Genomic DNA, 59,967 nt, shown 5'->3' on the forward strand with positions numbered 1-59,967 from the left:
GAAAAGACAATCTTAGTTCAATTCAAAACGAATCCAAACGAATTGAAGCCAAACGAACTCGAAATGAAACTAGGATTGAAGAAAAGAGAAGGAAGAACACAACATCTGGAGAATCGAAGCGAAGGTATGTTATTCAGAAACTTTGTCACAAAATATGAATGTATTTCCTTTGCATTACTGTATTCTATTGTGTATTTGCTTCGAATTGCATTTGAAAGGTAAAAATTTGAAAGTAGTAACTAGAGATTATGTGGTTGACCCTAATTGGGTGAAGGCGTATGAGGTAAAAATTAAATTCAGATGATCTTGGTACATATCCACACTAAGCATAGTTTCATTATGCTATGACTTCTTGGTCCTAAACCACTTAAGTTTTGCTTAATATTTTATAACAACAGTTACGTCTTTATAACAAAGGTTCTTATATACTTCAATTACTATATTTTAGATGAAGAAAACTCGGCAAAATCCCCGCAAGGTCTTGAATTTGAATAATGTTAGAAGAGATGGTCAAGTTGGTAGTAGCTCTCAAACTATCAACAATAATGATCTTATCGCTTCTTCTCAAGTTTCATACAAGAATGATCTTACTGCTTCTTCTCAAGTTGGTAGATGCTCAAGTTGGTAGTAGCTCGCAAAGTCATACAACACTGAGCATAATGCTTCTACTCAGACTCAGTCACACAACAATGATCTTACTGCTTCTTCTCAAGTGTATAACAGTGATAATGATGTTGACATGATAATGAATGGTTTGAAGACACTACCACCAAGACAATTTAATGACACAATCAATGGTGTAATTGTTGGTCTTCTTAAGTGGCAAAAGAATATTTCAAAAACTCAAGTAAACAAGTCAAGAAAGTTGGGAACTCATCTGGAAATCAAGAGCAAGCAATGTTGGCTGGACTGCAACACCTGCAACCAGAGGAGTTGGAGAAGGTTGCCAAAGTGCAGGTCAAGGTCTAGTCAAATGGAATGAGAATGTTGAAAGGACCAAGACAAGAAAAGGAGTTGATGGGAATCTTGAAGGTTGAATGGACTACATATGTCATCTATAACTATGTCTATGTTTATTTGCTATGAACCTATTTAATGTAATATGGTGCTTGTACATCCATTTTATGACAACCTTTTGACAACATTCTCTCTCATACACACATCATGCACTTATTTTCTCTCTTCCTTTTTCTCTCTATTGTTTTTGACCAGTAAAAAGAGATAAAAAGAAAGTTGTCACAATAGTTGTCTTAATTGGTTGTTCAAATATCACTACTCTTTGGTTAGAGAAATGATATTTATACATCCATTTTATGACAACCTTTTGACAACCTTCTCTCTCATACACACATCATGCACTTATTTTCTCTCTTCCTTTTTCTCTCTTTATTGTTTTTGACGAGTAAAAAGAGAGAAAAAGAAAGTTGTCACAATAGTTGTCTTAATTGGTTGTTCAAATATCACTACTCTTTTGGTTAACACCTTCTTTTAATGTTTTGGTGCTATTAGACCTTTTATATTTTGGTAGATTTTGGTGCTTAGTAATGATCATATCAAGTTATAATCAACATTCACTTTGGCAAGTTTTTATATAACAAGTCAAGTTTAATTACAACTTTGCTTGCTATTAATCAGTTTATTATCGACAGTTACAAGTCAATACGAAGTTTACATGGTGCATTTATAGTGGAATAATCATTTTATTCTTGAATCTCTTTCTGTGGTCAAGAGACTAAAAAACTTTACTATCCAAGGTGTTTCCCAATTATTTTCCAACTCTAGAATCTAACCCTCAAAAGTAACCAATCCGCAGCCTTTGATTTCTTATGGATCTTCACTTTTGGGTCTCCTAAGATTCACTCAATTTGCTCGAAAAGATTCTCTTTGATTTGTTTCACAATCCCATGAACCTCTCCCCAAAAGGCACCAACCTTTTCCCAAGAGCCCCTTTTGTTGGTTCTCAAATATTCGCATTTGGATACTTAGAATCTAACCCAAAGACGCTCAAATCTTAGCCTCTAAGTTCCTAAAAGTTCATTCCTTTGGTTTTCATGAGATTCTCAAGCTCTCTCAAGAAATGGGCCAAATAGTGTTTAAATAGTGTTTCAGACTTGGTCAAATCATGCCACGATTTGGATTTCGTACACAGTGATCGTTATCTTCAAATTGTGCCATGATTTATTCCTTCGTGTCACGACATTTATAAAAGCAACCTCTAAATATTGATTCAAAATCATGCCACGATTTCTCAAATAGTGTCACAATTTTGCTGAAACACAAACATCAAATGTTGAAAAGTTTCAACAATGAGCAAGTGACCAAATGGAAGATCATTCTCGATCTGATCATATGTTCTTTAACCCTTAAATTCAGCACTCAAGCAACATTAAAGCAATTGCAATATTTTCTTTTTTTCCAAACATGCCAACACTATTTTACTTTGCTTATTTGTAACTCTCAAGCTTAGGGCAATTGTATTTCAACATGTCACTGAATGGCAAACAAAAACATAAACTCGTCATTTCAAGTAAATAAAACTGCCATAAAGATGAAACCTTTAAGTACAAGAAGCAACCTAGCACAAGAATAACCAAGTTTCCATGTTCTCTACTCAATAAATAGGCAAAACAATTACATTACACACATATGCAAAATTCATATTTTTTTTTTCTAAATTGGTCACACAAAAATTCAAGTTTCAAAATCTTCAACCATGTTGAAGGGTTTCTCACAAAGATCTTTCATTTCAATTCTTGTACTTATTTTTTCCTCTGTTATTGTACTATCTACACCCCCAGAAGATCCAATCAAGTGTTCTAATTCACAGAACACAACATGCACAATCACCAACTCCTATGGAATGTTTCCTGATAGAACAATATGTAGAGCTTCACAAGTTTTTTATCCAACTTCAGAACAAGAACTTGTTTCAATGGTTGCATCAGCAAGTCGAGAAAAGACCAAAGTCAAAGTTGCTACACGTTATTCACACAGCGTACCAAAATTGGTATGTCCCGAAGATTCAAATGGGATATTAATAAGCACAAAATATCTCAACAAGGTAGTAAAAATTGATGTGGAAGAGAAAACAATAACATTGGAGAGTGGTGTGACATTGAAGCAAATCATTAATGAAGCCTCAAAAAATGGTTTGGCTTTACCATATACACCATATTGGTATGGTTTAACAATAGGTGGAATGATTGGAACTGGTGCTCATGGAAGCACATTGTGGGGGAAAGGAAGTTCTGTTCATGACTATGTTGTGGAGATTAGGATTGTTAGACCTTCAGATTATGAAGATGGATATGCTAAAGTTGAGATTCTTAATGAACAAAACAATGAAGCTTTTAATGCAGCTAAAGTATCACTTGGTGTGCTTGGTGTTATTTCACAGGTATGGTCATTGATTTTTTTCTTCTAGTTCTGGTCTTTGGTTTGTTTCTCAACCAAATATGTCCTTAATTCAAAATCAATAACCCATCTTTTTTTTTTTCTTGTGATTGATGTGTTGAGAATTGAATAGCTTATCAAATTTAGTTCTTGACATTGCAGGCATCAAATAATTAATATTAGAATTTTGGTTAGGTTAGGTCTAACTCAATTTTTACAAGAATTGTTTGTAAGGTGATATGATCAATTTATTTTTGGAGATGATAAATTTTGGTATAGTATTTTTTTTTTAATTTTGAACTAAATGTGTTTTCTTTGATGATTCTTTCATGTTTACTGTCATGTAAAAAGGCATATTATGATGATTTCTAATCACTTGAATTTGTAGGTTACTCTAAATTTGGAACCTATGTTTAAACGATCCATCACTTTTTTGGAAAAAAGTGATTCCAATTTGGGAGATCAAGCAGCTACATTTGGGCATGAACATGAGTTCGCGGATATAACGTGGTACCCGAGTCAACACAAAGCTATATATCGAGTCGATGATCGTGTCCGCGAAAATACACCAGGCGATGGTCTATACGATTTTATACCTTTTCGTCCACTTCCTTCATTTGCATTGGCATTGGAAAGAACTATAGGTCAGTAACTTGAAAATGATTTTTCAGTTTTTAAATAGGTACCTAAATCAAGAAAATTTGTAACGAATTCAATAACCAAGTTCTTTCATTGTGTTATTGTTGGCGTTACAGAGGATTTTGAGGAATCCAGTAGTTATGCTGATGGAAAGTGCATAGGTGCAAAAGTATTCACAAACACTCTCATAAAATTTGCTTACGGACTTACGAATAATGGTACTTGCTATGACTCAAACTATAATAGTAGTGTTAATTTTATACTCTTAAAAAAAAAAAAATTCATAAGCTAAACTATTTAATTTTAAAATTTGAATACTTGTTTAGGTATAATCTTCACTGGATACCCGGTTATCGGATTTCAAAGTCGTCTTCAGTCATCTGGGTCATGTTTGGATAGTCCTCAAGATTTACATATAACATCATGTGCTTGGGACTCAAGAATAAAAGGCGAATTTTTCCACCATACATCATTTAGAATTAGCTTATCTAAAGTGAAGTTTTTTATTGAAGATATACAAAAGTTAGTTCAAATAGAGCCAGAAGGTCTATGTGGAATTGACCAATATATTGGAATTCTAATGCGTTATGTCACGGCTTCGAGTGCTTACTTAGGGAGCCAAGAAAATGCTATTGATTTTGAATTCGCATATTACCGTAGTAAAGATCCGATGACTCCTAGGCTTTATGAAGACGTTTTTGAAGAGATTGAGCAAATAGGGATTTTTAAATATAGAGGGTTGCCTCATTGGGGGAAGAATAGGAATTTGGCATTTGAAGGAGTTTCCAAGAAGTATAAAAATGTGGGGCTATTTTTGAAGGTTAAAGAGAAATATGATTCACAAGGGCTTTTCTCTAGTACTTGGACGGATCAAATGCTTGGATTAAAAGAAGGTGTGACAATATTGAAAAATGGGTGTGCTTTAGAAGGTTTGTGTATTTGTTCACAAGATATCCATTGCAATCCAAGTAAAGGGTACTTTTGTAGACAAGGCAAAGTCTACAAAGAGGCAAGGGTTCGTTCTTATGTGTGACTCAATTGGAGGTGCCAAAATTTGAAATATGGTAGTTTTTTCTATGAAAAAAAATATAGTCATTTTATAAGGTTATTTATCAATAACCCTCTCAAAAAAATGTATTGAACAATAACTTTTATAATAAGGATAGTTTCGTAAAATTATTATTCTCTTTCTTTTACTTATATTCATATGTTGAAATGAACTAAAGTGGTCGTGAATAATGGAGAGTATTTGTACACTTAAATTTAACATTAAATGTCATAAAACATAATTAACTAATTAACAGACTAGCAACGTTTCACTAAAAAAAACACAGATTAGCTGCGAGTTAATGACATGAATTTGATGTTAAAGTTTGGATTTGGATCATCTCCAACCATTTCTCTCATGTTGTTTGTTCTGCTATAATCCAAGCCATTCATTGACCTCTCTCTTTGTTTTTTGTTCATTTATGAGAAAAAAATTAAAGCAATAGCAACATATGAGAAAAAATTTATATGAACAATAAATATTCGTAGCACACATAAACATGCAAATATCAAGGTCTCCACTGACCTTATGTGTGGATTATGTGTTGGCTTCGACAATGAGTAATATATGTCTCAAGGTCATTTATTTTAATCCTTAATTTCAAAGACAGCACTAAGCAATATTAAAGCAATAGCAACATTATTCTTTTTGATAAGCATGCCAACACTATTTTATTTCCTTATTTTTAACTCTCAAGTCTCAAGCTTAGGACAACATACTCATCATTTCAAATAAATGAAACATCCCTGACCCATTATTCACGTGTATCAGCTATTGCACACAAGAAGCAACCTTGCTCAATCAAAATGTAGGACTTATAATGTTTAAAATAAATTATCTTGAACGACCATATTTCCAACATAGTGTATACAAATCATAGATGTCTTGGAGTCTATTTAGGTTGATTTTATCTTGAACTTATCTAATAGTATAAGTATTTGTGAGATTGATTGAGAGAATTAGTAAAAATAGTGTATGACAACTTCATAAGTTATTTTCACTTTATTTTGATAAGTAGTCAATGATAACTTAAAAAAATAGTTTGATTTTAGGGTTAATATGTGTTTACCCCCTGTAATATAGGTCATTTCCGGTTTTCCCCCTGTAAAATATTTTTTTTGAATTTCATCCTTGAAATTTGAAAATATTTTGGTTTTAGACCTTCATTGAATATTTCACCCCTTGTAATTTGAGCAAATTTAGGTTTACCCCTCTTGTAATTTGAAAAAAATTTGGTTTACCCCCTCTGTTCATTTGAGCAAATTTCGGTTTACCCCCTGCCATATCTTTGATTTTGTACTGTCAAAACTCATGAAGGTCCAAAACCAAAAATCTTCAAATTACGAGGACGAAATCCAAAAAAAATATTTTACAGGGGGTAAAACCGGAAATGACACTAATGCAGAAAACATTTTTTAAATCGGGTGAATATGACTTTTTAAATCGGGTGAACATCCGATTTATAGGTGGCCGATTTAAAAAGTGTATTTGATTTTAAGTCAGCCCCCTTTACCCGATTTAAAATCGTTTAATTTAAATCGGTTGAACCCATCTAAAATCTTTTAATTTAAATCGGTTGAACCCATTTAAAAAAGGCTAACTAGAGTCAAAAATCTTTGAATTTAAATCGGTTCACCCCATTTAAATTCTCTATATTTTTAATTTTTTTTATACACAATTATGATACTGAATATAATATGAAATGTCATATGATCAATGAAGGTATAAAACAATAATATTAATTTACTAAAACTTAATGTGTGCTTACTAGTACATATCAAATTACAAAATAATTCTGGACCACAATGTCTCGTCATGTAAACATAAAAAATAAGAAATATTGTTCATCTAACAAAATAAGCTATTAACATGACATGGACAAGCTTACTAGAAGAAATCAATTCACTAGCTTTAGAACCTAGAATTTGCAAAGTCTTATAAACGGCCTTCTATTTTTCCTCCTTGCCAATAACTTCACTATGACCCAAAGCATCAACTGAATCAATTGCAGTAATCATTACTTGAACCTGTACAATTAAGAAAACATGTTTTAGACTCTACTTATATTTTCATTTTATAAATTCAGCATTATATGAAAGAATGGGGCATGACTACTAAACATGTTGGCATTTAACATCACCCCTTTCATATGATCTAGATTAAATAAATGAGCACGTAATCTACCAAAAAAAAAATGAGCATGTTCATTGTTATGAAGAGAAAGCAATCTAACATGAAAATAAGTAATCAACAAAACAAATGAATCGCAGCCAATGGAAGCTCACACCAAGCTCCAAAGAAAACGGCAGCTGAAGTAAAAAATCAGTGATACAAATCCCCATAGCAGCAGCATAAAAGCATGCGAAAAGCACCAGGGCTGAAACAGGACAGCCACCGCAAAACCACAGAACATAAACAGACTCAGCCTAACAGCAGAAAACTAGTTCTTGCCTCACAATACTGTAAACCAAATTTACATATGAAAGCAATCTATCTATTCCCAAAACACTCATCAACATCCAATATTAGAAGACTCGAAAACAATCAAGAAAGATAGATATTACCTTCAAATCGTAATTTCTTTTATCTCCTTGTGAGAACGAAGAAAATGCCAATTGCCAACTATTCCATAAAAACATAACAAGAAATGCCTACAAGATATGAAATGAAACAATCATAGATAAAAACGGAACCATTACTAAAAATCTCTAGTGTCATACAGTTAGCCTGTAACAAACTCCAAAATAAGTAGTATCAAGCCTCGTGAAAACGAAGACATCAGTGCTGTTAAATAGCGGCTAGTGCTATCTAGTGCAAAATGTTGTCAAATAGTATCTGTAGCAGCACTACATAATTACACCACTCTTGTGTAGTGGAATTTGTACAAACCGCTGTTTTTTGCAATTTACAACACAGGGAATACATGAACCAGTTTTGCATTGAAATATGAATTGAAATAGTAGAGTTTAAAACTTCTCCATGAGAATCTAAAAGGGCAATATGGGATATGGCCACAGTGCCCTTGCAAGAGCAGAAATAAAATTTGGTTTTAGCTGGGGGGAAAATGCAAATTAAAAAGGTGAAAATATCTAAGATGCTGAAACTAAAAGCATCAGCGAAAACAAGGACAACAAGGACTGTGATTTGCGAAAAACATGAACATATTGTTACTGATAACTTATTCTTCTGTTCTTAATTAAAAAATAGTAACACATTTGAGTTCTAAAATAAGAAGGGACTCAAAGCGGTGGAAATTTACCCAGTCCAATCAAAGTAAGGAAGCTTTGGAGTTCGACCCTGCCCTCTCTTCACGCAATATAACCATCCTTCACCAAGTGAGTCTGAGTTCTGTGTGCCAACCGAGGATACCTTTGCCTTCAGATGCACTGATTTGTGCGAACTCCATGAAGATTTAAAACATTCCTGAGAGCTGTCAAAAAAAGTCAAAATTGGTTCCAAATATATGAAAGATATCAATACTGTGAGGAATAAAATTCGAGGGTAACTTGTAGCATTAAGTATTTAGTAATCGACTGTTCACTCATTACTATAAGCAACATTGCTCAACCTCACCTTCTATATGGTACCCTTCTGAGCAACAACACCATCTCTTTCACTAAATGAACGATTTTCTTAATCTTGTATTATGAACGATTGATATCATGAAGCATGAGAAGTGATATGTTTTATCTTATTTAGAATTGAAGGATATGGAAGACATAACAATTAAGAGAAGAGTTGGTAGATGAAGGATATGTCGCACACCCTCATATTGTGCTTCATTGTTGGATGCTTGGCTGATTTTCCATCAATTTCTGACTCATCAACATAGTTGTAGATGAAGGCTCTAAATGCAAGTGATAAGAAAAAGTATTATATATAATCTAAACCCTCTTACTCTAGCAACTGTTAAATCAAATGAATAATCGTAACATCAAATATATAAAGAGACTAGAGCATTCGACAATGAGTAAAACTCAAATATAATATATTCAAATAGATAAATACAGAAACAAAAGTATCATATCCATCACATAAGAGAAATTGACATAAAAAACTTGATGATCTTGATTTAAATGTAGTTATCATCTTAGTTTTGGTACTGTAAATATTAGCAGCACAATATTTCAATAAGAAAAATACTAACAACTATTAAAACATATCATATAATCCCACACGAAGAGGTTGCCACAAGTGCAGTTCTGCCTACTTTAAATTTATGTAGTTTTAAAAATGAAAGTATGCACATCGAATCTAGTCTATCAAAAGGCAGAAGACAAATAATAAGTCAGTCACCTTCATTAGCTCTTCAAGCAGGTAAGGCGCTGTCTCGAAAATCCGTCTGAAATCACTTGCTAAAGATGGAGACAGGGCTGCAAATGCGCGAGTCAAACGAGCTTGATCTAACAGCTCCGTCTAAAAAAAATAGCATTAAGGGTGAGAATAAAAAGGATTATTTGAAATCAAAATAGAATATATGTATTTATGAAAAAAGAAAAGGAAAAAAAAATACATTATTTGGCATAGAAATCCATAGAAAAAGATACCTCTACTAATACAGGATGCTCTTCCAAAACTTGGTCCGCTCTTGCTTAATGTTCTTGAGGTCAAGATTCACACATCAACAATCCAAGGCAAAGGTATCCCACAAGATGCCCCATCAAAATTCAGATGGATTTGAGGGAGAGCTATATCCATTTGAAATCCCTGCAATAAAATATTCTGCATACTCCATTAAGCATGTAAACTACCGTAAATTGAGATGCATAAGGGAAAGTGAAGGAGAAATAGGGAATTCTAGAGAATTAGAGTTGAGATAGACTTGTATATTTTATTTAGATTGGTACAAGAGTACAATGGTGTATTTAATTATAGTACAACTAGCTAATACAATTTATATTTTACGGATATATCTCAAGTTGTACAACTAGCTAAACAAAATGAATGCAATACAACACAAATGAGTTCCACCAAACTAATGAACAAACATGAAGATCAATCAATATTATAAAGAAAACAATAATTCCCAAGATTAGCTATAAAAGTCTATCCATGGTAAATGCAAAGTAAAACAAAGCCATCAGTCTCAATCCCAAAGTTTAATGCAATGTGATTTTTATTCTCCTCTTTCATTTCGAAGATAACAAACAAGGGTATACTAACACTACTTGTGGAGTTGTAGTAGACTATACTCATTAATTCATTCATTCATAGCAGCAACCAAGGGTATACTAATGTTATTTGAAACATAATACTTTCGATTCTCAAACTTTTAAGACGAGAGAGGAAACAACTAGCCACCAGAAACCATTAAAATCAACATTTTTTTCAACAATTTCAAAATTAATTTGATGACTAACATGAACCCCTTAAAATCAACATTATTTTTCAACAATTTCCTCAATTTCAGCATGAAAAACATTACTTTAAACAAAAATATGAACACACAATTTAGAAAATATACAAAACTGGAAGTTAACAAAGAATTTCAAGACATTAGCATTTAAAATCGAAAATCACATGCAACAAAAGAAAGATGAACACGGAAGGAGAAAGAGTGCACCTGTGAGTCGTTCAATCGTAACGCTGCGACGTGATAGAAAGGGATTCAACAGTTGGTTTGGGTGACGGTGAGGGATTTGCAGAGAATAGAGGGTTTCAGTGAGGGTGAGGGCTTTGGTGAGGTTTCGCAGCAACCTTGAGTTGATGAGTGGGTTTCGCGACGGCGGTGGGTGGATGTGGGAGTTTCATGACGGCGGTGGGTTTGAGGGTTAATAAGAGGGTCGATTGATGATAGTTGGTTGAGATTTGGATTTCGCAAGGAAAGGGGTGAGGCAAAGGTGAGAAATTAGGTTTGGGGATCTGATGAATTTGGGTCTTCGATTCAATATTATGTTTAAGTTTTATTTTAATTGTAATATAAAATTGTTTTTAAATGGGGTTACACGATTTAATATTTATTGTTGCCAAAATTCTTTCTTGGTATGGGTTTTTAAGTCAAGTAGATTACAACCCATTTAAAATCTCTGAGCTAATAAGTGTTTTTTGCACTAGTGTGACCTATATTACAGGGGGTAAACACATATTAACCCTTGATTTTATTTTATTTTTTATTGTAAAAATAACTTATTCATAAGAGAAATGTTAGGAATACTTACTTAAGTTGGTTATTCAAACATGATATGAGTCCTTATTCCTTAACTATCTGGTCTTTAGTTCAATCCTTGTCCACATTGTAGAAAAGATATATATATTAGAAGATGTCAACATCTGAAATGAATCTCAATTACTTTAGAATAATAATTATTGCAATTGCGCATATAAATATTTTATAATTTAATTTAACAATAAAAAACATTAAATTGAACACAACTTTTCCTTTTGTTACACCACACTACAAAAATGCACTATTTAATAATAACCTTGATCTTGAGTTTATACTAAGCAACATCAATTAAAGCTCGGTCCCAAGTTTCCTTGTTCTCTACTCAATAAATAGGCAAACCAATTACATTACATACATACGCAAAACTCATGTTTTTTCTAAATTGGTCACACAAAAATTGAAGTTTCAAAATTTTCAACCATGTTGAAGGGTTTGTCACAAAAATCCTTCATTTCAATTCTTGTACTTATTTTTTTCTCTGTTGTACTATCTACACCCCCAGAGGATCCAATCAAATGTTCTAATTCACAGAACACAACATGCACAATCACCAACTCGTATGGAATGTTCCCTGATAGAACTATATGTAGAGCTTCACAAGTTTTTTATCCAACTTCTGAACAAGAACTAGTTTCAATGGTTGCATCAGCAAGTAGAAAAAGGACCAAAGTCAAAGTTGCTACACGTTATTCACACAGCGTACCAAAATTGGTATGTCCAGAAGATTCAAATGGGATATTAATAAGCACGAAATATCTCAACAAGGTAGTAAAAATTGATGTGGAAGAAAAAACAATAGCATTGGAGAGTGGTGTGACATTGAAGCAAATTATTAATGAAGCCTCAAAATATGGTTTGGCTTTACCATATACACCATATTGGTATGGTTTAACAATAGGTGGAATGATCGGAACTGGTGCTCATGGAAGCACATTGTGGGGAAAAGGTAGTGCTGTTCATGACTATGTTGTGGAGATAAGGATCGTTAGACCTTCGGATTCTGAAGATGGATATGCTAAAGTTGAGATTCTTAATGAACAAAACAATGAAGATTTTAATGCAGCTAAAGTATCACTTGGTGTGCTTGGTGTTATTTCACAGGTATGGTGTTAGAATTTTTTTTAGTTTTGGTTTTTTTGTTGAAATATGGTATTGATGCTTTTTTTTTGTTTGTATGTGTTGTTTTGTTTCTTTTTTTTTATATGCTTGGATCTGAATCCTCACATGCTTGGTGAACTGAAATTAGCTCCAACCAAATATGTCCTTCATTAAAAATCAGTAACCCAAATTTTTTGTAATGATTCATAAGTTGCGAATTGAATAAGTTTTCAATTCAGTTCTTGACTTGTAGGGTGTCAAATAATTTGTCAGCAGTCTTCTAAAAAAAAGATAATTTAGAGTAGAATTTTGGTCGAACCTAACTCATTTTTTATAAAACTGGTCTGTAAGATGAAAACTAATCACCACTATAACCATATTTTAATGTCATGTCTCATGAAGTATGAGATAGTGAGACTCTTAATACACACTTGTCACACCCAAAATTAAATATCTGAAACTTGACCCTAAATAATTTGATAATGGTGATATGATAAACGATAGTGGATGGTTCAACATATTTTAAATAGACTCTAATACTATTTTAGAATTTAAATTTAGCCTAACCCAACCCTTTCATAATATGTTTGTAAGGTGAGAATAGTCTTCAGAACTATTCATCACTAATGAACACACTTCTAGGCTATATCTAATATAGTGTGCAACTCTTAAAAATTTGACATTATAACTAATGATATTTCAAAGTCTTTTTTTTTTTTTTCTAAATTATTTCAAAGTCGTTTCTGAACTTAAAATTGGGTCGCAATGACAAACATGATAGTAAATTTTTCAATTATAAAAAGATAACTTCTGAGTTAAGCTAATTTTAGAAAGGTCAAATGCATTTAGAGGTCCTTTAAGTTTTTCGTTTTTTCCAAAGTGGCCCTTTAAGTTTCAAAAGTCTCAAACAAGTCCTTTTGGTTTTTGAATCGTTTCAAACAAGTCCTATTGTAGATAACATAGTTGGTAATTGCTTCCTTGAACTCATCTTTGGTACCAAATTTGACTCCTAACACCCACTTAAAATTAGTCATCTTTTTAGGTATGACAAATGGTGGATAATGTTCTTTGTTGCTATCATCTGAATCATCATCATCATCCTCTAAAATGACTTGTTTGAAACGATTCAAAAACTAAAAGGACTTGTTTGGGACTTTTGAAACTTAAAGGACTTGTTTGGGACTTTTGAAAAGGATCACTTTGGAAAAAACGAAAAACTTAAAGGACCTTTAGATGCATTTGACCTTTTAAAAACCATACTATTTGATTTACAACTTTGTAAAAAAAAGGTACACGATATATTGAACAAGTTGAAAGAGGAAAGTTCAGAAATGTGTTGTCATTACTATAAATGTACATGATATATTGAATTGAACAACTGGGAAATTCTTGTAATAATAGTGAAATAGACCAATAACCACCCAATAAATAACTTGACGTGAAAATTTCCTAAATGAAAATAAAAAATAAAACTTGACGTGAAAATTGACAAAGGGGATCATTTAATTAGCTTGTACAGTTTGTGGAAAAAAAAATGTTTATAATGTTACTCAATTACATGTATGTGTGGATGGGTCCTTATAGCTTGCATGAGTTGCATCTACAGAAAGAGAAAATTGTTCTTCTCTCTTTCAAAATTGTTCATTCCTTTAATCATGTTCAGTGTGAGTTAACTCACGCTCGATTTTTTTTAATGTGAGTTAACTCATGTTGGCCATTTTTCAGCGTGACTTAACTCAGATATACAATTTTAAGATCGGTAAATGAAAAAAACAAAAGGGAGAAGAGGAATTTCCATAAAAAGATTGGTCCAACTTATACCATTTTCATGGTTAGATTAGTCCATTAAATTATTTCGATGGATCCAAACAATACATACTTGCGAAAATTATGATTATGATTATGATGTGTAGGTTTTATTTTGAGAAAAACTATAACTTAAACTTTAATAAAATTAGTGCCATCCCAATTTTGTTAAAATCGGCTCTTAATCCAAACTTTGGTTAAAAATATTTAAAATTTGATTTTAACAAATAAAAACTGCATATAAGATGATTTCTTATTTGGGTTGTTTGTTTTTTTCTTGACTAGATTTATGATCGGTTGATTGTTTAGAATACTTATTCTTTATCAATAATGTTAGTGGTTTCTCAAACAAACAAAAAAATCAATAATGTTAGTGGCAATCATCCGTAAAATCTAAATCAAATGATAATATCAATATTATTAAGTTGAATATTCTTTGCAATTACCTAAATTCGAACACAGAACATATGGAATATTTAAGTAGTCTTTGTTACTCCGTCTACAAACAAACACGTATAATGAAGCCACCGGTCCGGCAAACCTACAATTTGTACCTTCTGAATAATTGCGGTGGAACATACATTTGGACATGAAATTTGCAAAATGAAACTTGGAACAAAACGTGCGAGAAGACATTTAATTAGTGTCCTTGGAAAATTGGTGATCAACAAGGCTTATGAAATATTCCTTAAAAAAAAAAAAACAAGGCTTATGAAATAAGTATTCTGAATGAAACTTGGAACAAAACGTACTATAAGACATTTAATTATTTGTGTCCCACTTTGGACAATTGGTTATCATCAAGGCTTATGAAATAAGTATTATGAATGACTTTATGTGCCTCTTATTCGTCTGTTGCAATAATAGGAACAAATAAATAAATTTTTCTTTAAAAAAAAAATAAATAAAATAAATACATTTGCATCTTATACTATTTTATCAGCAAATTGCTTGCAGAACAACAAAAAAGACAACAAACAATAACAAATATCAATACAATTGCACATGGATACAATAGAAATAATGCAAATGTGAGCTGCATTTTTGTCCAATAATACCTAAATTTTAATATTTTCTCTTCAAATCAGGACATTATTTATTTATCTTTTGGACCCCATGTATGAAAGGTCACATTAAATACTGTTTGAAAAAATAAACTATTAATTTTCCGTTTATTATTAAGGATCCTATATGAAGATACATATCACAACATTTCGGTTTAAGGGGACTGCTACTAAAGCAAATGTTTAGGTCCCCAAATTTTTTAGACCTTATTAGACCCCAAATTTTTTTCGCTTTAAATATATTTCTATAAGTCAAGTTCTTTTAAACATTTCCACGCCTAACTCGGTCAATTGTTAAGTGGAGAGTTGTAAACTTTTAGTTGATGTTGCAAATTTGATCCTAAAGGTAGCTACTTTATTGGTTATCTGTATCTTAAATTCTTTTTTCTTCAGCTTTCTATGAGAATATTATGTTATTTGTTGAAAATATATTAAGATATATTGTGTGCAACTATAATATGCTAAGATATGTTGTGTGCAACTAGAATATGCAAACGTAAAAAGCAATTCATATTCGTGTTAGAATTCAATATTATGCTTTGCAATTTCAAGGTTTTAGAATAGATAAATAATTTTCATGGTTTAAGAATAGGTAAATAATATATGTATTAAATATTGTTTTCAACATATATTATTAGTTAAACTAAATTTTGTTTTTAAAAAGTTCTTTCGCTAATGTGGTTGAGTCAAATGGAAGGAGCTAGACTTACAATCCGATGAATCAATATTCGAATAATGACTGAAAACGATACACGTATTTAGTGTATGACATGCCTAAAATAAAATTACACATTTAGTGTTCTTAATTTTTATGTTTTTTTGTTAACACACTTAAAAAATTTCAATTTAAAATTCGATATAGACCTATAAATACATTAGGCCGGTCCTAGATCACATATCAAAATTGTATTTTTTTTTTTACTAATTTTTGTCTCTGTATTCTACTTTATCGTTACCATTCTTAGTGTTCTTAATTTTTATGTTTTTTTGTTAACACACTTAAAAAATTTCAATTTAAAATTCGATATAGACCTATAAATACATTAGGCCGGTCCTAGATCACATATCAAAATTGTATTTTTTTTTTTTACTAATTTTTTGTCTCTGTATTCTACTTTATCGTTACCATTCTTATTAGTTTTTTTTTTTTTACGAATACCGTTCTTATTAGTTGATAAGTGAAGTAAGAGTATAATTTTATTGGATGTCCCTGAAGGGACCGTAAGAGTATAATTTTAAAAATAGAAGATAAATGAAAGAATATAACATCTTTTTAATTGAAATTGGAGTAAACTACATTCTCCTTCCGTTAGAGAAGGTTGAATTGCATTATTCTCCTTTTTTGTTGAAATATACGCTCTTGTCACCTTTTATGCTAAACAGATTAGAAAGAATTTTTCCTCCATTATAGAAACTTGAATTACATTAATATTTATCTATCATCTTATGTTAAAATCTACATTTTCTTTCATTATTGTTTTTAATTTCTAGTAATTAAGCGACGAAAATCTAACATGCAAAGTGTGAAGAAAATTGCTTTTTTGACATAGAATACTTCCTATTGACACATGGAAATGACCAAATTACCCCCAGCGGTAGTTAACTACCGTTGAGGACCCAACGGCAGTTAACTACCGTTGAGAACCCAACGGTAGTTAACTACCGCTCAATTCATTTCTTTCACTTTCTGTTCTCTCTATTCTCTCTCTGTCTTCTTTTCTTCTTCTTTTTATGGTTCAATTTATTGCATGAATTTAACAAACAGCTTCTAGGATTGAGAGTCCAATCCTTCAAATATTATTTGCTTTTCAATCCAACGTGATGGCCATTTTTGTGTTCTTCTTCATCTTCCCCCTCATGTTCTTCTTCATCTTCATCGACAACAATCCTTCAATCAAATTTATCAATAACAACAACAAATCCAGAAATTCATCAACAACAAAATCATCATCACCACAACACAATCCCAACAAATTTTTCAGAAATTCATCAACCCAAAAAATTAATTTTTTCAACTCCATTTTAAAACTCATAAATGTAAAATATCATTTCCAATTTCTTCATCTTCAAACTCATCTCTCCAAATCAAACACAACCAGAAAAATAATTCTTAAATTAATTGAAACTTTTTATTAATGAAAATTATAGCAAACCCAGGAGAAAAAACACACAATAAGTTCATAAAAAAACACAATAAAATGCATTCATCTTATCACAGTTTTAGAAATGGGTTGTGAAAATGGTGAGAAGAGGAACACGGATCTAAAAAGCTTCATCTCTCAATTTAAGATTTTGATTGACTACCGCTGAGAGTGGGGCAGCAAACAAAAGCAGTTTTCCAGCGGTAGTTAACTACCGCTGAGAGTCCAGCGGTAGTTAACTACCGGCGCTTTAATCAACGGTAGTTAACAACCGCTGAGGGCAAAAAGGTCATTTCCATGTGTCAATAGGAAGTATTCTATGTCAAAAAAGCAACCTTCAAGTGTGAAAATGGGAGTATTACAGGCCCATTTTGATATAATCAAAGTCCAAATGCATATTTTTATATATCTTTATTTACAATATCATTAGTATGTAGTTTTAAACTCTATAAATATTAAACAATATCTTTCAAAAAAAAAATATTAAACAATACAAAATTACATTTTTGTAAAAATTACTAAAGTGTACTACATAATTAATTATTAAAGGAGATTGTTGTAATTGAAGCATCTTTTAAAAAATGATGTATAATTTACTCTAGACTTTTATTTCTCAAGGATTGGAAGTGTATATTTTTACATAGGAGAGAATCGAAGTAAAACTCAACTTATATCTGATCGTAATTTACACTTAAAATTACTAACTCTTTAAACATATAATATTTCAAGGCTTAATCATGATGATTTCTAATCACTTGAATTTGTAGGTTACTCTAAAGCTAGAACCCATGTTCAAGCGATCCATTACATATGTGGCAAAAAGTGATTCAGATTTGGGAGATCAAGTGGTGAGTTTTGGGCATGAACATGAGTTTGCAGATATATCGTGGTACCCAAGTCAACACAAAGCTATATATCGAGTTGATGATCGTGTTCCTATAAATACATCTGGCAATGGTCTCTATGATTTTATCCCCTTTCGTCCCACTCCTTCCATTGCACTGGCTGCCATAAGAGTTACAGGTGAGCTTAATTAACTTTTTTCTGTTCATGTATTTTATTTTCTGTGAAATTGTTCTGTTCAAAGTTATATACTCCAATATCTTTAAATTATTTTATAATCTTTAAACATGCATTTAAATTAAGAAAATTTGTATTGAGTTTAGAACCAAGTAATAGTTTACTTCCCTTTGAAAAAAATTGTCTAAGATACACAAGTAAAATGATCTTACACTATGCATAAATGTCTTTTTCGTCATTCGATTGATAAGTCACATCATATCTCATTTGTTTTAATGGTGGAATTTATTGATCCAATGGTAAAAACTATCGGGTTCATAATACAAGACTTGTCTAACTTGTGCAGCACAAAATTAACCTAAAAAATTACAAATTGTGTAACACTTCATGGATCTGTTATGAATTGAGTAAACAAAATTTTGGTTATTGTATGTGTCAAACTCTATCATTATAGTCATTTAATTTATTAAAATTATAAAAACGTCCCAAGATAAGTTCTTTTTAGTGAGTTAATTTTTTTAGGACAATTTTTAGTGAGTTAATTTGATCGTCTCAAACTTGTATATATGTATTTCGTAAGTTAGTTTGATTTTTAAATTTGTCTTTCGTTAGTTAGCTTAATTCATAAAATTATTAACTAAAAACACACTCAAAAATACATTTTACAAAGTCAATAGATTTAAAAACTACAGTGATATTGACTCGGATATTTATAGATCAAAATAACTTTTTACTCATTTTAAATTATTAAAAAAAATTGAGACTTGATTAAATATTGTTTTAGTTCACAAACTTTTTGAATTCAATAATTCAATAATCTACTTATATCTTGAAAAAATTACATTAAATTTTTTATTTTTAAATTTTCTTTTTTCTTGTGTAAGATTTAAGAAAATGGAATATTAATAAGATTTTTATTTGAATTTTAATATCATTTTTTTATTTGTACATTTGGTACTTTGTTTTTAATAGAAAGCCCTTTTTTGTTAAAATATTATCCTTGTCTTTGTTTATGTTTTGAGTTGGAACAAATTACTATAATTCGACCTCGCCTACGTATCAATCGACATTTTTCACAAATTTTTTCGAACAGAGGCTCCAATTTTTCGAAAAAAAAAATTAGGAAATTCCTAACATCATTTTTTTCTAAAAAGAAAAAAAGGAAAATTCATAACAATTTTTTTGGTTTCAAAAATTTGCTTAAGAAACTTACGGACTTTTATATATAAGATAAGACATGTTAAATATTTTTTCAAAAAAAGAAAATAACACAAAAAAAAAATTACAAAATTCATTAAAAAAAAAATTTGGCTCCAAAAATTTGTTTAAGAGATTTTCGAACTTTTCTATATAAGATTGTTAACATCATTTTTTAAAAAAGAAAAATGTAAAACATATAGGAAATTTGTAACAACTTTTTTGACTCCAAAAATTTGCTTAAGAGACTTAAGAACTTTTATATATAAGATAAGATGTTTTAAATCTATGCAAATTAGCTTCGGAAGGTGATGATAATGGTGCATCTTATGGGCAAGTGTATGCACTAAACGTTGATGATGTTATTGTAAGAAGTCAAACAAGCACACCGAAATTGACATTAAGAAGAAACGAACCTGATATTTTAAGAGGAACACATTCAAAGGTCCCAAGCAAACACCAACAAAATAAGGTTGGTGACGTTGACGATGACTACACGTCGTTCAACAAGCTTTGGAAGGTGTTTCAACTAGTTTTAACTAAGGGAACATGAGTTAAAGGTCTGGGTACAAACACGGACAAAGGAAAAAAAAATATTAATTTAACAAACTAACTACTAACCTTTTTCATTGAAAAGAAAAAAAAAACATGGGAAGGTGGATAAAGAAGATGAGGAATAGATCCGATGAAGAAGTTTGTGTACTATGTATATTTTTCTAAGAAGCATATTTTCTTGTTTCAATTATTATACATTTTGGATAATATTATGTTTTATATATTTTTAATGAAGCATATTTTCTTGTTTCAATTATTATACATTTTGGATAATATTATGTTTTATATATTTTTAATTCATCCCCTATGCAGTTAAAATTATTTATTTTTGTTAAGGGAACAACTATGACTATTTTAAGCTTTTATATTATTAAGGGATTAGTTAACATTTTTTTTTATTCTTGCTCATATTAGTTAACAATTTTTGGCATTTTGATTATTTTATTTAAATATATAACAAAAATAACAATCATATTTATATTTGACTTATTTATATGTTTAGTCCATGTAAATAAGGGTCACTTGAGTTTTGGTCTCTGTATTTATAAGAAGAAGCGGAGGAAGAGGAAGAGGGGAGAGAGAGAGAGAGATAGAGAGAGTATTTTTCATAAAAAGATAAAGAAGAAGATGAACTTGAGGGTATTTTTATCATTTTGCACTTGTTTGAAACCCCTAGGGGCATTTTCGTTAATCCATCCTTTATTTATGTAACTCAAAAGCTGTATTACCTAATCACCTATTAATCATATCATTTTGCACTTGCTTGAAACCCCCGGTGAAAGTGATGAAATTATTGAAACTTTCACTTTCAATAAATTCAATTATTGAAATTATTTGTGCGCCATTAATCATTTTTTTTTTAGGGATTGTGTGCCATTAATCATATCATGTTCTTATTAGTCATGGCTAGAGAAAAACAACATTAAAATTTAATTTAATGTTGCTGACATTTTTTGTGTTATTGTTGGGGTTGAAGAGGATCTTGATGAATTCACTGGTAATGTTGATGGAAAGTGCAGAGTTGCAAAATTAACAACAAATATTCTCTTCAAATCTGCTTATGGGCTTACGAATAATGGTACTCTATGACTCAAACTATAATAGTATTAGTGTTAACTTCATTCTATTAAAAAAATCCAATTTCATAAGCTAAAGTTTTTAATTTCTAAAATTTGTATGCTTGTAGGTATAATCTTCACCGGATACCCTGTAATTGGATTTCATAATCGTCTTCAATCTTCTGGATCATGCTTAGATAGTCTTCAAGATGCAAAGATAACAACATGTGCTTGGGACTCAAGAATAAAAGGAGAGTTCTTTCAACAATCCACATTTAGAGTTAGTTTATCTAAAGTGAAAAACTTTATTGAAGATATACAAAAACTAGTCCAACTAGTGCCAAAGGGTTTATGTGGAATCGAGCAATACAATGGAATTCTAATGCGTTATGTGACGGCTTCAAGTGCTTACTTAGGCAACCAAGAGGATGCATTAGACTTTGATATCACATATTACCGTAGCAAAGATCCAATGGCTCCTAGGGTTTATGAAGACATTCTTGAAGAAATTGAACAAATTGGAATTTTCAAGTATGGAGGGTTACCTCATTGGGGTAAGAATAGAAATTTGGCATTTGAAGGAGTTTTCAAGAAGTACAAAGATATTGAGAAATTTTTGAAGGCTAAAGAGAAATATGATTCACAAGGGCTTTTCTCAAGTACATGGACGGATCAAGTGCTTGGAATAAAAGAAGGTGTGACAATATTGAAAAATGGGTGTGCATTAGAAGGTTTGTGTATTTGTTCAGAAGATATTCATTGCAATCCAAGTAAAGGGTACTTTTGTAGACCGGGCAAAATTTACAAGGAGGCAAGAGTTTGTTCTCGTGTGTGATTCAATTGGGGTGCTAAGATTTAAAATAAACAATGGTAATTTTTTTTGAAGAAAAATAAACAATGGCCGAATAATTTGTGCGTGATTATTTATACTCTAATGGGAGGATTTAAGTTTTAATGTTCTAATTCGTATTCAGTTTGTATAGCTTAGTTTTTAAATGAAAAAATAGTTTGAAATAGACCACTTTTGAATGGTAAAATGGTTTAAAATAGACCAAATTTTTTAATAATAAAAAAATAGTTGAGATTGATCAGTTTTTATAATTGAAAAAATGGTCGAAATATGCTCAATTTTGAATATAAAGATGGAAAAATTCTTAATCATTTTAATTGGGCCATAAAATCCAAACCGGCAAAGAAATTGGCCCAACTCGTAATAAACTGAAATGACCCGCCCAAAATAACCCTATTGACCCCAACCCATATTTTTTCCCTTTTTTTAATAAAAATTTAGTTTGGCGACATAGGATGGAGGTTCCTCGGGGTATCATCTTAGTTGGAATATCAATGGTTCCTCTTGATGTCTAAAAAAACATGTTCCAAAACAAGTAAAAAGGGGGAAATGTGAAATAAAGGAAACAACTTACAATTTTGTCAAATAGTTCTCCTCCATTAACCAACTCCAAGACAGTGTAAATCTTTGTTTTGCTTGCCATCACCTAAGCTTAAACAGAGAACAATTAATGTAGTTTTTTCACGGTGCATCCTTTTCCAATTGGCTTTCTTACAATAACAAAAAAAACAGTAATAATATAGCCCAAAAAATTCTCTTGCATAGATAACAGCAAGGTACCTCAAATATTTTGATAATGTTTGGAAGCTCATTAACCATTTGAATACAATTGCTTGGTTATTATATATTATGCTTTCTTCACAAACCAAAAAATAAAAATTATATATGTACATTGAATAATAAACTAGATATTGTGTTTTCTTTTTAAAAAAAGCTTAGGTGAGTTAGACTCCAAATGATCATTAGGGTCAGGGTAGACCTCAATGTTCAACGAACGCTCACAAAGGTACTTACCGATCACACATCAAAAAAGTTCTCACATAGTTGAACCCGTATTCTTACGGATGAGTTAACTCCTTAACGACTAAACCAACCTTTATTGGTAACTAAAATATAAATCAAATTCAAATGATGAAATTGCCCGTGTGACATAACTTTATATGCTTAAAAAATGTTAACTTCAACTTTAAATAAATGCCCCAATTTGCAATGGATTATAATAAGATGCAAGTTTTTCTTATGCTGCACATCAAACTAGTTCTAAGCTTAATGAAACAGTCCTATTTATACAGATTCATTGCCAAATGAAATATATGCCTCAAGTTCTGAGCCAGACTCTTCAAAGGATACTATTATGACTAAAAGATAGAGAGGGGAAAATAATACTGTTTTTTATTAAATGGAATTTTAAACAGAAGTTACACTCCTGGGTGTAACCATGGAGGAACAACAATGAAATGATAAAGGTGGAAAAGAAAGAAGCTTCTCAGAGAGAGAAGTACTCTGAGAGGGTCCAGAAAGAGAGGAGAGATATCAAATATTCTACACTCATTCCTTATAACCCTTCAGCCTAGTACTACGAAACTTCCTACGCTCACTACGTCTTACTTCCGTATTTCCCGGATCCATGACAGAATTATCTTCCTTTCCTTCATTCTGTCATGCTAACTCATCATTTTGTGGGGCCTGTTCAATGATTGGAGGCCTCTCAGATACCTTACTACTTCGTTATTTTTTGTCAGTGTTCCACACTATGTCTTGCAACCCTGATGAAAAGATTTTGTAGAACTGCATATAAAACAATGAATAAGATGTTAAAAAGATTTATATGCCTATAAATAGATTTATATTTCTTTTGCCCAAAAAATTAAATTGAGAATCAAAATAATTTTCACATGCCTTGTGAAACTCTAGTGTGTCGCCGCCTGTTTTTCGCAGCTCCACCATATGCAAGGAAGGAGCAACTTCGAAAACCTGTAACCATGAAAAAACAAATGGGAAGAAACCAATGAGAATGTAGTTGATATCATGGTAACAATTTCAGATTATTTTTTAAAACCTTTGGTAAAACGAAGAGTTTAGCGTGGCGAAACAAAATCCATGCCTCAAAAATCAAAACTAGCTCACAAGAATAGAGTCATGCGATATGGATTCATTGCGGTTGGGATATCACCGCATTCACACAGACATTGCATTGCTGACAGTCGGATTCAGATCAGACAGTTCACAAAATATGCTGATTTGGATTATTATTTTTAAATCTAAAATATCAAACTTGAAAATCGGATCACCCGATTTGGGTCCAACTGTCATCGATGTGCTGATTGTATGAATTCATGGTATCCTGACTGTAGGTAATCTTGATCCTAAATCAAGCCAAGTACAATTGATGACCAAAAATAGTGAATAATCTATGATAACAATTAGATGAAAGAGACAACATAAGAAAATTGGAATTACCATTCTTTGCCATAAACATTTAACAATTTTTTGCCTAACTAAACATATAGGAATGAATGAGTACCTCAGTAGCCACTGAAAGGTGACCCTTCCTTCCACTTTTATCACCCTGCAACTTCATCTGCAGAATTTGAATGTAGATAAGATCAAGTACTATATAACATTGACAATTTAAAACTTTAATCCTTCTTTGCAGTGATTAATCACACAACTCAGATGTCTTAACAAATAGGAAAATCAAGACTAGTGCTTGTTGTAAATCTGTTACCTTGTAATTGCGCTTGTGAACATTAAATCCGAGAGGTTTGGCAGCCTCCTCAATCTTAGAAATAATTTCATTTGCAGGACGCTGTGAAGTGAAATGTGTTTCGCGCTTTACAACCCCCTAGGTGTCAATGAGATCAAATTAAATGGAGAAACAAGCATAATTAGCTAGAAAGAATAATCATAACCATCGATATTTTGTTATCTAATTACTACTAAAATGGAATCGAATATATTTTGCAACGCATACTACTTTAAAATGTTGAATAGCACATACTAATTTTTTCACACACCTTTTCCTTCTCAAACAAATTGCCAAGATTGAAGCTATCCGATCTAGAAATAAGCTCAAAAGCATTCATTGACACCGGTTTCTCTTTGGTCTCCGTCACAAGATTTTCCTACATATCGAAGAAAAGTTATTGATTAGTTGTATCCAAGGTTTTACATTGCTTCTGCAATCACATTGCGATACTTAATATTGGGAAATATTATGGTTAAAGACGGTTAATGAGGCCACATCGCGATTGCAATACAATCACGGAGACATCAAAAAGCCTTTGTTGTATCTATGTGCATTGTGTTCCTATAATTTATGCAAGATATTTAATAGACCTATTGGGAAAAAACGCAACAGACAGTACCTTGGAATCATTGAAAGCAGCAGCAACATCATCTACATTGACATCTTCCTCGGTAAAAAATGCCGGCTTGTATCCTTTTTTGAACCATTCATGTTCCAAGATTTCAGGAATCTTTATCCTCTACACAAAACAAACCAATACATAATAATACATAACCACTAATATAACAATCGCTTATGCTATGAAAACTTCATTAAGCTGAACAATGCCAAGTAGGGAAAAGAGCACATGTAAAGCTGTAAAAGTAAGAAAGCTTTCGGTTAAAAACTCACCGTTATAGGGTTCGGGTTAAGTATAGACTTGAGCAGTTTCTTTGCCCCAGGCGAAAACCAAGACGGAAATTTGAAATCAGCTCTACCAATCTGAAATATATGACATGATTTTCACCCAAAAAAACATAATAACATGAGTAACTTCTGTTTCACTTTTTATTCTTTTGGATTACTATATATATATATATATATATATATATATATATATATATATATATATATATATATATTATGAAAGTACTCACTCTTCTATACAGTGAAATTAGATTTGGCTCGTCGAACGGCAAGTACCCGGCCATAAGTACAAAGAGAATGACTCCACATGACCAAATATCAGATGAAGAACCAACATAACCTCTATCATTAAGCACCTGATACAGAAGGATACACCAAATAACATTTACTTTAGTTTGAGAAAACAAAATGAGTCTTTCATTTGATCCACAAAGAAATAGTACTACCTCAGGAGCAACGTAATTCGGTGTTCCGCATGCTGTGCGGAGAAGTTCATCCTCCTGTAATAAATATATATGAATTTAACAAAGGTGAGTCCTAAGGTTATGCAAATGTAACACTCATCTACTAGGTCAAAGTATAATCCAAAACCAAATTATTTAAGATAATTGAATCAAATAATTATTTGGGATTAATATAATCATACCTGCTGTGAGTATGTACTTAATCCAAAATCTGAAATTTTAAGAACACCATTTGTGTCTAAAAGAAGATTCTCTGGCTACAAAAAAAGAGTAAAAATAGTTTATTCATGTTCAAAACTAACTACAGAGGAAACAAGAGGATTATGGAAGTTGATAGACCTTCAAATCTCTGTGATACACTCCTCTACTATGGCAGTAATCAACTGCATTGATTAGTTGTTGGAAATAACTTCTTGCTTCATCCTCTTTAAGTTTCCCATTTGTAGCCTATAAATTAATTTACCAATTAACCTTAGAATTCTTGACATCTAGTCAACTAGATGCATGATCCAAGAAATACTTCATGAATAATGAGCTATGGAACACAATCACGTACACAGGTCACGACACTGACACATATAATAATTTTAAAACATGGAACTGACGCGTGTCTGATACTAAGCACGCATTCAGTCTGAAGTATGAGTGCTACATAGATGCCGAGGAAATGTGAAATAAAGGAAACAACTTACAATTTTGTCAAATAGTTCTCCTCCATTAACCAACTCCAAAACAATGTAAATCTTTGTTTTGCTTGCCATCACCTGAGCTTAAACAGAGAACAATCAATGTAGGTTTTTCACAGTGCATCCTTTTCCAATTGATTTTCTTACAACAACAAAAAAACAGTAATAATATAACCCAAAAAATTCTCTTGCATAGATAACAGCAAGGTACCTCAAATATTTTGATAACGTTTGGATGATTAATCATCTTCATAGCTGAAATTTCTCTATTCAGCTGCCAAATTCAAATTCAACAGGAAAAAAAAATTAAAGATCAATGTCGGAAAAAAATAGCGGGTAATTGATGAATTCTATCATTCTATCACAATTGATGAATTTGAATTTATAACTGATAACGAATAAGATAAGCAATAACGATAAAAGTGTACCTGATCCGTCATCTTGTGTTTCAGTACATGATTACGATCAAGAATTTTGATGGCAACATAATCTCCATTTTCAACATTCTTAGCCAACTTCACCTTAGCAAAACTTCCTTCACCAATTGTTTTTCCCAGCTCGTACTTTCCTACTCTAGTACGAGGTACTTGTGTTACCTTATTACTCATCATGTACAACAATTCTGTACTTTCCTTTCTCTCTATGAATTCCACAAAATCAACGTTCGAAACAAATACCTTTATTTTCAGTCAAGTTTCGTTACTTTTAAGTACTTGACACAAATTCAGTGTTAGAGTGATGATATTTGTACATCCCAACTTTGATAACAACCTTGTTTTTCTCGAGAAAGCTGTTCAAAAATTGTCACAAAATGATGGTTGTACAAATATCATTTCTCATATGTGTTTAAGATAGTGTTTTAAGGTAATGACGAATGAGGATGGAAAAAGAGATATAGATGAAATATAGTATGATATATAGAATGATCGAATACTTGTTTCAAACGTGTGGGGTCAAGAGGAAGGTGTGGTCCCCACAAAAATTGTGGTTTTTGGTTGAGAGGAACAAGACAAACTAAAACATGAGTTCGCTCGTAATGGTTAATTTGGACCACTAAAAAAATGCGTCTAACTTGAAACTATTGAATGTAAGTCATTGATTTGTTATAAAAAAGGCCTAATAGTGTAGATTAAAGGTAGGAAACCTGAGATGTAAATTGCTTCCTCTGTCATTTTTTCAAAAAATATTTTAATGGCATCCTCAAGCAACATTGGCTCGAGACAACCATGGATAAGATATCGAAACATGCATTGTTTTTGTGAGAAATCCAAATTTCCATGACAATTCAGAATCCAAATAGATTGTTTTATTGTTGCAGGAAAATGAATTGCAATTGGTTCATATGGAGTGAGCCACTTTCTGATGATGCAGATCAAACAATGGATTGTGATGTCAATGAAGGGGATTCACGGATTCCCTGGGCCATGCATGCTTCTTCTTGATTGCTCTTGCTTACTTCACTGGTTTCCTCGAAACTTCCTATAATACTAATTTATCATTTTTCGTATATTTTGAAAATTTAATACCATAAATAGATGCATGCAAATGGTAAGAAAGTAAAAATACTGGTGAGGCAAATTACTTGGGCTCCAGTGGTAAGGAGCTCTTTCCAAGGATGTACCTGAAGAACATTGGGTTCGATTGTCAGGGAAACAACGATTGAACAGTGTGCATGCCTCTACGCACGAGCCGGATTAGTCGCCCACCATTGGTGTGTCGGAAAACAGTGCGAAAGCCAAAAATAAAATAAAAATAAAAATATTGTTGAGTCCTACATTACCCTCTCTTGAATAGGGGGCAATATACCCCCTCATGATATCAATCAATCAAAATGTAATATACATATGCAACATTAAATGTTAAATAAATGAGTCAATTTTTTTCTAAAAAAAAAAATAGTCAATTTTTTTTTTTTTTTGGTGGTGGCCGAGGTTTGAACCCCGGACCTTGCATATTTTATGCATTGTCCATACCAGGTAACTTTTAATACTTTTAATTTTTATGTTTAAATGCACTTTTGATCCCCTATTTTAACTTAGTCGAAATTTTAATCCCCCTATTTTCAAAACCACTATTTTAGTCCCTCTGTTTTACATTTTTTGGGTTTTTTTAATCCCCACCAATTTTAGTGATTTGTCATTGTCATTAATGACGTGGCAGTGTGTTGGCTAATTAAGTTTTTATGTCATTAATATAAATAATTAATTATATACAAAATGTAAAAAATAATTGGTTAACAAATAAAAACAAAAATTAAATTAAATTATAAAAAAAAATAATCAAGTTTGATGACATGAACCCTAATTTCTAAAATTTCTAATTTATTCAATCTCCATTTACTTTTCCTCTCTCACTCCATGCAATCTGTTGGTCCTCTAGTACTTTTAAATAAGTTGAAGAGATCGGATTTTGATCTGAAACAATCTGTTGAGGTATGTGTTGTACTGCTTATAATTATAAACTGGTTTTTTTTTTTATATATCCAATTGGTGTTTGCATGGATGTACGCTATTAATTTGGTTCATGCACATTTCTCAACTAAGGTTAGTCTGCTTTCATCGTTTATGTATTAAAAATTAGAAACTCCATTTTCTTCAAAATTGTAATTATATTATATGGTAATGGAATTTCTTTTGGATGTACCCATACTATACTATATGAGTGGATGTACCCATACTATACTATATGAGAAAGGAAAAAGTAGCTGGAGACCGAAGAAATTAGGGATTTTAAAAATTAGGGTAATTCATGTTATCAAACCTGAGTTATTTTTTATTATAATTTAATTTAATTTTTGTTTTTTAATTATTAATCAATTAGTTTTTACATTTTGTATGTAATTAATTATTTTCGTTAATGACATGAAAACTTAAATATCCGACACACACCGTAACATCACCGCCACATCATTAATGACAATGGAAAATCACTTAAATTGGTGGGGATTAAAAAAACCAAAAAATGAAAAATAGGGAACTAAAATAGTGGTTTTAAAAATATGGGGACTAAAATTCCGATTAAGTTAAAATAGGGAGATAAAAAATACATTTAACCTTAATTTTTATTTAATTATATTTAGTTGTTCAATCTTAATTAATTTACACTATAAAGCTTATAACAATTAAAATTTCACATCAAATTTCTTTCATCTGGATGTCCTTAAATCCATCGGTTACGTTCATAAAATTTATTGGGTTAATTATGTTTTTGGTCCCTACAAAATTGCGACCTTGTAAGTTTAGTTCTTACTTAATTTTAATAGCATTTTTAATCCCTACAAAAAAATTCTGCACTCAATATTAGTCCTTACTCAATCCAAATTTGTTTAATTTATGCTTAAACTCTTAAGTTTCTCAACAATTTTTTACAGGCGTGTTAAGAACGTTATTAAAAGGTCCTCCGAAAAAAATATCGCAAAAATTTGATTTCTACGTCCATATTTTTGTTACTTATATCTTAAACTTTTGTCGTTTTAAAAAATTCATATTTAATTTATTTCATGTTAAAAAATTATAGATTTTAGTAAATGAACCTTTCATAGTGTTATAAACTTGTATAAAAAGAATCGTTAAAAAATTTAAGAGTTTAAGGATAATTAAACAAAATTTATTTTAGCAAGGACTAAAATTATAAGTAAATTTTTTTTGTAGGGATTAAAAATGCTATTAAAATTAAGTAAGGACTAAACTTACAAGGTCACAATTTTGTAGGGACCAAAAACATAATTAACCCAAATTTATTTCATTCCAAAGCCTAAAACACTCGGAATGTGAGAACAAAAACACCCAGAACTTGGAATGAAGGGATGTTTTTGTTCTCATGTTCTGGATGTTCCAGGTTCTGGAACGGAAGAACTTTTATGAATGTAACCGATGGATTTAAGGACATCCAAATGAAAGAAGTTTGATGGGAGATTTTAATTGTTATAAGTCGTATAGTGTAAATTAATTAAGATTGAACATCTAAATATAATTAAATAAAAAATAAAAGTATTAATAGTTACCTTAGGATTAAAATTGACTTTCTTTTTAGAGAAAAAATTGACATTTATTTAACAATTATTGTTGCCTATGTATATTACATTTTGATTGGTTGATATCATGAAGGGTAAATTACCTCCGAGAGGAAAATCTGACCGTGTTTTATTTACTTTTAAAAATGATTTTCCTCCATTCCTAATATACTCCTTTAATGTTTAACCAAAATACATTTAATTTTTTAAACCTCCTACTTTTATTACGTGATGCAATAAATATGTTAGTGTTTGCTCCTTTGTAAATTGATTGCATGCTCCACATAGCCTTCATCCCAAAAAAACTAAGAAAAATGTTAACTTGTCAAGCATTATTGTGATGCTTGACATTATATATTACAGTCCACATTGTTTTGTTCCAACACTTTATAGGCATGCTCCAAAACTCAATGTAGAAATATGAAATGACATGTTCATGATAAGCTTTTAACAAACTTTTATATCTTATCCTTGTTCTTTATTTATTTATGTTAACTCTTTGTTTTTAGGAGAAATGGATCTTGACAATTCGGAGTTAGGAATATTGAATTTAGGCTCTCCTGGACAATTCCTCTGGGGTGAAGCTCATTAACTATTTGAATACAATTGTTTGGTTATATGTTATGTTTTTTTCACGAACCAAAAAGTAAAAATTATATGTAGATTGAATAATAAACTAGATATTATGTTTTCTTTTTAAAAAAGTTTAGGTGAGTTAGACTCCAAGTGATCATTAGGGTCAAGGTAGACCTTAATGTTCAAAGAACACTCACAACGGTACTTACCGATCACACATCAAAGAAGTTCTCACATCGACAACGGGAGTTGAACCTATGTTCTTACGGGTGAGTTAACTCTTTAACAACTAAACCAATAATATAGTAAAATATAAATCAAATTTAAATGATGATATTGCACATGTGACATAATTTTATATGCTTAAAGAATGTTAACTTCAACTTTAAATAAATGCCCCAATTTGCAATGGATTATAATAAGATGCAAGTTTTTCTTATGCTGCACATCAAACTAGTTCTAAGCTTAATGAAACAGTCCTATTTATACAGATTCATTGCCAAATGAAATATATGCCTCAAGTTCTGAGCCAGACTCTCCCAAGGATACCTTAATACTTCATTATTTTTTGTTAGTGTTCCACACTATGTCTTGCAACCCTGATGAAAAGGTTTTGTAGAACTGCATATAAATCAATGAATAAGATGTTAAAAAATGTGCTAATCACTTGTTAACTAACCAAAATATTAACACTTGTTCAACCAAAGAAAATAAGTAAAAAGAAAAAAGAGCAATGCCAAACACCTAAAAAGAGCAATTTCAAATATAAATAGATTTGTTTAGTTTTTTTGCCCAAAAACTAAATTGAGAATCAAAATAATGTTCACTTGCCTTGTGAAACTCTAGTGTGTCGCCGCCTGTTTTTCGCAGCTCCACCATATGCAAGGAGGGAGCCACTTCAAAAACCTGTAACAATAAGCAAACAAAAGGAAGAAACCAATGAAAATGTATTTGATATAATGGTCACAATTTCAGACTATTTTATAAAACCTTAGGTAAAACATAGAGTATAGCGTGGCGAAACGAAATCCATGCCTCGAAAATCAAAACAAGCTCACAAGAATAAAGTCAAGCGATATGGATTCATTGCGGTTGGGATATCACCGCATTCACACAGGCATTGCATTGCTGACAGTCGGATTCAGATCAGACAGTTCACAAAATATGCTGATTTGGATTATTACTTTTAAATCTAAAATATCAAACTGGAAACTGAGATCATCCGATTTGGGTCCAACTGTCATCGATGTGCTGATTGTGTGAATTCATGGTATGCTCACAGTAGGTAATCTTGATTGATGACTAAAAATAGTGACGTAAGAGTGTATGATATCGATTAGATGAAAAAGACAACATAAGAAAATTGGAATTACCATTCTTTGCAATAAACAATTAACAAGTTGTTGCCTAACTACAGGGGTGGCCCTGAGGGTGGGCGGGAGGGGCGGCAGCCCAGGGCACCACTTTTTTAGGTGTACCAAAATTATTATTTTTACTTAGTTGTTAGTATTATATAGATATATTTCTTTTTAATTGGCTTTGATTAATTCTATTGAAAATATATTTTTAGATAACTTTAATTATAAATGAATATTTTGCAACAAAAAATGCCAGAAGAAAAATATTGGAATAACTAAAAGGACACAATTTATTGTTTCGCCTAGGGTACCAAAAATCTGCCGGCCCTGCCTAACTATACATACAGAAAATGCCTACAATCATATAGGAAATCAGTACCTCAGTAGCCACTGAAAGGTGACCCTTCCTTCCACTTTTATCACCCTGTAGCTTCATCTGCATAATTAAAATGTAGATAAAATCAAGTACTATATAACATTAACAATCTAAAACTTCTGATCCTTCTTTATGGTGATTAATCACACGAATGAAACTTCTTATAACAAATTGAGAAATGAAGACTGGTGCTTGTTGTTGATCTGTTACCTTGTAATTGCGCTTGTGAACATTAAATCCGAGAGGTTTGGCAGCCTCCTCAATCTTAGACATAATTTCATTTGCAGGACGCTGTGAAGTGAAATGTGTTTCGCGCTTTACAACCCCCTAGGTTTCAATGAGATCAAATTAAATGGAGAAAAAGGCATTATTAGCTAGAAAGAATAATCATAATCATCAATATTTTGTTATCTACATACTACTAAAAATAAATCAAGTATATTTTGCAAAGCATACCACTATAAAATGTAGAATAGCGCATAATTTTTTCAGGTACCTTTTCCCTCTCAAACAAATTGTCAAGATTGAAGCTATCCGATCTAGAAATAAGCTCAAAAGCATTCATTGACACTGGTTTCTCTTTGGTCTCGGTCACGAGATTTTCCTACATGTCAAAGAAAAGTTATCGATTAGTTGTATCCAAGGTTTTACATTGCTTCTGCAATCGCATCGTGATGCTTAATATTGGGAAATATTATGGTTAAAGACGGTTAATGAGGCCACATCGCGATTGCAATACAATCACGGAAACATAAAAAAGCCTTTGCTGTATCTATGTGCATTGTGTTCCTATAATTTATGCAAGATATTTAATAGCCCTATTGAGAAAAAAACGCAATAGACAATACCTTAGAATCATTGAAAGCAGCAGCAACATCATCTACATTGACATCCTCTTCCTCGGTAAAACATGCCGGCCTGTATCCTTTTCTAAACCATTCATCTTCCAAGATTTCAGGAATCTTTATCCTCTACACAAAACAAACCAATACATAACCACTAATATTAACAATCGTTTATGCTATAAAAACTTCATTAAGCCGAACAATGCCAAGTAGGGAAAAGAGTACATGTAAAGCTGTAAAAGTAAGAAAGCTTTCGGTTAAATACTCACCGTTAGAGGGTTCGGGTTAAGTATAGACTTGAGCAGTTTCTTTGCCCCAGGCGAAAACCAAGACGGACATTTGAACTCAGCTCTACCAATCTGAAATATATGACATGATTTTACCCCAAAAAACCATAATCACATAAGCAAAATCACATAAGCAACTTCTGTTTCACTTTTTATTCTTTTGGATTACTTATATATTATGAAATCACTCACTCTTCTATACAGTGCAGTTAAATTTGGCTCGTCGAACGGCAAGTACCCGGCCATAAGTACAAAGAGAATGACTCCACATGACCAAATATCAGATGAAGAACCGACATAACCTCTATCATTAAGCACCTGATACAAAAGGACACACCAAATAACATTTACTTTAGTTTGAGAAAACAAAATGAATCTTTCATTTGATCCACAAAGATATAGTACTACCTCTGGAGCAACGTAATTCGGTGTTCCACATGCCGTTCGGAGAAGTGCATCCTCCTTTAATAAATATATATGAATTTAACAAAGGTGAGTCCTAAGGTTATGCAAATGTAACACTCATCTACTAGGTTAAAGTATAATCCAAAACCAAATTATTACCTGCTGTGAGTATGTACTTAATCCAAAATCTGAAACTTTAAGAACACCATTTGTGTCTAGAAGAAGGTTCTCTGGCTGCAAAATATAGGGAGTATGTCTTTTGATTAATATAACTCAAAAATAGTTTATTCTTGTTCAAAACTAACAACTTATCAATTAAATTACTGAGGATAAAAGAGGATTAAGGAAGTTGTTAGACCTTCAAATCTCTGTGATACACTCCTCTACTATGGCAGTAATCAACTGCATTGATTAGTTGTTGGAAATAACTTCTTGCTTCATCCTCTTTAAGTTTCCCATGTGTAGCCTATAATATAATTTACCAATCTACCTTAGAGTTCTCGAGGTATAGTCAATGTGATGCATGATCCAAGAAATACTTCATGAATAATGAGCTATGGAATACGTACAGAGAACACGACACTGACACATATAATAATTTTAAAACAAGGAACTGATTGAATGTAACTACATTTGTCAGTATCGTGCCGCTCTCCAAAACTGACGCGTGTCTGATACTGCGCACACATTCAGTCTGAAGTATGAGTGTTACATAGATGCCGAGAGGTGTTAAAAAAATCCTTATATGCAAAAATTAATATCCTTTGAGAAAAACAACTTCACATGATCCAAAACAAGTAAAAAGGGGGAAATGTGAAATAAAGGAAACAACTTACAATTTTGTCAAATAGTTCTCCTCCATTAACCAACTCCAAAACAATGTAAATCTTTGTTTTGCTTGCCATCACCTGTGCTTAAACAGATAACAATTAATGTAGTTTTTTCACGGTTCATCCTTTTCCAATTGGTTTTCTTACAAAAAAAAAAAAAAATCTACTATGTTAATAAAAAAAATTACAAATGGAAAAAACAAACATTATATTTAGATTTAGCTGTTCTTGAAATTTTAGAAGAGATGCTATTAGTCATAAAAAAATATTGCGAAGTTAGGGATTCAAGTATTAAGCATATTGAAAACGTGAAATTAGATTATTTGAAAAAACAATTTAATTAAATATTGTTCAATAATAATTTATATATAAATCTGCATAAATATAAAAATAATTTGACTGGATTATAAAGTATTAGATGAACATAATATAAAAATAAGACACATTATAAACTATTTTAATTATAATTTGACTGGATTTTGTTTTTGGTACAACTTTTGACTGGATTTTAATTAATTTTTTGAAAAACAGTAATATTATAACAAAAAATAGTCTCTTACATAGTACCAAAAATAAATAAAAAACAAACCACCAACTAGATAACAACAAGGTACCTCAAATATTTTGATAACGTTTGGATGATTAATTATCTTCATAGCTGAAATTTCTCTCTTCAGCTGCCAAATTCAAAATTCAACACAAGAAAAAAAACATCAAAGATCAAACGTCATAAAAAAATAGCAGATAACTGATGAATTCTATCACAATGAATGAATTTAAATTTATAACTGATAACAAATAAGATAACCGATACCGGATAAAAGTGTACCTGATCCATCATCTTGTGTTTCAGTACATGATCACGATCAAGAATTTTGATGGCAACATAATCTCCATTTTCAACATTCTTAGCCAACTTCACCTTAGCAAAACTCCCTTCACCAATTGTTTTTCCCAGCTCATACTTCCCTACTCTAGTACGAGTTCTTGTTGGTGGTACCTTATTACTCATCATGTACAAAATTTTGTACTTTCTTTTCTCTCTATGAATTCAACAAAATCAACGTTCAAACTTCAAAACAAACACCTTTATTTTCAGTTAAGTTTCGTTACTTAAACGTACTTGGCACAAATTCAATGTTAGATACGCAAACTATATGGTATGGTTTTAAGATAGTGTTTTAAGGTAGTGACGAATGAGGATGGAGAAAGAGATATAGATGAAATAGTATATAGTATGATATATACAATGATTTAATACGTGTTTCAAACGTGTGGGGTCATGATGAAGGTGGTGGTCCCTACAAAAATTGTGGTTTTTGGTAGAGAGGAACAAGACAAAAATATATACATGAATGCCAAAACTAAAACATGTGTTCCCTATGCCATGCATGCTTCTTGATTGCTCTTGCTTACTTCACTGGTTTCCTGGAAATTTCCTATAATATTAATTTATTATTTTTTGTATATTTTGAAAAATTAATACCATAAATAGATGCATGCAAATGGTAAGAACGTTAAAATACCGTGTTTTATTTACTTTCAAAAATGATTATGCTTCATTCCTAATATACTCCTTTTAATGTTTGACCAGAATACATTTAATATTTGTAAAACAATATACCTTTACTAGACTTTCGACAATAATAGAGTTCAATAATCATTAAATTAATTTAGTGAAGAATAAATGATGAATTAGAGGTAATAGTTAGGAGAGGGGCAATGTTTCAACAGAGAATGAAAAATTTGAGCCCACTCATATGACTAAGACCATCCACAATGCTGGGTGTTTAACCTATTTAGCACCACATTAAATAGGCACCCCCATTGTGAAGCAAAATATATAGGTGCCTATGAAGAAGGGTGGCTATGGAAGCACCCTCTATCTTCATTTTTTGTTGGTCCTATTTAATAAATCTTAATAAATTAAATAAATTTTGTTGAAATGTAATGATATAGAATTATTTATGAAACCTATTTAATAATTTCTTTTGAGGTACTGGGTTGGAGAAAATTGATGCTTATTAAGTATTATCGTAAAATTAATGATGTGGACAAATATGACCCATTTAAACACCCAATTTGGGGTGCTCTGTTGTGGATGATCTAACAACTTTCAATAATTAATTTCTCAGCTTTTTTTGAAGGAATTAATTTCTCAGCTTGTTTCTTGTTTTCCTTTGATCAATTATTTCTCAGCTTGTTTCTTGTTTTCCTTTGATCAATTGTCTCCAACATAAATTTTCTCTCAATTCGCAATGAAACATTAAGGTCATACGTATAATTTGAAATAAATAAGAGCAAATGTTGAATAAATAAATTTTAGATAATTTAAATAAATTTAAAACTCAGAAACAACCAAATGAATCAAAAACTAAAAAAGAACACTTGAGAAAACCATGAAAATATGAAGGAAAGATTTAAAAAAAAAATACATGTTGTAAACAAAATTAATAGAAGCTTTTAATACCTGTATGTATGGTTCTGAAACTCAAAAGATGCAAGAGAAGTGAAATAGATAAGAGATCAATGCAACACCATGAGAATAGAAGTGTCCATAAACAAATTAAATTATGTTTTTTAGCATGTTTTTCCCTTCTTACAATGGCTGTGTTTTTTCCTTTCCCCCAATGTAAATATATTGGTATTATGAGATATCTATTATAAGTTGGAACGAGAATAGGAGTAAGGTGGGTATTGTAAGGTGTGTAAGTTGGAATAAAAATAGTAAAATGTGTTTTTTTATTGGATTATTATATACTTATCTTAAACTTTTCATAAAAAAATATCGACTATTGGATTGGAGAAAGAATGGATGCAATAAACTGTAACATGTTATATTAAAGCAGTGGCGGAGCCAGGAATTTTATTGAGCCTGGGCGAAAAATTTATCACAAATTCATATGTCACATAATATATATAAATAGTCATAAATCGAAATAAAAGAGGTTCCTCATTTTTTCAACAAAAGTACAATTTGAAATAAGAGATGAAATATAACATGTCAATAGCGTGCTAAATAAAATTAGGAGGTAAATGCCCTTTCCGAGACCTCTTTACGATGGATGTTTGAATAATATCAACATCATCAAGTAACTTGAATATCTCCCGCTCGGTTAGATCTCAAAGAGCTCGCTAAGTCGTCATTTCTGTGACGTCATTTTTCGGAGATCAAGGCTATTTGATTAGTGTTTGACTCACTAATTTATTTCACGACTGAACATTTATTTTTTTAAGAAAAAGGGGAAAAAAGTTCAAACCACCCCATATTGAAAATATCATCAAGTCAATGAATAACAAATTGTTGATCTTGTTGCACAATTTAGTCTTGATAATCTTCATAGCTGAAAAAGCTCTTTCAACGGATACTATCGACACAGGCAATATCAAAGTCAACTCAATGAGTTTGTAGACAAATGGAAAAACCAAATGTTTCTCACTTTGAACCATCTTCATAGCCAAACTTTGAACATCTTCACAAGAAAAGGAAGCATGCCTTTTCACTTGAAGTACATAAGTGTCAAGTTGCTCCCTTATTGCTCCACGGTCATCATAAGAAAAGTCTGCATGATAAATATCAGCAAGACGAGCAAGCTTATCAACATCAAACTTGAAGAAAGAATTCTTGGAGGTCAAGACATAAGAAGCAATCAAGCACAATGTTATTTCCTTCACTAAAGCGATGATCCATCTCCACCCATATGATAAACATTTTTGAACTTATATGGTAAAAAAAAAAATTTAAAAACTATTCTTATAAAAAAACCATGGATAAATAAATACCACCCACCAACCAACCCCTCACGTGACAGTTTAAACCCACTTCAATTTTTACCTCCTACACTTATAGGTAAATAGTCCTTCCGTCTCACAATAATTGTCTCTTTACAACTTTTTCTTTTTCTCAAAATAATTGTCACTTTAGAATATCAATGCAACATTTATTATTATTTTTCATTAATATACCCTTATTTATTAAATTTCATCCAACTTAACTACTCCACTAACTACAATTAATAGGGGTGTTTTAGTAAATGATATTAATTTTACCATCAAAATCAACCAAATTAATCATTTTCTTAATAACCGTGCACAAACCTTAAACGAGTATAATTTAGAAACGGAGGGAGTATATACCACCAACCACCACCTCTTCATTCCCTTCCAAAACTCATAACAATTTCTCTCTCAACGCATTCAATTTCAATTCATGGTACACTTACACTAACAACAACAAAAAATCTTCATAAAACTATTTCAATTTCTATGATATTTGTTGCAGCACCAGCTTCAGCCGTCTCTCCTTCAACCTCCTCCCATCCTCCTCACCGGAATCTCTCTTCATCAAACCTCACCGCTCCTCCGACTTAGCCTACACCGCCATCCGCAAATTCGGCCTCACCTTCCGTGACTTCCATCTTCTCCGCCGTATAGGCGCCGGCGACATAGGCACCGTCTACCTCTGTCGTCTCCGTGACTCCTCTGCAAATGAACTCCTTTACGATGATAACACTTCCTTCTACGCCATGAAGGTTGTTGATAAAGATGTTGTTGCTCTTAAGAAAAAGTCTCATAGCAGAAATAGAGGGAAAGATTCTTAAGATGCCCAATAATTCTTTTTTTAAGTTTGTTAATGTGCTTTTGGATTGGACCTAATGCAAAGAAATTATCGATTGAGCCCGGGCGAGTGCCCGGGATCGCCGGGCGGTGAAACCGCCACTGTATTAAAGCATGACATAAAAGACTTGGCATTGAAGACATGATATAAATCCTAACTGTCATATACTAGATTATAATAAGAGTGCGAAATTGAAATGACATGATAAAAATTGAGGGCAAAATAGTCATTTTAACCAAATATGGTTGAGAATAGGGTTTGCACACTGTTCTCCATTTTATTATAACTAGACCGCCGACCCGTGCAATGCACGGGTCTTATATGCTAATATATGTTACAATAAATAAATATTTCTTCGAAAACATATCAAGACTAAAAAAAGTATATTAACAATTGAAAAAAATATATTATCTACATTAGCCAAATTCAAAGAGACTTTTAAAAAAATGGAATAGGTTTCAAACTCACATATCATAGACCAATGTCGACAGAAAATTGAATGGAGAATGGTCATGTCACCACATTTTTTTCCAGATTATAAATATTTAAGAATAAGAAATACTGAAGATTAATACAATAACATCATTGTACATGGAAGATATGCGCTCTGACATCGCACTCTTTATTTTTTTCCAAGGAGACATAACATCCCAGACTTTTATAGATATTTTTTCCTTGATTAATTCTACCGTAGTAACCCACATAAAATCCATATTAAAAATGGTATACTCAAATAAAAGCGTAATATTCCCTACTTGATTTGGAACTATCCAATTGAATTTGGGCTATTATATATAACTAAAAGCAATTAAAGTTGGGAGTGTATTGCCAACTGAAACGGCAAATTGAAGTAGAATATTTTGTTTTTAATACTAATATTTCATTCTTAAGCAATTGAATATATTCATTTAATCAATTCAATGTTATCGTCTCTCTATTATTGAAACGTTTGTTTTCATTCTTTACCTTATGGACATGATGAGCTCAATATGATTTTATTATGAGGCAGAGGACAAAATTGGAATCAGGTTGTAAAAATAAGGGTAAAATAGATAAAAAAAATACTGAAAAGGAACTGCTATAAAAAAATAAAGGAATTGCAATGGCGTTAGTGACTTAAAAAATGAACTTTTCATATGCTACCTGATTAAATTCCTTGCAGACCTTTTTTTTTCATAAAAATTAATTAGGTATGCCAAAAAGGGTGGGGTTATGGTTATTAGCATCAATTGCATGATGGTGAGAAATAATTTAGGGATTGTGAGATTGAAAGAAATATGACCCAAGATTTGTGTTCAATACATAACATTGAAGCAATTGCATGTCATCAAAAACATCAGTGGTCTGGTGCTAAGAGTTGTGAATTGGAAACATATGATACCTGTTCGATCCCCAGCAGGATTTTTTTCATAAAAGGAGGGGGAAAAGGTAGGGTTTAGGGATAAAATTGGAATTAGGTTGTAAAAATAAGGGTAAAATTGACAAATTGAGTATTAGGGTTAGGGAATAGGGTTTGGAGACTTATGGCTTTCTTCTTTTTCTTTCACAAGGTTTTTTTTTGTACACTTGTGACATTGTACTGATTGGCCAGTGTCACCATTGTCACCAACCACAATGTCGCCCAAGTGCTATCCGGATATATATATATATATATATATATATATATATATATATGGGGGCTGTTAACTTGCACCCACCTAAAAACACTAAGGTGCAAGTTAACAAGCTGCACCTACTTGTACTTTACTAAAACACCCTTTTGTCTCTATTAAACTTTATTTTAATTAAAAGGAAATTTTTGTAAATAGCATAAATAATATTTGTTTATAATAGAAAAACATGGGTCTTTTGGTAAATAACTAGTAGGTGCAGCTTGTTAACTTGCACCTTAGTGTTTTTAGATGGGTGCAAGTTAACAGTGGGGGCTGTTAACTTGCACCCACCTAAAAACACTAAGGTGCAAGCTAACAAGCTGCACCTACTTGTACTTTACTAAAACACTCTTTTGTCTCTATTAAACTTTATTTTAATTAAAATGACATTTTTGTAAATAACATAAATAATATTTGTTTATAATTGAAAAACATGGGTGTTTTGGTAAATAACTAGTAGGTGCATCTTGTTAACTTGCACCTTAGCGTTTTTAGGTGGGTGCAAGTTAACAGCCCCCTATATATATATATATATATATATATATATATATATATATATATATATATATATATATATATATATATATAGATTACATGATGGAATGTATTTAGGGATGTAAATGAGCATCAATTGGCATAGGTAGCATGATAACCATATCTGTCTCAAATACGTGTGGGTATCTACTAAGCGGGTAATATACGAGTTTTAAGGTAATTATGTATCCATAGATTTGATCTATAATAGAGATTAAATACATCATTTATTTAATAAAGTTAAAAAAAAAAATAGTTTTTGTTTATAATATTAACCAGAGAGTTTAACTAAAAAAATAAGAGTTAAATATATTTTTAGTCTCCGTAAAATCACAATTTTTATTAAATACATCATTTATTTAATAAAGTTAAAAAAAAAAATAGTTTTTGTTTATAATATTAACCAGAGAGTTTAACTAAAAAAATAAGAGTTAAATATATTTTTAGTCTCCGTAAAATCACAATTTTTTAAGCTTAGTCCCTATAAATTTTTAATGGTAATTTTAGTTCTTCCTAACATTGCAGTATTTAGAAATAACCATTGTTTTGAAAACTTTATACAAAAAATAAATATTTTTAGTCTTTTAAAATAGTCCTTATAAAATGTAAATAAGGTCTAACATAACCTTCTTCATGTTGATGATGTTCGAACTTTTATGAGGATCGAGACTCTTCAACAATTCATCAGTGTTTAGTATTTCAGTGTTGCTCCTTTGTAAATTGATTGATCTGCTTTTACATGCTTCACATAGCCTTCTTCATCCCAAAAGGCATGGCACCAGCAACATGTACTCTTAACCTAACAATAAATTGTAATATGCCTTAGAAGGGACCCTACTCTCAGATTTACAGAAACAACACCACTAGATTTTGAAGTTTTGTCGTTAAATCAGTAATAACCGTCTCATGTGGCATCAGATCTTTATTTTAAAGATAAATGTTTCATTGCAAATTATCAAAATGGTCACTTATCTTAAAACGGGAAAGTATAATGGTCTTTTTGTTAAGGACAAAGTATAATAATCTTTTTGAGGTTGATTATCTATACTATAGGTAAAGAAAACAACATGTAACAAACTAGATCAATTGTACCTTTTGGACAGACTTTTTCTTTCCAAAATTGTCATCAAGTTTTAATACAAATAACACATGTAACAAATTGATAAAAATAAATTTAAATATGAAAATAAAAGTGTAACAAACTCGATATAAGTGAACATATGTCCAATTTTTTTTGCTTTATCTTTTAAAAAATGTAACAAACTAGATGAATATATTTATACTTACTTTTTCATTATCTCAATTAGACCTTAAACAATTTTTTGTATAATAACGATTGTTGTTGGTGTCATTAATAAAAATTTAGATTATATTTTGTTTGTTATATTGTTGGTGTCATTGAAATATATAATCATAGTTAGTTTAGTTTGTTATAATTTGAAAGAAACAAACATTTATATTTTTAATTTTAATTAAAATCAAAATTTCATAAAAAAACACCGTTCATAATTTTCAAACGTTAGTGAGCGCAATAAAAAAAAACGGAAAGACGGACACGTGTGTACCCATCTTTTTGCTATTTATTTTATTCTTGCTCAATTAATTTTCGCAATCAATCAATCAATATTTATTTATGAGGTTGGTGGCAGAGGATGAAGAACCTAGTTAGGATGTCTGCGTTCCACCTCATGCATGTACTCCTCTTAATTCAGCTAAAAAAAAATTCAATCAATATTTAAAAAACAAAGAATTACTAATCTCCTGGACCAACAACTAAAGCATGAAACATCAATAATGTAACGGATCGGTCTCTCAAAAAAAAAAAAAAAATAATGTAACGGATCGGGATTATTAATAATTTTCCTAAACCAGTATCGTATGTACCATATCATGCCACGTGGATTTCTCTTAATTTAATTAATTTTTTATTAAAACTTGAAATGTCAAAGTTAAAAGCGTCTTAACCAACCAGCTCCTCCTTCCATTTGAGAAATCAGTGTCGCAGTCTCACCTTCTTCTCCTGAACCCAACTGTCTGTCATGCTGTCTGCCTCACTGCTTCAACCTGGTTTGTTTTGTTTCATTATATCTTTAAATTTTCTATTATTTTTCACTTTCTGGGATCATCAATGAAATTATTACTGCTTCTATACAATTATTATTAAGTTTTTGTGTCGGTGCTCTGTTAGTTCTTTCTTTGTGAAATATGCAAATTCATAATTCGCTTGTTCACACTGGTTTTACTGTGCCAGATATATCTCAGTAGTTAGTTACATGACCTAGGAAGCTCAGCTACTCTTATCGGATTAGGCGCGTCCTGGTGTCGGATATGTATGTGACACATCATCGACACATATGATTACATTGAATTATGTCATTTTCACAAATTATTAATGGTATCAGTGTGTTCGTGTCTCAGAGTGTGCTTCATAGCACCTGACTCACTATAGGGAATGAATAAAAAAATCACTTTTTAGATTCATTGAATAACTGATGTATCTAGTTAATCTAAAAAGTGATTTTTTGCTAATAATAATAATGATCAGATGATGTTTTTCACCTTCTCATTTTCTTTCAATCGACATATTAGGTCTTCAATAGAGTTTTTTGCTTATAAATGTTATTTGAATATCAGTTCACACGTGTGGTTAACGCATTTCAACGAATGGTTAATGGCTATAGCAAGATTCAATATCTCATGAACCATCGACTAAAGGAATTTAAACATTTTTAACTACGATTTCAATTATTCTAATTACACGTAGATTTGAACACTTGAAAATCAAGGTTAATCATGTATAAGTTTTTGGTTTATAAAGTTAAACAGATGATTAATAAGTTGCGACAATTCTATTAACCAAATCTAAAACTTCATTAACCACACGTATGGCTTGCGTTAAACTGTTTAAAATGTTGTCGAATTTTGTAATCCCAAATTGATGTTCAAATGATAGTAAATTAGAGATTATGTTAGGGTTTGAAACTTCTTCAACTCACCGACCGAGCTACCTGCTCCAGGCGTTTGCTAATTATTAGGACGACATGAACATATGGCCTCAACTCTACATAATTTCCAACTCACCTCAACAGTCAGAGCTATCCAATGCATACTCATATTCTTTATCCATATAGTTTTAGATCTTCATTTAGCTCATATTAGTACATGATTTTATTTGATGATCCCAGGAAATTGAGTAAAGTATTATATTACAATATCTCAAATAGTTGAATTGTTCTCTAAATCAACCAAGAGTTGGAAAATAAACCCTTTTTGCTTGATATCTAGGCATACATGTATAGTGTTGTATCATTCATACACATTGATCTGAGCTATGTTAAATGTACAAGGAACAAACCATTGTGTTTTGCTGAATCTTAAGTTATTCGACTATTTGTTCCATTCCATGTATGTAGTTTCCCTTCTGTTTCTATCTTTTCTTAAAAAGAGTTGCTTATTTTAATACCAAAAGAAAAGTTTATATCCACTTGATGCCATAAGAGTAATTAATCACTGAGTTCTAAATGATTATTATACCGTACTAGCAGAAAGTATGGAGGCAGCAGAAGAATCAATTCCATCGGAGTCACTCATGGATCAGATTTCAAAATACAAAACCATGATGATTGCAGCATACAAAAGAAAACCAATCCCTTATTGGATTCTTCTTGTTCTTGGAATCATTGCAATGGTGGTTGCATTTCCTGCTTCAAGCATTCTATCCCGTGTTTATTACGCAAACGGCGGACAGAGCAAGTGGATCATATCTTGGGTTGCCGTTGCAGGGTGGCCTCTAATTGCATTGATACTGCTTCCTACATACTTCGTTACTAAAACCTTTCCTACTCCTCTCAGCTTAATACTGTTTATTTCTTACGTTGTTCTGGGTTTCTTAAGCGCTGCTGATAATCTCATGTATGCTTATGCCTATGCTTACCTACCTGCCTCTACTGCTGCTCTTGTGGCGTCATCCTCCCTCGTGTTTTCAGCACTTTTTGGATACATTCTCGTAAACAACAGAATGAATGCTTCTATAATAAATGCACTTTTTGTCATAACTGCTGGATTGACTATCATTGCCTTGGATTCAAGTTCAGACCGATATGATAATGTCAGTAACAGTGAATACATCATGGGATTGGTTTGGGATGTTTTGGCTTCTGCTCTTCACGGCCTTATTTTCGCCCTCTCCGAGCTGATTTTCGTGAAGCTACTGGGAAGACGATCCTTCGTCGTTGTTTTGGAGCAGCAAATCATGGTTTCATTATTTGCATTTCTGTTTACCAGTGTAGGGACATTTGTAAGTGGTGATTTTCAAAGAATGACCACTGAGGCTACCAGTTTCAAAGGTGGTAAAAGTGCTTATTATCTTGTTCTCATTTGGAGTGTAGTAACTTTTCAGTTCGGGGTTTTAGGGGCAACTGCTGTAATTTTCTTGGCCTCAACTGTGCTAGCTGGTGTACTTAATGCAGTTAGAACACCAATAACAAGCATTGCGGCTGTTATACTGTTGCATGATCCAATGAGTGGTTTCAAGATCCTGTCCCTCGTGATTACATTTTGGGGATTTGGTTCATATATTTATGGCAGTTCAATGGATGATAAACAATCATAAGAATCCTAAGGTAACACCGTGCGACAACATTTGATTATAGCTTGTGTATATTTTATTTGAATTCTCATTCTCAAAATTGAGAACTTATCTTAATTTAGTTTCTTTGATATGTGTATATTTAGTAGGATAAGGCTTGGTTGTTATTGTTGTTGTTACAAATGAGTCATGTGGCTTCTCCTATAACAAACATCAATATATGGTGTGAAAACTTAGTTTCTTAGTTTTGTAAGGCCTCGCTTTTTCCCACTGTTTAATTAGATTGTAACAGTAATGAAACTTTAGAAAACGTAAATTATACTTACTAAATTATACTTACTAATTGTGTATTTAGCAAGTAGTGTAGATCGACCAAGTCAAATGTAATGGGTGCTCCCTTGCGAAACCACCAGACGCACCGCCGCTTGCACTACCTGTGTCAGAGGTGTTCCCTTGGTATCCAATCTCAAAGCGAACAAAAACGATAAATTATGTTTCAATTGATACCAGAAATGCCATTTTGTTAATTTACCGTACAAATGTCTCCAGAGAATCTGGAACTTGCTTGCATTTTTTGTGTAAGTTTTGAAGCTCACTTCCTTCTGCGATTGTGGGATCCTAGTCTTATGTGAATGAAAATAGTGAATTCATTGATTGATAATGATTGTACAACCTCTATTTATATACAAATGAAGTTCTACTGTAGCTTATTGTGCAAGTAATCACATAGGATCACTGAAACTAACTATTTAGCAAGGTAACTTGCTGTCTAAGAAATCTAGTTCTAACTAATCTTTCTACTATAATCTTCATGATGCAATACCTAGTTTCAAATTGAGTTCACATTCAAACACACCAAACAGTTTGTTTCCTCATGAAATTGAAGAGGTTCATATTTTGTTTTCCAAATATATCTGACTTGATTGATAGAGCTGGATTTAAAATGATTTTCAAGATGATCTTGTTAGTTTTAGTGTTGAAATTGTGAATCATGTAAGTAATTTCTATGATGTTGTAGTGGTCATAATTGAAGGACGATTTAAGAATATCAATATACATTGTAAATAAAATTTAGTTAAATTTTCTTAATTTTGTAAATTGATCAAAATGACTTCTATTCAAGGACAAAAGTAGTGTGATTTTGACTGTGTAAACCATTAGACCTTGAATTTTACAGATTCTATGTTGGATTAGTAGTATCAACAAATGAAAAACTAAAAACCTGCTATTGTAATATTAATGACATGTGTCATGTGTAGCTTAGCAATACAGAACATGTTAATCAAAAGTAGTAGTCATGACAATTGTCTTTACTGCAAATTTTCCTTCCTTCCTCAACTCTATCCATGGTCGGAATCTTTCAAATGATATTGCCATGAGTTGAAGGGAAGGTATTCTTTAAACTTTAACTTTTTAGTTGCCTAGCTGCATGAAAAGCTCGTGATTGAGACTCAATAATAGCGCTCATCATTCAACCAGACGACCCAACATATATTGAGTCTTAAGACGAATTTTAAGATAAGATCATTTTGAAGCTCATAATAGTGTTTTAGTAAAATTACTAGAATATGGTGTTTTTTTTTATCAGGTACAATTTAGATAATATTTAATTAATTTAAGTGAAATACGAGACATTTTTATCAAGTAAATTTGTATCTATTGTAGAATGCTAAGACATTTTAATCAAGTAAATTTTGTATATTTTTTGAGGTCTAAGACGATTTTCTGGGTGGTTTTACCTTTCGACTAACCTTATCATCCAACAAGTGTTTGACTAGCTAGGGAAACCTGCCAAACTGTCAAAGGTTTGGATTATGTGCTTGAATTCATGGTATTATGATGCAAAATTCCAAGATATTTATATCTCTAGTTAATTTTCTCACCACATATTTTTCAAAACAAATAATAACATCATTTTTCGGTTTTAATTATCTTTCATATATATATATATATATATATATATATATATATATATATATATATATATATAGAAACGGGCAGGATCGGAATGATGTGGCAAAACCCTCCCTCAAAAGAGTATATTTAGTCCTCAACATTATCAATATTTCAACATTATTTTTAGAATAGAAAAACGTTAATTATCTTCATTCTTTCACCTAAATCCATTATCAATTACATCTTTCACATTATTACCAATACCAACTTAATATCATTACAGTACCTTAGTTTGCAAAGAAGGGATACACTTTATTAACAGTTTGCAATTTCAATTAAAATGTTAAAACATTGATGATGTGGAGGACCAGCTTGATAAAATTCTACACTTCAATAATTAAATAGGACATTTAGTCAAAGAAAGATGAGATTGGGGGGGAGATATATTTTGAGAAAAACAAAGATATATTCTCTTAAATGAGTTTTTTTCTTTTGGGGGGGGTCCAAACTGAAATGGTGAACTACCTTTGTCCAATGCAATATCCCAACAAACAAACTAGTTGTCCAAATGAAAAAACTATTCCCTTAACTAATATTAAATGTCAATTCCTTTCTACCCCAGTTAACTACAATTCATCAAATAGTGCCAATAATGTATACAATTATGCCTAATTTTTATAGTCTTTATTCAATAGTGACAACTTCAATCTAAAGTAAAATCCTCCCTGACCCAGATAAGTATTGCTCAATAAAAACAAACTTTGTGTATATATTACTTGTAGAAACAAAATCCCTTATCATGTGCTTCTTGCCCCCTTGGTACCTATTTTTCTCTCTTCTCTAATATATATCATATTCACCACAATTCCTTGACCATACACCACAATTCTTCTTCTTCTTCTTCTAAACCTCTTGCAAGCAAGTTTTTTTGTGTCCTTTTTTTTCATGTTTGTATTTTAAATTTTAATATGAGACTTTCTCTTGATATATATACCTTTTTTTTTTAAGCAAATGAGAAACATGTTTTGTTTTATTTCAATTTCAGGGCAACCCTTTTTTCTTTGTTGATCTACAATTAGATGGAACAAACTAAAAAATTGGAGAATGGAGACTACAATGAAAGCAAGAGGATAATAACAAAGCAATACATGATGATTTTGGTTGGAGGATCTTTGTTGATAAGCATGCTTGGAGGATCTTTGCTTGGATGGTGGCATCACAAATATCATTCAACAAATAGGCAACTTTGGATGGTACCCTTTGGCCTCATTTTCTTTCTTACTCCACTCATTATTTGGTTCTCCCTTTTCATTTCTCACTTGTTTATTTCCAAGAGTGATGAAGAGTTAGAGGATGCTTCTAATATGAGTCAACTTATTAAAATTCATCCAATGGATGAGTCAATTTGTCACCCAAAGAGATGATCATTGGCCCAAAAGCTATTTTGTGCATATTATTATGGAAATAGTTCAAACTATAGAACTTGAAAGTAAGGTGTTGTATATCATATATGAGATAAAAATTGTGTTATATATCAGATACTTATTATCATCCCTGATAATTGCTTCTAGTATATTTTTTCTTGAAACAGTTCAAAATACTTCTTAGTGGATGCTGTATTTTTGGTAATGTAAGGTTCAAAATAATTCTTGTTCCCTTTGGCATTTCTAGTCTAGGGGTAGTTTCTATGGATTATCCACTTTTTTTAAGGATATGTTTATTCACTTTATTTATTTTGTGGTCAAGTAGTTTAATGGTGAATAAGTAGAGAATTCGGGGTTCGAATCCCAGTCTACGCATACTGTCATTTCACTATCAACTGAGTTATGTTTACGGAGACATATGTTTATGTGTACTTACTTTATTCCTTTTCTTTGTTTTTTTTTCTTAAACTAAAAAATTTATTCACATAATTGCTATTTGTTAGCACAAGATATGCCAAATATTAGCCCAATGATATTTCTTTTCTTTGTCTCTTATTCAAAATATTATATATCTGTTATAACATGACATAAAGAGTCGATGTCTAGGGACCTTATTTTCCATTATTAATGTAATATATTACGTAACTGAAAATATGGTAGGAAAAATATATAAGATTCTAGGTCATATGTGTGATGTGGAAGCACGAGAAAGAAATAAAGTAAGGTTATGCTAGCCAGAGATGTTGCCTTCCCTAAATCTTATTTGAATTATGACTGGGTATATGTGTTAAGTCTATTTCCAATATAAACCGACAAAATGTAGGCTTGATTTCAATCTTAGAGTAGACAAAATTATACAAAATGTCTACAATTGATTTAGATAGGTTTAGATTTTTTTTAGTGGAATTATTACTACTATCAAGAATGAGTTGGTCTATGAAACAAATTTAGACTTCTTAAATAAGTGGTCAGAAGTTTGATATCTGATTTTTGTATAAGGAGAAAATTTAATTGAAGGAAGAAATTAGTCAACATTGAAAGGTTGAATGTTTGATCTCTCACTTTATCTTGAGATCAGATTGGTTGTCCATGCAAGTTTGCAGAATGGGACGGTCGATCCAAACATATGCATAGATTTTTGCTTAGTTCAGTTAGTCAAAATGTGGTCTCATAACCTCTCTTACCCATGTTCAAACCTTGGTTGGACTCAACAAAAACTTGATTTTTTTTATATGTCTGGCGCTTTTTTATTTAAAAAACCTCATTGTAAAATTTGTTTTAGATCATTAAACATGTTGGACCGGCTCTACTCAATTGGTTGATTGAGCTTCGATTAATAACGAATAATTTCGAAGAATACAAATTTAAATCCTAACTAGAGCAACTATTGACCAAACTTTACGTTTTCTAATCGAACTTCAAATTATAAGGAGACATTCTGCTCAAAAAAGAACAGGAAGGTTATGGAAAAAAAAAACTAATTTATTGGAAAATTTCACTTAATTATGTGAATTTCATTTGATATAATGGTTTTATTAATAAGCTAAGCTAACCCACCAAAATTGACAATGTCACAAGTCAACACCATCCAAACAACTCAAGCTGGTTGATGGTATTTCTCTTTTTTATAGAATGAGTGATGCTATTGCCTTATAAAGTAAGCCATGATTGGCATCAACATGTTTCAAAGCCATTCTCATCAACATGTTTCATCCAAATTCAATAGGTAGTGGTCAATGGCATAACAACTTGGCTATAGTTTAAGTAGGCGCCGCCATTAGGAAATTGGAAAGCAGCAGATGACTGCATCAACCTATGCAGAATTCGCACTCACTAACCTATAAAGTTGTTTTCAAGCAGACAATGTGGGCATTTGCAAGCTTGCATAAAGTCCTTAAACTTTTATAATACACCAACATCACTATATTGGCTTAGTGAAATTGGACTCTGATCTCTTAAATAAGATTTTTAGTTTGAGCCTAATGAATGGTAAAAACATGATTGGAAAAGAAAACAACACAAATGGTGAAAAAATTGTTAATACTTCTTACTTATAATAAGATAGTTATCTAAAAATTAATAATTATAGTGGTGAGAATTTAGTCATATATATTGGAGAAGATTTGAAGAAAGAAATAAAGCTTTTGAAGGTGATACTTCAAGTGATATGTGGTATTGGCTTTAGACTTTCAAGTTTGGCTACGACTCTTTAGTACTAAAAAAAAAAAATTACTCCTTACCCCACACTTTTAACTTCACCCTTACAAACTATTAAAACTGTCAATTTTATCCTTTTTTCATCTAATTTTTTACAGTATTTTTTCATTCTCACTAAAGACTTTTTCAGATCCAGCATAAGTTCACCCGTACATGAGTTTTTCGGTATGTAAAAGTTGTCATGTCAGAAAAGTTTTTCAGGAAACTTCACTTCAACGTTTCCGGTTTGAATAAAATTTCTAGAAAACTTAAAATAAAGTTTTCTGGTTTGAAAAAAGAAAATCACTATAAAGTAAATAAAAAATAAAAGAGAAAACTCATAAAACTTTATGTATGTTTTCTAAGGTAAAATTATAAACCGGAAAACTTGATATAAGTTTCGGGTAAAGCGGTGCACACTGCGAAAGTTAAAATAAGTTTTCTAAAAAAAAAAAAAAGTCTTTGAGGAAAGAGTGAAAAAAAAAAAAGTCTGTGAGGAAATATATACATACAAAGCAAAGTAGGCACTTCACGCTAAATATAGAGGTCAGAGTATAATTATTAGGGGTGGCAAAACGGACTTGACACGCCGGGCCGGCTCGTTTGGCTCGTTATTTTTGGCGGGCTGAGTCAAAGTTTTGAACTTGCTTTTTATAGTTGACTCGGCTCGTCTCGCCTCGTTGAAAAGCGGGGCGGGCACGGGGCAGGGCGGGCCGGCCCGCTTAACTCGTTGGAAACAATTATGTTATAACGACAACAGGAGGAGGAGCACTATATATTCATAACTTAGATGATGATTGACTTGAAGTTGATTGACCTAGTAGAAGAATTATATTACTGCTACGATTATTTTGAGACTTATTTTATGCTTTTGGATTTATTTTTGTTGTTGGATTTATTTTGGGACTTATTTTATGCTTTTGGATTTATCTTGGTTGTTGAGTTTATTTATTTTGAGACTTATTTTATCCTTTTGGATTTTATTTGGTTGTTGGATTTATTTTATGATTTGTTTTATGTTGCGCATTTGCCTTATTTTGCTATTAATTATAATGTTGAATTCGACAATTTGTTAATTATCTTTTTTTTCTCAAATTTATTTGCTACCTATTCTTTTATATATTTTTATGATAAAAGCAACATAGTTTTTTTTTGGTAACAATTAAGTTGTAAAAAAAATACATTTTTTTTGTTTGGCGGGCCGGCCCGCCAACTTGCAAGTCCGCCACTAAACGGGGCGGGGTGAGATTTTGGACTCGGTCATTAAATTTGACTCAGCTCGTCTCATTTTTAACGGGCTTAAACGAGGCGGACCTAAATGGGACGGGTCAGCCCGCTTTGCCATCCCTAATAATTATCAGGGTACATGATAAAAAAAATTAAAAAGAAAAGGAGCAATCCAACACTTTTTTTTTATTTGTTAGGCCTGTTATTGTGAGTAGCACTTGGCTCCCTAAATTTTTATCATCACCGACTCTATGAAAAAAAATTATCTTGTATATCTACAATTAATTATTTACCATTACAAATCATTAAAAAAAAAGTTTACTCTTTCTCCCATTTAACTTTTTACCGTTTCATTACTTCACTTTCAACCCTTTTTTTTGTCGAAACTTTCAACCTTTAGATTCAATATAAGTTAACCTCCTCATAGTTTTTCTTTGTGAATTTTTTTCCTTCAAAAAATGTGATTCAAGTGTAGTTATCAAAATCTCGATTTAAATCCCAAAATCCTCAAGCTTACGAGCCTCACCTATCCATATTGTGCATAGAATCCCGGCTTAGTGTAATTATCTTGGACATTTAACCCAAAACTAATGTAAATAACATTTAACTATTTAAAAAAGAAAAAAAAAACTAACCTTTTGTCTTGACCATACCCCCTTTTCTCCAAAAATACCCCATTTTTCTAACCACATTCACATTTTCCCTAAACACATAGTCATGTATATATACTACTATTTTTTTTTTAGGATAATTTGATTTTGTTTGCGATTTTACGTTTTACGATCCTATTACCACCCTTCGATCCTATAAAATTAACTGTGTAAAATTCATCAATTTTTGTTGCAATCATATATTTTACAATCTTGCTACCCCTTTCGATCCAATGCTAGGTTTCAATTGTAACAAACTTAAATTCAAACTTTGTGATAGTCAATATTGTACACAAGAAAACATAGAGTAAAATTTTCCAATTTCACTCGAGATTTCCGTAAAATTTCATATAACATTTTCAGAAAAAACCTATCGAAAAACTCATAACTCTAATCCATTGATTCTTCTAGTTTTTTAAATCATATATTTCAAAAGTCTGGTCAAACCAAATTACTTCGATATTTAATTGAGTCAAACTTGTCTCAATTAAAAACTGGTCATAAAGTTCCGACCGACACAAATACAACAATAGTTCCCAATCGACCCAATCCTAAACCCAATTCTCGGTTGAACCGACCGATCCGGTCTATAAAAACATTGTAGTACTAGTACCAAACCAAACGAAGCAACAGTCAACAATAACAAGTACAAGAAGAATACGCACGCGCGGACATATAAATAACCCTTTGTAGATTTTGAGGTAAAAGTTTGGAACAACCTAAACCGAACCACACTCACACACAACACAACACCAAATCTAAGTCTTTAACAAGTTTTTGTTCTTTGGTTCGGTAATATTTTATTCTAACTCAACAACACTTGTTAAAGTACCTTAATTTATTCCTTGTTCTCACGTTCTTGTTCTTTGTCTTTTGATTCCAGAAACAACACACATAGCATCCTTAAAAGATCAAAACAACAAAGATCTTGTTACAAAAACAACTTCAGTTTCACTTCACAAAGTTTTTTTTTTTTTCAACTGAACCAAAACCCAGGTACTATTTCTCTCTCTCTTTCTGTTAAAGTTTTTGTCTTTAACACTTTTTTTTATGTTAATTATGTTTTATCCTTGATGGGTTTTTTTTATAGGTTTCTATTTGGGGTTTGGGTTTGTTAATTGTTGATTGAGTTGATTTTGGTTAATTAGGGTTTAGGGTTTTTTAATTAATTTTTTTGATTAATTATTTCAGTTAAATTAGATAACAAGGAGAAGAAGATGCAGCAGACACCGCAAATGATTCCTATGATGCCTTCATTCCCACAACAAACAAACATAACCACTGAGCAGATTCAAAAAGTATGTTTTTTTCACTGTTTCAATCCCTATTTTTCAATTTGATGCAAAAAAAATTAAAACCCTATATTTTTCAATTATAATTATAAGTTATAGATTTTTATTTCATGTTTTTTGATGTTTTTTGTTGGATTTTATTGTTCCTCCCTTCATTGGAATGATTTGGATATTGGGAAGTTATGGTTGTTAAACAGAAGATAATGGTTTGGATTTTTTATAATATGTATTATTATTTTTTCTGCTTTTGTGTTAAGAGTTTTATGTGTCTCAATGGAAAACAAGAAGGAACAAGAAGTGCATCTTTGAGTTGTTTTTAGATAATTATCTAGATGTCTCGAAGTATGTATTTCCGTGATGGTGTGAATCAAATTAGTTTATATTGAGTCTATACCTCCACTCTGTACAATTGTATGTGCTGATTATTTCTCGGCTTTCTCATTGTCAACTGACGCCTGTTGTTAGTTTGTTATTTTCCAAAAGGCGTATCTGTAATTCTGTATATATCTATATCTCCTTGCTGAGAACAGTGTCTTGAACCTGCCGGGCTGGCTGAGTCTTAGTTTGTATTGTGTGATAGATTCTCTATCTTAAAAACCTCTTATTGATCATAAATCCTACATAGACACCTTAAACCCTTGGAAATTTCCTTACTCTTTAATTCTGCGTTGAGTAAGCATGAAATTTTAATGAAAACAGACCTGGAAAATTCTGCCACATATTTAGGAGTAGACTTTTTTTTAGGATAGAAGATAGAAGAATATAGACAGATTATGATTACTTATTTTATTTGAAGAAAATGTACAGCTGAGAGAAGTGACAGCCATCGGTGTATAGAATCTGAACAGTTTGCCTCAATTGAAATTTCGAGGGCATTAGTATTGCTTCCTTGCACAGTTACTAAAAGAAAGGATAAAGCAGACACAAGCAAGATGATTAATTATAGGTATCCTATAATCAATCAGAGCCCTTGCTATCAATACTAGACCATCAATCCCTCAGCATATACTTATCTTATGGCATAACCATGTGTTTGGGAGAACTTAAGCAAGTAGCTTAATTATGGTCAATTTGAAAGCTAGAAATCTTGCAACTTTTCTAGGGCAAGGCGGTTCTTCCACATGTAATTCTAGAACAGTCTAAATTGTTGTCTTGGAGTTGGTCACTCTTAAAGAAAAGGTTTCAAATATTAAATTTCTCAATGGATGTCTAACCCTCTCGGTTGTGTAGGTGTTGGTAGATTACTTGTTTAAGTCTGTAGTGGACAGTTTTTAAGCACGGGGTGTTCTATGTGGCTGTATGATAGTTTAATTAAGTTGAGTTTTATGCATCTGGTGGCATGCAAGTTGAGTTGGCAATTGTGCTGCTTTGGTCAACCGGCCTGTGAGTCAAGTAGTAGTATTAGTGAAGTCTTATACTTAATTTCTCTAAGTGTGAGGGGAGTATCCTGAAGGCTCGTATGTACAGTTTGTTTTTTTACAGGATGATGGTGAATCATCTGATGTGAGCTGATTATAAATCATGCGATGCAATTGTAGTTTGGGAGTGGATTCCTATATAAGTGCAACATGTGGTTGTAATGAAAACTATTCATTTCCTGTTGGTGCATTGTTGTATTAGTTTCAAGAGGCTCAATCTCATGCCTTGTTGTAACCCTTCTGCATGAAATCAGATTGTTCTGTTTGTGGCAGTGTTGTCCATGGCGGACCATGGCAGAGAGCCAAAAACCCTCCATACCGACCAACATGTGGCGCTGCCATATCCGAGTATGACTCCGTTGCGCCACCATCCTTCCCAAAATTATCCATGCTAAATAGCCAAAAACCCACCATCAATATCTGCCATGGCGTCGCCATAGCTGATATTTGACAACACTGGCTTGTGGGTTTGCAAGCTTTGGTCGGGCGGTATAATGTCATGTCAATGGACTGTTCTTCATCTGCAACATTTGCAGTTTGGGGGATGTTTGTGCGTGTCTGAGTCGCAATTTGGCAGGCGGCATTGCAGTTGTTTTTATGTAGAATTCGCTCTAGTTCTTGCTCATTTTGCTTTTGGCGTGTTGTCCTTCGGAGTCAGTTTGGCTGTGGTATTTTGTGTCTGATTTTAATTCAGAACTTTGTATTTTTTTTCTTTCCTTGCACATGTTGTTTTTGGTTGTGATTATTGAATGCACTCTCTTTGCCTTTGTGGAAAAAAAAAAAAACCTATGACATGTCTATGTTTTTTGTTGCTTATTTCAATGAATTCCCAAGAATATGCTTATGAAAACAATTTACACTTATCTGTACAACTCTTCCTTGATTATAGAAATAATTTGTACATAAGTATGCTGTTTATTGTCATGAAATTGTCCATTTATTCTTTATGTATTAGGAAATTTATAGGATAAAACCTAAGGTTTTTTCTCCATTTATCTATTTATCACAATAACTATCATTGTGTAATTTAAAAGCCATGTCTTGGTATTTCATGCAGTATCTTGATGAGAACAAGAAGCTGATCCTGGCAATATTGGACAATCAAAATCTTGGAAAACTTGCAGAATGTGCCCAGTAAGTTATCTCGAATTCTCTGCATGTTTTTCTTATGAAATAGCGGCACTTTAGGACTATTGGAAATTTTGGACATTCAATGTTTTTATATAGCGGCTCTATAGTGCTATTGCATAGTAGAAGTTAAACAAATTGCTATTGTTCTGCGATACGCTATTTAGTAAAAAATAATATGGAATAGCGGCACTTTAGGACTATTTCATAGTCGAATTTGAACAAACCGCTATTTTCCACAATCTGCAATTGATAACTCTGCCGACATCTGACTCAAATTACTGGCTGATTGTCTCTTCATCCTCTGATCCCTAACGTTTTTTTAATTACATTTGATTTGACGTTTCACCAAAGCATATAATATGTAATTTATGATGGACTTCATTTCTGATAGTCGAATTATAACTTTTAATCTATATGCATTGCAAGCAATTGTTCTTTTAGATGTTTGTGTCAACAATGGTACATTTCCGAGGTTTTATGTTATGGTTGTGTGATGAATTTGACGTCTTAGGTACCAAGCTCAGCTTCAGAAGAATTTGATGTATTTAGCTGCAATTGCTGATGCTCAGCCACAAACACCGGCCTTGCCTCCACAGGTAAAAATAGATCCTAGCTTGTGCCTTGGGAGTCGTAAGAATTTTCCATAACACTGATTTAATTGCCTTGTAATGTGTTATATTTATGCAGATGGCCCCGCACCCTGCGATGCAACAAGGATTCTATATGCAACATCCTCAGGCTGCAGCAATGGCTCAGCAACAAGGAATGTTCCCCCAAAAAATGCCAATGCAGTTCAGTAATCCGCATCAAATGCAGGATCAACAGCAGCAGCAGCAGCAGCAGCAGCAGCAACAGCTACATCAGCAGGCTATGCAAGGTCAAATGGGACTTAGACCCGGAGGGATAAACAACGGCATGCATCCAATGCACAACGAGGCTGCTCTCGGAGGTAGCGGCAGTGGTGGTCCAAATGACGGGCGTGGTGGTGGAAGTAAGCAAGATGCTTCGGAAGCTGGGACAGCTGGTGGTGATGGTCAAGGAACCTCTGCCGCAGCTGCACATAACAGTGGTGATGCTTCAGAAGAGGGAAAGTAATGTGATTTTCGTGTATGTTGTTTAATAAGACAATGCCATGTGACTGTTGATAGTAGGATTTTCTTAAAAAAGGTAGCAGGACTAGAATGATCTTGATGCCCTTTGATTGGTCGACCAGAGGAGCTTAGGTAGATGTGATGTTGTGTTGCTAGGGTTTTTGGCATGCAGCGAGTTTGTGTCGGCTGAAATTGTTGTTGCCGCAATAGGAAGTACTCATTACCTAAAGAGGTGAAAGTTTGTGATCCATAGTATAACAGTGCACTGCCCTTCAAGTTTGTGATTGTTGTTTTTTAGTTCATTCTTAATTTTCAGTAATTTTTATAAATTTTCGCATTGTTTTCGTACTTCTCTCATTTTCAAAGATTTTTCATGAAATGATGAAAACTGCATTTTCTTATGTTGCTTTCATCATTTTTTGTTCAAATAAAAAAATTAGTAATTAAATTGTCTCTTTTTGAAATTCACGCGATCATCGTTGATTTCAGCCATTCGATGAATATCAGATTATTTGCATGTTCTTAACTCGATTAGATAAAGTTATAATATGAGTGGTCTGATCTTTATCTAACGGTTGAGATCTGTTGACTGTAGTGATTGTAGGGTTTGATAACTGCAGAGAACTTGTATTTTCTTGTGATGGTCTAGTTGGATATATAAGTTAGAGATGTTATTAGTTCCTTTAGGGATTTGTAATAGGCTAATTGAATAAAGGGAGAT

General features: G+C 31.9%; 6 protein-coding genes and 3 long non-coding RNA genes across 16 annotated transcripts; 6 read left to right on the forward strand and 3 right to left on the reverse strand.

Moving 5' to 3' along the window:
• The first annotated feature begins 2,559 nt into the window (after positions 1-2,559).
• Positions 2,560-5,208, forward strand: LOC146897435 (putative L-gulonolactone oxidase 6). Its single transcript, XM_085736567.1, has 4 exons — positions 2,560-3,397; positions 3,782-4,037; positions 4,149-4,250; positions 4,359-5,208. The coding sequence occupies exons 1-4, from the start codon at positions 2,714-2,716 to the stop codon at positions 5,063-5,065; spliced, it is 1,749 nt and encodes a 582-aa protein (XP_085592693.1). The 5' UTR covers positions 2,560-2,713; the 3' UTR covers positions 5,066-5,208.
• A 3,149-nt stretch (positions 5,209-8,357) lies between these two features.
• Positions 8,358-10,944, reverse strand: LOC146897436 (uncharacterized). The gene is made up of 4 exons (XR_015021986.1): positions 10,644-10,944; positions 9,628-9,787; positions 9,377-9,496; positions 8,358-8,510 (listed from the first exon to the last, which is right to left on the reverse strand). It is a non-coding gene; the product is annotated as an uncharacterized LOC146897436 (long non-coding RNA).
• Positions 10,945-11,426: 482 nt separating this feature from the next.
• Positions 11,427-22,165, forward strand: LOC146897437 (putative L-gulonolactone oxidase 6). The gene is made up of 4 exons (XM_085734539.1): positions 11,427-12,347; positions 18,123-18,378; positions 21,104-21,205; positions 21,314-22,165. Exons 1-4 carry the CDS (start codon positions 11,667-11,669, stop codon positions 22,018-22,020), a joined length of 1,746 nt encoding a protein of 581 aa, XP_085590665.1. The 5' UTR covers positions 11,427-11,666; the 3' UTR covers positions 22,021-22,165.
• A 1,236-nt stretch (positions 22,166-23,401) lies between these two features.
• On the reverse strand, positions 23,402-27,722 carry LOC146897438 (CBL-interacting serine/threonine-protein kinase 9-like). 3 transcript variants are annotated; one of them, XM_085734543.1, is made up of 14 exons: positions 27,269-27,722; positions 27,052-27,114; positions 26,847-26,918; positions 26,494-26,601; positions 26,337-26,411; positions 26,137-26,190; positions 25,921-26,046; positions 25,676-25,765; positions 25,404-25,523; positions 25,053-25,160; positions 24,764-24,880; positions 24,560-24,616; positions 23,935-24,009; positions 23,402-23,823 (listed from the first exon to the last, which is right to left on the reverse strand). In XM_085734543.1, exons 1-14 carry the CDS (start codon positions 27,449-27,451, stop codon positions 23,764-23,766), a joined length of 1,308 nt encoding a protein of 435 aa, XP_085590669.1. In that variant the 5' UTR covers positions 27,452-27,722; the 3' UTR covers positions 23,402-23,763. The 3 variants fall into 3 exon arrangements, with proteins under 3 accessions (XP_085590669.1, XP_085590670.1, XP_085590668.1); XM_085734544.1 differs by lacking the exon at positions 24,560-24,616; XM_085734542.1 differs by having other exon boundaries at positions 25,921-26,190.
• A 348-nt stretch (positions 27,723-28,070) lies between these two features.
• LOC146897439 (uncharacterized) lies at positions 28,071-31,556 on the forward strand. Its single transcript, XR_015022318.1, has 2 exons — positions 28,071-28,303; positions 31,362-31,556. It is a non-coding gene; the product is annotated as an uncharacterized LOC146897439 (long non-coding RNA).
• A 208-nt stretch (positions 31,557-31,764) lies between these two features.
• Positions 31,765-36,733, reverse strand: LOC146897440 (CBL-interacting serine/threonine-protein kinase 9-like). Of its 2 annotated transcripts, XM_085734541.1 has the most exons (14): positions 36,359-36,733; positions 36,144-36,206; positions 35,536-35,607; positions 35,058-35,165; positions 34,859-34,933; positions 34,703-34,756; positions 34,487-34,612; positions 34,277-34,366; positions 34,011-34,133; positions 33,659-33,766; positions 33,373-33,489; positions 33,166-33,222; positions 32,260-32,334; positions 31,765-32,049 (listed from the first exon to the last, which is right to left on the reverse strand). In XM_085734541.1, exons 1-14 carry the CDS (start codon positions 36,542-36,544, stop codon positions 31,990-31,992), a joined length of 1,314 nt encoding a protein of 437 aa, XP_085590667.1. In that variant the 5' UTR covers positions 36,545-36,733; the 3' UTR covers positions 31,765-31,989. The 2 variants fall into 2 exon arrangements, with proteins under 2 accessions (XP_085590667.1, XP_085590666.1); XM_085734540.1 differs by having other exon boundaries at positions 34,487-34,756.
• A 7,583-nt stretch (positions 36,734-44,316) lies between these two features.
• PUP5 (purine permease 5) lies at positions 44,317-47,165 on the forward strand. Of its 3 annotated transcripts, XM_085734546.1 has the most exons (3): positions 44,317-44,400; positions 44,585-44,663; positions 45,879-47,165. In XM_085734546.1, the coding sequence occupies exon 3, from the start codon at positions 45,884-45,886 to the stop codon at positions 46,943-46,945; it is 1,062 nt and encodes a 353-aa protein (XP_085590672.1). In that variant the 5' UTR covers positions 44,317-44,400; positions 44,585-44,663; positions 45,879-45,883; the 3' UTR covers positions 46,946-47,165. The 3 variants fall into 3 exon arrangements, with proteins under 3 accessions (XP_085590672.1, XP_085590671.1, XP_085590674.1); XM_085734545.1 differs by lacking the exon at positions 44,585-44,663; XM_085734548.1 differs by lacking the exons at positions 44,317-44,400; positions 44,585-44,663 and adding an exon at positions 45,624-45,738.
• Positions 47,166-49,328: 2,163 nt separating this feature from the next.
• On the forward strand, positions 49,329-50,472 carry LOC146897442 (uncharacterized). Its single transcript, XR_015022319.1, has 2 exons — positions 49,329-49,735; positions 49,863-50,472. It is a non-coding gene; the product is annotated as an uncharacterized LOC146897442 (long non-coding RNA).
• Positions 50,473-54,938: 4,466 nt separating this feature from the next.
• On the forward strand, positions 54,939-59,591 carry LOC146897443 (GRF1-interacting factor 3-like). Of its 3 annotated transcripts, none has more exons than XM_085734550.1 (6): positions 54,939-55,015; positions 55,198-55,310; positions 55,506-55,612; positions 58,082-58,158; positions 58,667-58,751; positions 58,843-59,591. In XM_085734550.1, the coding sequence occupies exons 3-6, from the start codon at positions 55,532-55,534 to the stop codon at positions 59,248-59,250; spliced, it is 651 nt and encodes a 216-aa protein (XP_085590676.1). In that variant the 5' UTR covers positions 54,939-55,015; positions 55,198-55,310; positions 55,506-55,531; the 3' UTR covers positions 59,251-59,591. The 3 variants fall into 3 exon arrangements, with proteins under 3 accessions (XP_085590676.1, XP_085590675.1, XP_085590677.1); XM_085734549.1 differs by lacking the exon at positions 54,939-55,015 and adding an exon at positions 55,024-55,106; XM_085734551.1 differs by lacking the exons at positions 54,939-55,015; positions 55,198-55,310 and adding an exon at positions 55,024-55,106.
• Positions 59,592-59,967: the final 376 nt, after the last annotated feature.

This window comes from Medicago sativa, chromosome 8 (genome assembly GCF_051527215.1).
Source record: "Medicago sativa cultivar Bolivia chromosome 8, Bolivia_mono, whole genome shotgun sequence".
Taxonomy (NCBI): domain Eukaryota; kingdom Viridiplantae; phylum Streptophyta; class Magnoliopsida; order Fabales; family Fabaceae; genus Medicago; species Medicago sativa.

What these genes read in the sequence shown, in the direction of transcription:
- LOC146897440 (XM_085734540.1), bottom strand. Translation starts at nt 36,544, where the DNA reads ATGATGAGTAATAAGGTACCACCAACAAGAACTCGTACTAGAGTAGGG. An exon ending in TTCACAAGCGCAATTACAAG is followed by an intron (nt 33,223 to 33,372) that starts GTAACAGATCAA and finishes TTAATTATGCAG; the next exon opens with ATGAAGCTACAGGGTGATAA. An exon ending in ACCTTTCAGTGGCTACTGAG is followed by an intron (nt 32,335 to 33,165) that starts GTACTGATTTCC and finishes TTATTGTTACAG; the next exon opens with GTTTTTGAAGTGGCTCCCTC.
- LOC146897437 (XM_085734539.1), top strand. Translation starts at nt 11,667, where the DNA reads ATGTTGAAGGGTTTGTCACAAAAATCCTTCATTTCAATTCTTGTACTT. An exon ending in TGCTTGGTGTTATTTCACAG is followed by an intron (nt 12,348 to 18,122) that starts GTATGGTGTTAG and finishes TTGAATTTGTAG; the next exon opens with GTTACTCTAAAGCTAGAACC. An exon ending in TTATGGGCTTACGAATAATG is followed by an intron (nt 21,206 to 21,313) that starts GTACTCTATGAC and finishes GTATGCTTGTAG; the next exon opens with GTATAATCTTCACCGGATAC.
- LOC146897438 (XM_085734542.1), bottom strand. Translation starts at nt 27,451, where the DNA reads ATGATGAGTAATAAGGTAACACAAGTACCTCGTACTAGAGTAGGAAAG. An exon ending in TAATTTCACTGTATAGAAGA is followed by an intron (nt 25,766 to 25,920) that starts GTGAGTACTTTC and finishes CATATATTTCAG; the next exon opens with ATTGGTAGAGCTGATTTCAA. An exon ending in TTCACAAGCGCAATTACAAG is followed by an intron (nt 24,617 to 24,763) that starts GTAACAGATTTA and finishes CAAATTCTGCAG; the next exon opens with ATGAAGTTGCAGGGTGATAA.
- LOC146897435 (XM_085736567.1), top strand. Translation starts at nt 2,714, where the DNA reads ATGTTGAAGGGTTTCTCACAAAGATCTTTCATTTCAATTCTTGTACTT. An exon ending in TGCTTGGTGTTATTTCACAG is followed by an intron (nt 3,398 to 3,781) that starts GTATGGTCATTG and finishes TTGAATTTGTAG; the next exon opens with GTTACTCTAAATTTGGAACC. An exon ending in GGCATTGGAAAGAACTATAG is followed by an intron (nt 4,038 to 4,148) that starts GTCAGTAACTTG and finishes TTGGCGTTACAG; the next exon opens with AGGATTTTGAGGAATCCAGT.
- LOC146897443 (XM_085734550.1), top strand. Translation starts at nt 55,532, where the DNA reads ATGCAGCAGACACCGCAAATGATTCCTATGATGCCTTCATTCCCACAA. An exon ending in AAACTTGCAGAATGTGCCCA is followed by an intron (nt 58,159 to 58,666) that starts GTAAGTTATCTC and finishes TTGACGTCTTAG; the next exon opens with GTACCAAGCTCAGCTTCAGA. An exon ending in CACCGGCCTTGCCTCCACAG is followed by an intron (nt 58,752 to 58,842) that starts GTAAAAATAGAT and finishes ATATTTATGCAG; the next exon opens with ATGGCCCCGCACCCTGCGAT.
- PUP5 (XM_085734545.1), top strand. Translation starts at nt 44,373, where the DNA reads ATGCTGTCTGCCTCACTGCTTCAACCTG. An exon ending in TGCCTCACTGCTTCAACCTG is followed by an intron (nt 44,401 to 45,878) that starts GTTTGTTTTGTT and finishes CCGTACTAGCAG; the next exon opens with AAAGTATGGAGGCAGCAGAA.